The 72,089-nt window shown below is 44.0% G+C and overlaps 2 long non-coding RNA genes across 2 annotated transcripts; both read left to right on the top strand.

The window, feature by feature from the left end:
• Nucleotides 1–38,041: 38,041 nt before the first annotated feature.
• LOC135982006 (uncharacterized) lies at nucleotides 38,042–42,617 on the top strand. Its single transcript, XR_010599205.1, has 3 exons — nucleotides 38,042–38,881; nucleotides 41,355–41,470; nucleotides 42,596–42,617. It is a non-coding gene; the product is annotated as an uncharacterized LOC135982006 (long non-coding RNA).
• Nucleotides 42,618–53,964: 11,347 nt separating this feature from the next.
• On the top strand, nucleotides 53,965–61,580 carry LOC103306349 (uncharacterized). The gene is made up of 3 exons (XR_509253.4): nucleotides 53,965–54,115; nucleotides 57,776–57,906; nucleotides 61,364–61,580. It is a non-coding gene; the product is annotated as an uncharacterized LOC103306349 (long non-coding RNA).
• Nucleotides 61,581–72,089: the final 10,509 nt, after the last annotated feature.

Here is a 72,089-nt window from a genome sequence, read left to right as displayed (position 1 = left end):
GATGATTACCTATTATGTTCATTCCCTCTGAAACACCTTGCATTGACCACTGTCAGAAGACAGGTTACTGGGCTAGATGGACCATTTTTCTGATCCACTGTGGCTGTTCTTATTTTCTTAAGAAATACACACACACACACCATAGTTGTCTCTCCCCTTCCCCCCCATTTCTCCCCTTCTCCCTCACCTCATAGCTGTCCTCCACAATACAAAGTGTCTGTAAAGTATATGGAAGGAAGGAATTCAAGCCTCTTGTGGAAGTCGACTATGAGGTGCGGGGGAAGGGGAGAGACAGCTATGGTGTGTGTGTGTGTGTGTCTTTGTAGAGAAAGTGGCATATAAGGAGAACTGTCATCTCCATCCGCAGAGACATAGTTGAAATAGAGGGCAATGACTAGAGGATGAGAGGGACAACTCACTGGCCTATCACAGCTCTTCATTGCTCTGTTGATGACCTCCTCCCCGTGCATTCTCATTCTTGGTCTGCTCTCCTCAACTTCTTATATTTGTTACCCCCAAATGGCTGGAAATGGTGGAGGGGAAGAGAAAGGAGATGACTGGGAGGGAGATTCCACAGTACCCTGTGAAGCCTCATGCCTGTTATGGGGAGGAAAAGAAAGAGAAAATGTATGGTTGTCTCCCATCACTAACTGCAAAATTCTTCAGATTAGATTGGTTTAAAATAAAATAAAATAAAAAAAAACAGACATTCCTGGCACAGAGTAATTATGTTATTCACTTTATTTCTTATTAAAAGGGAATTTTACTATTTTGTAATGGGTTTTGATACATGAAATTAGGAAAATACAAGTAAACTATTGAGAAATATTGTACAAAACAAACACACAAATGCACACATCCTTTGGCCAATGCTTCCCAGGTACAGCTGTGTTCTTGAATTCCTCTCCGCATTAAGGCCTTTATTTTAATTTAATAGGAGGCTTTCCATGGATATCAAAAGGTTTGTGACCAGACAGTTGATATTTGCTAGGTGTAAATGTTCATATCGCCACTCTTATGGCAAGGAATTGTTAACTGTATTTCCCTGAAATTCTCCAGGAATTTTTATGGTGCTGTACAAATAATCATCATCATTATTATTAACAGATGGCAACACAAACTTAATAAATGTGACATTCTTCAAAAAATATTTCAAAGATCAGCATTTCACAATCCCCGGCAACTCATAAATAGAGACTCTTCATCTCCTGTGTATCTTGGAGTCTCTTCTCTCCAGTTACATTGAGTTCCCAGCTAAACGTCAGCCGTGAAGATTCTTTACCTTCTCTTTGCTGTCTTCTTCCTGGTGCTGCAAAGCTCTCCAGGTTAGAAATTAATAGAATGAAGGGGGGGTATGGAAGGATGTTTGTGAGTCTATCCTATGGTTTCATAAAAATTATCATATTTTTTTCCAACTTTCCCCCCCACCCGCAAGAGCTATAGGGCTTACATGTTAACAGCAGATACTTGACATTTGGTTTGAGAATTGTTCTGGAGTCAGAAGGGTGCCGTTGATGTGCATATTAAAATCCATTCAATTTGATTGAACTACAACCAGTAATAATATCCCCAGCATTCTACCTACTGTAGTCCCATAGGGACTTGCTGCTACAATATTCAACATTTTTATCCAGGACTTGAAAAGAAAACATTAAATCATTACCTATACATTTGGCAGGTGACAAGAATGATGGGACAGTTCAGTGATACACAGGGATTTGCATCATTTGGTAAGATGGGCAAAGGAAAGAATATGTGTTTTCATACAGCGAAATATAAATGTAGGAATCTAGGAACAAAGAACATCAACCAACAGGATGAGAAACTCAGTAACTCTGTAAAAGATTTGGGAGTTGTGGGTGGATTATCAGATGAACATGTGCTACATGTTCTGTGGCCAAAAGGGATAATTTAAAGCTTGGCTGCATAAAGACGGAAATCTAGAGGAACAAAGAACATCAACCGTACTTACGGGATGAGAGACTCTATCTTTGGAAGCAGTTTCTCTGTAAAAGATTTGGGAATTGTGGGTGGATTATCAGCTGAACATGTGCTACCAGTACAATTCTGTGGCCAAAAGGGATCATGCATTCTTTGGCTGCATAAAGAGGGAGTAGGGAGGTTATTTTACCTCTGTATTGGCGACCTCCACTTGGGTCCACTACTGGAATATTAAGTATCAGAGGGGTAGCCGTGTTAGTCTGAATCTGTAAAAAGCAACAGAGGGTCCTGTGGAACCTTTGAGACTAACAGAAGTACTGGGAGCATAAGCTTTCGTGGGTAAGAACCTCAATTCTTCAGATGCAAGATGACTTGCATCTGAAGAAGTGAGGTTCTTACCCATGAAAGCTTATGCTCCCAGTACTTCTGTTAGTCTCAAAGGTGCCACAGGACCCTCTGTTGCTTTTTACTGGAATATTGTGTCCAATTCTTGTGTCCACAAGTCAAGAAGGACGTTGATCAATTCGAGAGGGTTCAGGAAAGAGCCACAAGAATGATTAAAGGATTAGAAAACATGCCTCTTAGTGATAGACTCAAAGAGGTCAATCGATTTAGCTAAATAAAGAGAAGATTAAAGTAAGACTTGATCACAATTTAGAAGTACATAATTGAGGAAAAAATATTTTACAGTGGACTCGTCAATCTAATAGCCAAAGGTATTATGTGTTCCAATGGCTGGAAGTTAAAACTAGACAAATTCAGATGGGAAACAAGGTGACCGTTTTGAACAGTGGCAGTAATTAACCATTTGAACAATTTAATAAGGATCACTGGCAATTTGTACATCATTATTTGATTTTTTTTCCATAATTGAATTATTTTGGGGAAGATCTATAGCCTTGGTTAGACAGGAGCTCAGAGTAGATGATCACACTGGTCTGACACTGGAATCTGTCAATCTATCCGCACTGAGCATGCATTGCTTGGTATGCTTCACCATGCCACAGAGAACTGAATGTCTATATGGGACACATACCAGAGGTGTCCTCTTCCTCTGGCCTAATCCTATGAAAATGCCTTTGGTCTAGCGGATTTTCAACTGGGTTGGAAAGCAGAAGACCAGAAATTGGAATTTAACATCTTCTGCTGATTAGGGTGATTATTTAGGGAGTTTACAATCTTTGTTATTAAGTGGTATCTTATGCACCAAAGAAAGAATACACAGTCTAGAACTAGAAACCAGATGTATGATGTGGCAGACCATTTTCCAATTCTCTTAGCTATTCTCTCCCCCAGTCATATTTGTGTGTTTGGCTTCGTTACTGGAAATGCCATTGTGTGGGGTTAGAATAGTTCTGCAGAAAAGAGAATGAACCAGTATTGTTATGTATTAATTATTATTATTATCATTATTAATAATAATAAATAAAAATTGTATACACTTAACAACTAGCGGCCCCAATAATGGACTGGGACCCCATTGTATCAGATTCTGAATACTTGAAGGAAAGCACAGCTAAAATCTAATTTAAATATTTTAATCTAAAAATCCTAAAGGACATTTGGGCTAGAATCCAAAAGGACCGGCCTGTGTGGCATGTCTAAACCTGGCATTTGCTAATTGAGAAAGTATTCCCAAGTGCTGAGTCTTCACAGTAATGTCTGTGCAGAGTCTCACAGACAATCAGGCCTTCAGACTGGAAGGGATTTGTACAAACCCTCCTGTTACTAAAAGTACCAGCCACCCAACCCAGTGCTGATCTCGTTCTACCCTGCTCAGCCAATCAGCACTTATGACACTGTCTGAAACACCAGTGTAAAGAATCAGAAAGAGTCAAAAACACTTCAGCAGCTACCATGAGTAGTGCGCGGTTCAGGCAGCTGCCTGTTTCCCATCCTGTACAGATATGGGGCTGTGAAGGACATCCATATTCAGTGCTATGGTTCTGAACTGTGCTGCTGGGGAGCCAGCACATCTGCTGAATGAACTCGCTGTGTTCAACTCTTAGGGGCAGCCGTTGAAAGGGCAGAGAACTACAGACATTTATGTATTGTCAAATATCTAGTGAAAGGGGGCACAGGAAGATAACTGGGCTGACTTGGCCTTGTCTCAGTGAATTGGAAATTCAGTTTATGGGAACTGCCCGTCATCCTGCAATCACAGCTCTTGTTTACCCTGTTCTGTGAATGAAAATCAAGACTCTTTTTCTCTCTGCAGGATTCACCCAGCCTCCTCTCACGAAGGTCCAGAATATGGGGCACCGCTCCCCGCAGCTCCCATTAGCTGGGAACAGGGAACCGCGGCCAATAAGAGCTTCGGGGGAAGTACCCGGATGCGTGGCAAGGGCAGCGCGCGGAGCCATGTGCCCACCCCAGGGGCCGTGCAGGGATGTGGAGAGTGGCGCAGCCGGAGTGGGGCCAGGGCAGGCAGGCAGTGAGCACGCCACTGCAGATAAGCGGCGCCAGGCTGAAGCCTGAACCCCTCCTGCACCCTGCACCCCAACTCCCTACCCTGAGCCCCCTGCCTGCACCTCACACCCCTCCTGCACTTCCACCCCATGTCCTGAGCCACCTGTCCTGAGCCCCCTCCTGCACCCCAACTCCCTGTCCTGAGCCTCCTGCCACATCCCTCCTGTACCCCAACTTCCTGCCTTGACCCCCCTGCCTGCACCCCCAACTCCCTGCCCTGAGCCCCCTCCAGCACCCTGTACCCCTCTTGTACCCCAACTCCCTGCCCTAAGCCCCCTGCCTGCACCTCGCACCCCTCCTGCACCCCATGCACTCCAACCCCCTGCTGCACCCTGCACCCCATGCACTCCAACTCCCCGCCCTGAGCCCCCTGTCGCACCCTGCAGCCCTCCTGTATCCCTACCCCCTGCCCTAAGCTCCCTGCCTGCACCTCGCACCCCAACCCCCTGCCCGCACCTCACACCTCAACCCCCTGCCCTGAGCCCCCTGCTGCACTCCGCACCCCTCCTGCACCCCAACCCCCTTCCCTGAGCCGCCTCATACACCCCACACCCATCCTCTGCCCCAATCCCTTGCCCTGATCCTCTTCCTGCACACTGCACCCCCTGCCACAGCCCGCACTCCCTCCTGCACCCCAACCTTTATGATGTTTGCCTTTAAAAAAAAAAAAATAATAAAATCCCTGGGTGCACCCTCCCTAATGAAATGTGCTGCGCACGCCTATGCTTATTGGGTGAGTGATTTAGCAATAGAGGGGCATTCTCTGTAGCACTGAGCACTGTGGATACTCAGGGTAAAGCAGCTGTGAGGTCATTTTAAGATGTGAACCCCGTATAGTCGAGAATGAGGGCAGCATAAAATTTTCTTTTGTCCCATGTCACAGGGTTGTGCCGTGTGTTCTGAGCCTTCAAGATCATTAAATAACAGCTCTGGAAATTAGAAACACAAATATTCTGTTTACACAGTGACCTTTGCTTTGTGGAATCCTGAACTTACAAGCAATTAACAGCAAGAGATCCCATAACCGCAGCTTCCAATCACTCTAAAAGGGGCGGGACACACTTCTAAGCATAACCCCCCAAATTGTATACATTCACGGGTGTTAGTGGCAGGATCCGCCGACGTGCACAGGCAGAAATTGTGGAAAAACAACATCGCTTGCCTCATAACCTAAGTCGTGCAGAACACAATGCCATCCACAGCCTCAGAAACCACCCTGACATTATCATCAAAGAGGCTGATAAAGCAGGTGCTGTTGTCATCATGAACAGGTCTGACTACCAGAAGGAGGCTGCCAGACAACTCTCCAATACCAAATTCTACAGGCCGCTTTCCTCAGATCCCACTGAGGAATACACTAAGAAACTGCACCATCTACTCAGGACACTCCCTACACTAACACAGGAACAAATCAACATACCCTTAGAGCCCCAACCGGGGTTATTCTATCTACTACCTAAGATCCACAAACCTGGAAATCCTGGACACCCCATCATCTCGGGCATTGGCACTCTCACTGAAGGACTGTCTGGATATGTGGACTCCCTACTCAGACCCTACGCCACCAGCACTCCCAGCTATCTCCGTGACACCACAGATTTCCTGAGAAAACTACAATGCATTGGTGACCTCCCAGAAAACACCATCCTAGCCACCATGGATGTAGAGGCTCTCTACACAAACATCCCACATACAGATGGAATACAAGCTGTCAGGAACACTATCCCTGATGATGACACAGCACAACTTATTGCTGAGCTCTGTGACTTTATCCTCACGCACAATTATTTCAAATTTGGTGACAATATATACCTCCAGACCAGTGGCACCGCTATGGGCACCCGCATGGCCCCACAATATGCCAACATTTTTATGGCTGACCTGGAACCACACTTCCTCAGCTCTCGTCCACTCATGCCCCTTCTCTACCTACGCTATATTGATGACATCTTCATCATCTGGACCCATGGGAAGGAGACTCTGAAAGAATTCCACCATGCTTTCAACAGCTTCCACCCCACCATCAACCTCAGCCTGGACCAATCTACACGGGAGGTCCACTTCCTGGACACCACCGTACAAATAAGCGATGGCCACATTAACACCACCCTATACCGAAAACCCACCGACCACTACGCCTACCTTCATGCCTCCAGCTTCCACCCCGGTCACACCACACGATCCATCGTCTACAGCCAAGCACTGAGGTACAATCGCATCTGCTCCAACCCCTCAGACAGAGACTAACACCTACAAGATCTTCACCAAGCATTCTCAAAACTACGATACCCACACAAGGAAATAAAGAAACAAATCAACAGAGCCAGACGTGTACCCAGAAGCCTCCTGCTACAAGACAGGCCCAGAAGAGAAACCAACAGAACTCCACTGGCCATCACCTACAGTCCTCAGCTTAAACCTCTCCAACGCATCATCAGTGATCTACAACCCATCCTGGACAATGATCCCTCACTTTCACAGACCTTGGGAGGCAGGCCAGTCCTCGCCCACAGACAACCTGCCAACCTTAAGCATATTCTCACCAGCAACCACGCACCGCACCATAACAACTCTAACTCAGGAACCAACCCATGCAACAAACCTCGATGCCAACTCTGCCCACATATCTACACCAGCAACACCATCACTGGACCTAACCAGATCAGCTACAACATCACCGGCTCATTCACCTGCATGTCCACCAATGTTATATATGCCATCATATGCCATCATATGCCAGCAATGCCCCTCTGCTATGTACATTGGCCAAACTGGACAGTCACTACGCAAGAGGATAAATGGACACAAGTCAGATATCAGGAATGGCAATATACAAAAACCTGTAGGAGAACACTTCAACCTCCCTGGCCACACAATAGCAGATGTAAAGGTAGCCATCTTACAGCAAAAAAACTTCAGGACCAGACTCCAAAGAGAAACTGCTGAGCTCCAGTTCATTTGCAAATTTGACACCATCAGATCAGGATTAAACAAAGACTGTGAATGGCTATCAAACTACAGAAACAGTTTCTCCTCCCTTGGTGTTCACACCTCAACTGCTAGCAGAGCACCTCACCCTCCCTGATTGAACTAACCTCATTATCTCCACACTTATATATACCTGCCTCTGGAGATTTCCATTACTTGCATCTGAAGAAGTGAGGTTCTTACCCACGAAAGCTTATGCTCCCAGTACTTCTGTTAGTCTCAAAGGTGCCACAGGACCCTCTGTTCCATAATAGTTTGTTCTTCTTCTTTTAATAAAAATAATTGATTGTGGAGGTGAATTGCAAACATATGTGGGAGTGTTTTGATTTGCACACGGGGACTGTTTTTCTATTTCTTTTCCATCAAAATCCCTTTCTTCTTTTCTTTTACATTAAATATCATTAAAATAAAAGGTCACTGTCATGTGTTAAATGCACCCAAGTCTGTTCCTAGACAAGGGGACACACCCTTGTATGTCTCAGTCAGCTCACTGGGATAAATCTTTTACCAATTCCTACCACCTTGAACATATCTGTGTGGCTGGTGCTGTTGTCAGAGGAGTTGGTTTCAGTCACAGGTTGGCTGCATGATGTGTAAGACCCACTTCAGCGTTCCATTACATGTCGACCGTCTCTCGGCTTTGCTCACGTCCAAAACCTCCCCCACGAGGTCCCCTTCTCTTGTGCCTGAGCTTCCCAGACATGGCCATGTGCAGCAGGCTCCTATGCAGGAATCGGAATGGCAGCACAAATCCCAAAGACCCAGCCTTATAGAATCCGGAATACATTTGCAAGTCTGGGTGTAACAAAGGCAGCCACATTAGATCCTGCCATGGAGAGGGAGAAACAATGAAGCTACACAATTCCTGTGCCATCCCTGTGCAGCAGCAAATGATTGTAACCTCCAGCTTATCTCTACACACCAGCTCCTTTCTTCGGTGCCCTGTCTCCCTCCCCGTGCCCAGCTCTCCCTCGCAGCACTTACCATCACCTCTGCAGGGACCAGTCCTTGAGGTACTTGTCTTTACTGGGAAAAGGCATTGTGCTAGAGGGTGTTAATGTATGAACAGGGAAGGCAGTACATTCTCATGGCAAGAGCACTGGCCTGGGACATAGGAGACCTGGATTCTTTGCCTGTCTCTGGCCTGTTTGATGACCCATAGGTCTGCCCCACGAGTTTGATGAATTAGGCAAGTTCCGAGGCAGGGATTGATATGTAACCAGAATCAAGAGATGGCATCGGAGCCCTCCTATTTCACTTTGTCAGTCAGAGTGGGATTCAGGTGCATAGCACCACCCCAAGAGTGGGGTTGACCAATCAGTTCTGGGATGGTTTGACCCATATAGAAGAGGGCCATGTGAATTCTCTAAGATCTCCTCCTGCTGCCTTCTAGCAACCGGAGTGGGAATCCCAACCAGAATTATAGAATGCACAATATTTCGGCATCCCTTTTTATGAAACGGGTGATAGCTACACCGGGGGTCCCTTTGGGCCATCCAGAGGCTCTAATGACTGACAAAGCTTAGTACCCTGTAGAGAGAGTGGGCATGAAAGTGTTAGATGACAGTCATGTCAACAATCAGGAAAACCTCTTTTTGGGACAGTTACCTGAACAGCTAGTTATTGGTGTTATCGATAATAACACCTTCAGTGGCAATTACACAAAAAAAGCCTTTCAGCTTTACACACTGTTGCCTTTTACTGTTTAAATACTTGGCCCCTCTTTAGGGTGAATCCAGGTGAATGCACCCCTGAATTCTGGGACTTGTAGTCCAGCAATCCTGGGAAGTGTAGGCTCCTAAGAAAACCTGCTGGGTATGAAGGACCTGCTCTTCTCAGTCCAAACGGAGTTCGTAGGACCTGCTGGGAATCTCTCTGGAAAGGGGAGCAGGGAAAGGCAGGAGGGCTGATCTTAAGAACTAAGATGAAGAATGAACCCTGAGTGATCTACCAAAAACCTTATCCAACGCCACCCCAAAGACTCCCTGAAACTAACCTCGGCCATTGGAACAAGCCTCAGAAATTTCACACAGATTAGGGAGTTATTATTTAAATCTGCCCTTTAGATGTGGAGGACTGTAAAGGGAAACACTCACCCCACCACCACCTCATGGTCAGGGGACGCGGCAGGCTGTTTTCTTTCCAGGTGCGCCCCATTTTATGGCCACTCTGGCTCTGCAGCGATCTGTCCCTTCAGAGACTCCACCCTCCAGCTAGGTCTCACAATTAATTCCATCCTTTCAGGGTATATGGAAACAGTTCAACAATGGGGTAGCCTTCTGGATTAGGCCTGGCACCCCGGGCTTCCCTCTTTGGGTTGCCATTACCTCGTGCCTGGACCCTACAATCTTTTATCTTCTATCTTATCACAGCCTTAACTGTAGGCAGAGGCTGTAGTTTTGCAATGATTCTCTTTGTGTTATTGCCACTAAAGTGAAGCAGACTGTGCTTGTGATGCAGCAGATTCCCCAGAAGAGAGTGCAGTGTGTTTGTCTCCCTGGTACCAGTCTGCACAGAAAGTGTAGGCAACAATTAGAAAAAAAAATAAAAATGTGGGGAACAGCGGAAGTAGATAGCAATGCATAGAAACTAGAAGCAGTGACTTGCAGAAATATAAGTGAAGCTAAAGAAATCAGAGAAGACTCCATAATGGCAGGGCCCAGGACAACAAGGAGGTTTTTTACGTATTTCAGAAACAAAAGAGATTTTAACACTTTCAGTCTTAGTCAGAGCTCTTAGTAAGTTCAAAGCCAGTCTCTTTCACCAGCACAATTTGGTCCAATAAAATATATCACCTCACCCACTTTATCTCTTTAATATGCTGGGACCAACAGAGATACAACAGCACTGCAAACCCTAATTTCTAGACAACGAAGATTCAGTTGGTTAGTGAAATACATGTATATATGACACATCCTATTACAGCACACTCCCGTTTATCCGGTTGGCCTGGGGGACATGCAAAACTTTCACATAACTAGGTGTTTGGAGAAAGGGAGTGCTAGAGAATTTAGTGCCAGAAGCTAGAGGCAGGGCAGGAGGGGGAAGGACTAAACTGCTCTTCTCTTCTGCATTCTGCAGTGATGTCCTGCATGGACAAAGCCCAAAGGAAGGCTGAGAGGATGGTGGAGATAATTGTGGAAGGAAAGAAGAGGGAGAGAGGGAGGGAGGAGGGGAATAGCTGCAGAAGCTACATGAGCACTTCCTGGCACTAACGGAGGGAACCAGCCCTACCCCTCAGTATTTGTACTGGTGCTTGTGCACCCCAGGGTTGTCAGTGCTAAGAAGTAATCAAGCAGCTCCAAGCAGACACCCGTCTCCTGTGGCTCCTCCCTCCTTCTTTCCTTCCCATTTTCTTTCCTTCTCTCTCCTCTCCGCCTCCCTTCGTCCCCCTCCCTCCTGCCCTGTCCCCCTCTCCTTTCTCTCCCTGAACACTTCTTTCAGTCTTAATCTTCACCCCTTCATTTTTGTCTTTCTTGCCTGTTTGCTCTCTTCCCTGCTCCATGTTTTCTCTCCTCCCCTACCTTCTTCCTCATTCTTCCCCCCATTTCTTGCTGTCCTCATCCCTAGCTCCAGAAATCTTCCCAAATCAAAGTTCCCACAGCCATAATGTTAGTTAATTAGCAGGTGATTAACTAACACAGCCCCACAGGGGACACACACTGTTCATTTGGATAACTAGTATGTCTGGATAAAGTGATTTTGGATTACTGGAATTATCCTCGAAATGGATTTAACTCAGGTAGCATTAATATTACCACATTTTCATTTGGATAAATAAAACACATGTATTATTGCTACTTATCCATTAAAACTGGCATGAAGACGTGTTCTCCAATGGAGCTTCACTGGAGCCCTGAGTGGTTTCTCAAGATAGCCGAAAGTTCATTCAGGTAGTTCATTGACCTGAGGGGTTATGATAGCTGTGTGCTTCTTCTCTTTCTGCATTTCACAGACACCTTCCTAGATAGGACTGTAAAGGAATAATTAATAGGGTGATTATCCTAGAAGTGACTTTAGCAGTTGCCAGACATGGGGGCTCTCAGTAGCCAGGTGATAACTGTCCCACTCGCTGTCTCTCTCAGCCAGATATTTTAGCTTCAGGGACTGACCATAATGGCCTGTTTTATACAGATTCTGAAGGCTTGGTTTCTTCTTGGCAAAACTGCTGGGGGCCAATCGGAAAGTGACCCATGATTCTAGGGAAGATTTGAAATGTCCAACCACAATTTGGACTTTAGAATTCTTGCAAATTTGTTTCTGGAAAATTCCATGGTCTTTGTGAAAAACATCTTGTGCCATCCCAGTCTGCATAAGACACATTCATAGATTCATAGATTCTAGGACTGGAAGGGACCTCGAGAGGTCATCGAGTCCAGTCCCCTGCCCTCATGGCAAGACCAAATACTGTCTAGACCATCCCTGATAGACATTTATCTAACCTACTCTTAAATATCTCCAGAGATGGAGATTCCACAACCTCCCTAGGCAATTTATTCCAGTGCTTAACCACCCTGACAATTAAGAACTTTTTCCCAATGTCCAACCTAAACCTCCCTTGCTGCAGTTTAAGCCCATTGCTTCTTTTTCTATCCTTAGAGGCTAAGGTGAACAAGTTTTCTCCCTCCTCCTTATGACACCCTTTTAGATACCTGAAAACTGCTATCATGTCCCCTCTCAGTCTTCTCTTTTCCAAACTAAACAAACCCAATTCTTTCAGCCTTCCTTCATAGGTCATGTTCTCAAGGCCTTTAATCATTCTTGTTGCTCTTCTCTGGACCCTCTCCAATTTCTCCACATCTTTCTTGAAGTGCGGTGCCCAGAACTGGACACAATACTCCAGTTCAGGCCTAACCAGCGCAGAGTAGAGCGGAAGAATGACTTCTCGTGTCTTGCTCACAACACACCTGTTAATACATCCCAGAATCATGTTTGCTTTTTTTGCAACAGCATTACACTGTTGACTCATATTTAGCTTGTGGTCCACTATAACCCCTAGATCCCTTTCTGCCATATTCCTTCCTAGACAGTCTCTTACCATTCTGTTTGTGTGAAACTGATTTTTCCTTCCTAAGTGGAGCACTTTGCATTTGTCTTTGTTAAACGTCATCCTGTTTACCTCAGACCATTTCTCTAATTTGTCCAGATCATTTTGAATTATGACCCTGTCCTCCAAAGCAGTTGCAATCCCTCCCAGTTTGGTATCATCTGCAAACTTAATAAGCGTACTTTCTATGCCAATATCTAAGTCATTAATGAAGATATTGAACAGAGCCGATCCCAAAACAGACCCCTGCGGAACCCCACTTGTTATGCCTTTCCAGCAGGATTGGGAACCATTAATAACAACTCTCTGAGTATGGTTATCCAGCCAGTTATGCACCCACCTTATAGTAGCCCCATCTAAATTGTATTTGCCTAGTTTATCGCATAAGAATATCATGCGAGATCATATCAAACAGTCTAGGTATACCACATCCACAGCTTCTCCCTTATCCACAAGACTCGTTATCCTATCAAAGAAAGCTATCAGATTGGTTTGACACAATTTGTTCTTTACAAATCCATGCTGGCTATTCCCTATCACCTTACCACCTTCCAAGTGTTTGCAGATGATTTCCTTAATTACTTGCTCCATTATCTTCCGTGGCACAGAAGTGAAACTCACTGGTCTGTAGTTTCCTGGGTTGTTTTTATTTCCCTTTTTATAGATGGGCACTATATTTGTCCTTTTCCAGGCTTCTGGAATCACTCCCGTCTCCCATGATTTTCCAAAGATAATAGCTAGAGGCTCAGATACTTCCTCTATTAGCTCCTTGAGTATTCTAGGATGTATTTCATCAGGCCACAGTGGTTTGTACAAAATATCTTGGGACATATAACAAACATTTAATGGTTTAGCTCCGGTCAGCAACTTACTTCTGCAGGCCACTTCCCATTGCCCTCCCTGTGTTGTGTTCCTTGGCCAACTTGATATGACTCTGTGTCCTTCACCATGTGGCTGTTTCTGTCGCAGAGAGGTCAGTTTTGAAGTCAGGAGAGATGCTTTATATATAAAGTCTTTTAGAATCATATAAATGCATGGCTGAAAGGGACCTCAATCAGAAAATGGGCCACAGTTCTAGTGAAGATTTGAAATGTCCAACCACAGTTTGAATGTTGGAATTGTTGCAAATTTGTCTTTGGAAAAATTCCATGGTCTTTGTGCAAAACATCTTCTGCCAACCCAGTTTGCATAAGACACGTTAGGCTATGGTGGTTTCTGCAAAATGTCTTGGGACATATAACGAACATTTATTGGTTTAGCTCTAGTCAACAACTTACTTCTGCAGGACACTTCTCATGCCCTCCCTGTGTTGTGTTCCTTGGCCAACTTGATATGACTCTGTGTCCTTCACCATGTGGCTGTTTCTTTGTCAGCACTTCTATCAGCTGCATAAAGGTCAATTTTGAAGTCAGGAGAGATTGTCTATGTAAAATCTGTTAGAATCATAGAAATGTAGGACTGAAAATGACTTCAAAGAGTGATCAAGTCCAGCCCCCTGCACTGAGGCAGGACCAAGTAAACCATACCCGACAGGTGTTCGTCCAACCTGTTCTTAAAAACCTCTAATGATGGGGATTCCACAACCTTCCTTGGAAGCCCATTACAGAGTTTAATTACCATTTTAGTTAGAAAGTTTTCCTAATATCTAACCTAAATCCCCCTTGCTGAAAATTAAGCCCATTACTCCTTGTCCTACCTTCAGTGGACCTAGAAAACAGTTGATCACCATCCTCTTTATAACAGCCATTTATATATTTGAAGACTGTTATCAGGTTCCCCCTCAGTCTTCTTTCCAAAAGTCTAAACATGCTCAGTTATCGTCACTTTTCCTCAGAGGTCAGGTTTTCTAAACCTTTGATCTTTTTTGTTGCTCTCCTCTGGACTCTCTCCAATTTTTCCACATCTTTCTTAAGTATGAAACACAGAACTGGGTACAGCACTCCAGCAGACGCCTCACCAGTGCTGAGTAGAGGACAATTACCTTCTATGTCTTATATACAGTACTTATGTTAATACATCACAGAGTGATATTAACCTTTTTGCATCTTCATCACATTGTTGACTCATATTCAAATTGTGATCCACTATAACCCCCAGATCTTTTTCAGCAGTACAACCACCTACCCAGATATTCCTCATTTTGCAGTTGTGCATTTGATTTTGCCTTCCTAAGTGAAGTACTTTGCATTAGACATTATTGATTTCTATCATGTTGAATTCAGAGCAATTCTTCATTTTAGCAAGGGCCTTGTATATTCTAATCCCATCCTACAAAGTGCTTGCAACCCCTCCCAGCTTGGTGTCATCTGCAAAGTTTATAAGCATACTCTCCACACCATTATCCAAGTCAATAAAGAAAATACTGAATAGTACCTGACTCAGGACTGACCCCTGTGGGGGACCCCACTAAATACACCCTGCGAATTGACAGCAAATGTATTCTTTGAGTATGGTCTTCCAACCAGCTGTGCACCCACCTTATAGTAATTTCATCTAGACCACATTTCCCTAGTTTGCTCATGAGAATCTTTTGCCAGATCGTCAAAAGCCTTACTGAAATTGAGATAGTTCATGTCTACTGCTTCCCATAATCCGTTATGCCTGTAACCCCTATCAGAGAAGGAAATGAGCTTGGTTCTTGTACTTGGCTATTCCTTATAAGCCTATTTTCCTCTTGATTCCTGCAAACTGTTTGTTTAATCATTTGTTCGGGTATCTATTGAAGTTAGTCTGCCTGGTCTATAATTCCTCAGGTCTGCCTTGTTTCCCTTTTGAAATATAGGTAGTCTGTTTGCTCTTCTCCAGTCATCTGGGACCTCAGCCGTCCACCTGGAGTTCTCAAATATAACAGCTAATTGTTCCAAGATTGTTTCCGCTGGACCCTTAAGTACTCAAGAATGAATTTTGTCAGGCCCTGCTAATATGAATATATCTAACTTATCTAAACCTTCCTTTGCCTCATCTTTCCCTATTTAGGCTTGCATTCTTCCCCCCTTTCTGTTAATATTAATTGTGTTGAGTATCTGGTCACCATCAACCTTCTTAGTGAAGACTGAAGCAAAATAGACATTAAACACTTCTGTCTTCTTGACATTCTCAGTAGGGCTATGACTTAGTCACAGGTATTGTTAGTAAAGATCATGGACATGTCACGGGCAAGAAACAAAATATCACAGCCAAGGACCTGTCCATGACTTATAACATAAATACCCCTGATTGAATTTTGGGGGGAAAACTGGGGGGAGGACTCCGGGGGGCCAGCCACTGCTTTGACAATCCCTGGGACGGCTGCTCAAGCAGTCCCCGGAGTCAGATGCATCAGCCGCTGCTCAGGCGATCCCCAGGGCCAGCTGCCGGGGACCACCAGAGCAGCGGCCAGGCAGCTGGCCCCGGAGTGCTCTGGGTTCAGCAACACTGGCCACTGCAGAAGTCATGAAGGTCACAGGAATTCAAGGAATCCGCAACTTCCGCAACCTCTATGACAGACACGGAACCCTAGTTATTAGTTATTTGCTCTCCTTCCTCACTAAATACATGACTCACACTTTTCTTAGTCTTTCTCATGTCCTAATATCTTTAAAGAAGTTCTTCTTATTGCCTTTTATGTCCTTTATGAGGTGTAACTCATTTTGTGCCTTAGCCTTTCTGATTTTGTCCCTCTATGCTTGTGCTTTTCTGTCATACACCTCCTTAGCCCTTTGTCCATGTTTCCACTTTTTGTAGGATTCCTTTTTGATTTTCAGGTCACGAAAGAGATCCTGATGGAGCCATATTGGCCTCTTACTATTTTTCCTATCTGTCTTTCACATCAGAATAGATTGCAGATGTGCTTTTAATACTGTCTCTTTGCGAAATTGCCAGCTCTCCTTTTCCCCTTTGATTTCACATTCCTTGATGATTGTGTGTTGCAAAGCTCATCATGAAGCAACATCGTCATTTGACTTATTTGCTTGGCTCAGTAATAAAAATGTTGGTAATAATTAATGTAATTGTAATGCCCCACCTGTACTGGAGGCTGTTGGGTCAAAAGAGCAATGGGAACAGCACACGTTTGTGGCTCAGAAGCTGCCTCATGACATGTAGATTTAAAAATAAAATAAAAACAGGAACCCTAAACAGCAGCTCTGCGGGTGAGTCTGGAGACCTCCCAGAACTCCAAAGTGGTTTAACAGGGGTGAACTCAAACCTGGGATGTTTTTGCAGAGGTAGGGGAGAGGGGGAGGGAGAAAAAATGGGGAAGAGAAGGCAGCAGCTAGCATGCTGCTGCAAGCAGGCCAAGGACGCAGGAGCAGAAACAGCTGACTACTAACTATAGTCTGTAACCTATCATTTAAATCAGCTTCTGTACTAAATGACTGGAGGATAGCTAATTTTTAAAAAGGACTCCAGAGGTGATCCTGGCAATTACAGGCCTGTAAACCTGATTTCAGTACCAGGCAAACTGGTTGAAACTATAATAAAGAACAATATTGTCAGATATATAGATAAACATAATTTGTTGGGGACTAGTCAACATATTTTTTGTAGAGGGAAATCATGCCTCACCAATCTATTAGAATTCTTGGTGGGGGTCAACAAGCACGTGGATAAAGGGGATCCAGTGGATATAGTGTATTTAGATAATCAGAAAGCCTTCGACAAGGTCCCTTCCAAAGCAAAGTAAGCAGTCATGGCATAAGAGGGAAGGTCCTCTCATGGATTGGTAAATGGTTAAAAGATAGGAAACAAAGGGTAGGAATAAATGGTCAGTTTTCAGAATGGAGAGAGGTAAATAGTGGTGTCCCCCAGGGATCTGTACTGCTACCAGTCCTATTCAACGTATTTATAAATTATCTGGAAAAAGGGTTAAACAGTGAGGTGGCAAAATTTGCAGATGATACAAAACTACTCAAGATAGTTAAGTCCCAGGCAGACTGTGAAGAGCTGCAAAAGGATCTCTTAAAACTGGGTGACTGGGCAACAAAATGGCCTATGAAATTCAATGTTGATAAATGCAAAGTAATGCACATTGGAAAATATAATCTCAACTATACACATAAAACGATGGGGTCTAAATTACCACTTAAGAAAGAGATCTTGGAGTCATTGTGGATAGTTCTCTGAAAACATCCACTCAATGTGCAGTGGCAGTCAAAAAAGCTAACAGAATGTTGGGAATAATTAAGAAAGGGATAGATATTAAGACAGAAAATATATTGCCCGTATATAAATCCATGGTACACCCACATCTTGAATACTGTGTACAGATGTGGTTGCCCCATCTCAAAAAAAGATATATGGGAATTGGAAAAGGTTCAGAAAAGGGCAAGAAAAATTATTAGGAATATGGAACAGCTTCCATATGAGGAAAGATTAATAAGATTGGGACTTTTCATCTTGGAAAATAAATGACTAAGGGGGGATATGATAGAGGTCTATAAAATCATGACTGGTGTGGATAAAGTAAATAAGAAATGGTTATTTACTCATTCTCATAAAACAAGAACTAGGGGTCACCAAATGAAATGAATAGGCAGCTGGTTTAAAAGAAACAAAAGGAAGTATTTTTTCACACAATGCACAGTCAACCTGTGGAACTCCTTGCCAAAGGATGTTGTGAAGGCCAAGATTATAACAGGATTCAAAAAAGAACTAGATAAATTCATGGAGGATAGGTCCATCAATGGCTATTAGCCAGGATGGGCAGGGATGGTGTCCCTAGCCTCTGTTTGCCAGAAGCTGGGAATGGGCAACAGGGGATGGATAACTTGATGATTACCTGTACTGTTCATTCTTTCTGGGGCACCTGGTCACTGTCGGAAGACAGGATACTGGGCTAGATAGACATTTGGTCTGACCCAGTATGGCCGTTCTTGTGTTCTTATGTCAGAGAGCAGTCACTGTAAACCAGAAAGGAATGGAGGGAGAATTGTTCAGTCAAGAAGCCACCACAGAGCACCAAGAAACACCTGCCTTTACTGAAACTGGAACTCAAAACAGTAACCAAGTTTACACGAGATGGTTTATCAAGATATAACTGAACATTCTAAGAATTTCTCCTCCAAACTCTGGGCCTAGAGCAGTGAAAATTGTGAAACTGAAAAGAGAATATATACCGGTGGGGTTTATGTGCTAGTGCATTGTGTTTTCTAGCTCAAAATTCTACTTATTTCATAAATGTAAATTGTTACCTATAAAGTGAATATAATTAAGATAATAGTAGTTAATATTCACTAGATAATCATTTACAGTAGTTTACGATGTAAGCCTAAGTAGTTGTTCCTGCTAAAATAACTAACTTTGATTTACTTGTGTTTATTCTCCAACTAACTGATTTCTACTTTCCCGCCAAATGATTTAGATAAAACAAATCTGGCCTCTAAATTGCCTCTGGCTCTCTTTATTGCTCTGATGCAGAACACGCCTCCATTGGGCTCATTACACAGTAGGAAGACAAACTGATCTTCAAGGCTCTGTACCAGTAGTTGAGTAATCTCTCTGTTTTATTAGTAAGATAGTAAGATTGCATCATATTTTACAAATACTATTAATAACAATAATATTAAGCTGTCTCTTTACCAGTCAAAAGTGGTGTTTCCTGAATTCATCTTTTACAGATTTTTACTTCATATTGGCTTTGACTGTATCCCCTTCTTAGTATAAATCAAATGCTTTGTTACCTTTGTTAAAATTATGCAGATTTTATAGGTGGTGCAGATAGCCACACTTGGGAAGTATTAGACAACCATATACTGGGCTTATCCATATCCCTCTATATTGTTTATATTTACATCTTACCTCAGTCACTCTGGAGCACCAAGAAGAGAACAGGAAAGAGAAGGTAAAGTATCTTCATGGCAGAGGCTCATTCAGGTCCTCACTGTCGCTAGAGAGAAGACACACCAAGAAGGAGAGGAGACAGAGAGTTAATGTATTCAGGGCACTGGGGATTGTCATATACTGAGTTGTAAACATTTTGTTTTGATCCAAGTGATATCTAAAATCTATCTGCTGCAATTTATAATATTGAATATGATCTATAGAGCACCAGAGTGTGTTAGAGAAATGAAATTAACAAGTCCTTGCCTTGAGAAAGTTACATTATGAATTTTTACACTTGGCAAACATCTATGGCCTAGTCCAAAGCCCTTTGAGTCAGTGAAAAGACTCCCAATGTCACCTATAGGCCATGGAGAGGTCACTAGTGCAGACTGAATTCCAGCAAACAGCTCGATCTAGAACGTGACTTGGCAGGAAGGGGTTGTGTGTGTACCTGAGTGTATCTGTTTTATATAATTTTTAGTACTATTTTTGTGTTTATTTGCTTTTTTCCTGTTTTATGCATCTGAACAACTACAAAGATGTTTCATATCCTTTTAAAGATTAGAAATAAAGTTGATACCACAGACAAGCCCGTGTGCCATGAATTGACATGGGTTATTGCAAATGTTATATGATACATTTAAAAGCTTTTGCCAGGAGCAAGGTGTGACCTTTCCCATTTTGTTTTTTATTCTGACTCACTCCCCCTTAATAATAACAGTCATAAGTACAGACACAAACTGTTGTGTCAGGCCTGGCGAAGACAATGGGGGCTGGTGATGCTAAGCAGCTCTCAGGGTTCGTCTCATTAGTATTCAGAGTAGCAGCCATGTTAGTCTGTATCTGCAAAAAGAACAGGAGTACTTGTGGCACTAACTTAGAGACTAACAAATTTATTAGAACATAAGCTCTATTAGTATTGTAATCAAATGCACTTGCCACTAGCCACCCCTTGTGGCCATCCATGGCAGAGCAGCTCCTCGCTGAGCTAGTTCCCCTGGTCCAGGTCTCTGCTGGGCCGTGGTGGTTTCTCTGTGAAGTAACTCAGCCCTCTGACTGGGTCATAGTCTTTAGCCCACCCATTCCGGGGTTGCAGTTCTCCAAACTAAAGTTTGAAAATGTCCGTAACAGCAAGAGAAAGCCTTCCACCCCCTTTGCGGCTCTTCTTCAGCTAGTCCTCAGTTCTGTCTGCTGCCCACCTGCTGGGGTCACCTACTATTTCAAAGGGCATGTACGTCCCTTCCTGGGGGCCAGCAGGGATCCCAGTCCCACTCTCAATGCTGGGCTCCAAGTCAGGGGCTTGTACTGCATAGCTAGGTCAGATTCTCTACCCATAATGCAGTGTTCCCTGGACCAACTCTTACCTCACCTCTTTATAGGGTTGCCAGGTGTCCGGTTTTCGACTGGAACGCCCTGTCGAAAAGGGACCCTGATGGCTCCGGTCAGCACTGTTGACAGGCCGCTAAAAGTCCAGTCGGTGGCACAGTGGGGCTAAGCCAGGCTCCCTGCCTTCCCTGGCTCTGAAAAGCTCCTGGAAGAGGCTGGCATGTCTGGCTCCTAGCCGCAGGGATGGCAATGGGGTATACTGGGATATAGGTGCTTATTAGAGATGCTTAAAAATTTTCTGATGAAACTTGGTTGGAAACACCATTACTGAGGCTGCAAGGAACCTTTTGATCTGGAGAAATCCAAACAGGAGCCTTTGATCACCCAGAATGAGATTGATTTCCCAATTTATAATAAAATCTAGTTGTTGTGAAATCACAAAGGTAACAAGTGCATGTGTGTCATGGTGGAAAGGGGGGTGGTGTTTCTGTCCTTCTTCTTGGAAATCCATTAAAAGGACATTAAAACAAAATAAAATAAAAAAATAAAAAAATAACCCCTATTGAATGTTAAATCCACACATGAGTGATAAGACTACCATGGTCAATGCAGCTTTTTCTATTTCTCTGAGCTCACATGGATAGATCAGTATCTATTTCTTACAACTACTTCCTAATCCTTTTTTTGTTCTTTTTCTTTTTTTCTGTTTTTAAGAGAAGATGGTTCTCTCACGACTTGATTGTATGATTTATAACCCCCATCTCATTGTGCCATGATATTATGTTCATGGCATCCAAACAGAAAAGAGAATTATAACAACATTATCTTCCTGGAAGGTTGCAATGTAACACTTCTTAGCATTAGGAACAATACCACAAAAATACCCAAAACAGATAGAGACAAAGTAGACTGCTCCCTAAAACAGAGAGGCAGAAATCACTCCACCTTACTCCAGGCTAGTTCTTTGAAGACAGACTGACAACCACACAGATTGCACACGTCCTTCAGAGCCCCATAGCCTGCAACAGGGGTCAGGATACCCCTTACAAACTTGAAATGTAGCTTGTATTTTTAACAGTTTTCCATACACCACACATGGCAGCCAGATTTACAGTCCTATTATTATAATGAAAAACTAAAGGAAAACACCAAGGAGCATTTGTGCTGGGACCTCTGCGTTCTACGGCAGCCTCTGCTCAGTGCAGTCCAGCCTGCCCATCTCCATAGTGTTCATTGCTTCACAGTCAGCACCTCAACCACACAGACCTCCCCTTTCTCTTCCACACTGGTATTTGTACAGCTCTGAGGGCACCACTCTTCCTAGAGTGGCTACATCCTAGCTCTGCCCCTTTCCCCCCTCAATACCTGGGGCTTATTCCCTCTAAAAGAGGCTTTATGTAACCACACCTGGAAACTTCACATGTACCCTGATCTCCTCTCCTATGCCAGGCACTCTGTTATAACTAAGCCCAGGGGAAGGGCGGGGTTTCCATGTTTTCAGAAGAAGTTCCCTCCCTCCCAGTAAACACACTAGGCCCATCGCTTTCTCCATCTTCTATCCCTCTCTTTAGGAAACTGGCACAGACCGGTCCTCATGCAAACAGCTCCAATCAGTATCTGGTCTCCCAATTCTAATGCCCGGCTCTATTTCCCTCTTCATAAAAATCCTCCCTCCCTCCCCCTCCACACACACATCAAAGCCCTAGCTCCCTAGTGTATCCCCCAACCAAGGGCTCAGCTCAGTTTGGCTCCACTCAAATCCCCAGCACTCACATCCTCACTTCGCACAAACTACTAGCTACCTCACACAATGGTACCCAGCTCCCGCCCTCAGAAGGGCCCTGATCATTGCTCATGTCAGGGAATGCGGCCTGCAGTATTCTCAACACCCTGATGTGTCTGCTGCCAGTTGATCCAAAAACCCTAATCCCTTCTGTGTGGCTATGATCCCCCCCAGTCCCATCCCACATGTCCCAGTTTCCTGGATCCCCCCCACGTAACTCTATCCCCTCTAGTTTCCACACCATGCACCTCTGACCCCCCTGATCCCACCACATGTCCCTTTCCTCTTCATCCTACCCCCTCCTTCTTGTTCCTCTAACTTCCAATCTCCAGACCCCAAATCTCCCCTGCCTCACACCTCAGGTGTGTTTTCAGAGGGGCCCCAATGACCTCTCCCTCCCTTCTCTCTCTAGGCCTCTTGGCTGCCCCCATCTCCACTCTTCAGCGGGCTGCCAAGGGGCGCTGCTGCCCTCCCAATCCACAGAGAGACTGGTGGATCTTCAAGGGGAGGGACAGGGCCCAACCCTACATGAAGACTGAGCTCTGCTGGAGCCAGCTCTGCTGACTTGCGGGAAGCTCCATCAACTATAGTCATGTTCAGATCCCGGCGTTGTCATGGCAAAGACTGTCAAAGTCATTTTAGAGGGACCTGTTGTGCCCTTGCTCTCTATACAACACTAAGGCTATGGGAAAACCACACAGGCCCTGCTGCATTTCAAAGAACCGTGTTTATGACTGGGCACAAACATACTAGGCCTGACTTCCCATGGAGACTTCTGCTCCAACAATTTTGATGGGTACATCAGTAGGAGACATGGAAGGCCACTATAGGTATCCACACTGTTTAAAAGGATAATACTTAATTCTTCTACACCACATGATGCCCCCCCACACACACACACACATTCATGGCTCACGGTATCCTCAGTATTACGAAGGTTATTATATTCTATTTCAAGTATTTGAAACATCTCTGTAATGGGGCGAGTGCATAAAAATAGGAAAAATAAAAACAGACATTAATAATATTAGTTAATACTGTATAAAAAGGTGTACAAGTCATACAGATAGAGAGAGAGAGAAGCACACACACACATGCACACAGAGTTTGGTGCCAGGTTACTTCTGAGGGGGAATTGCTTCCTGAATTCCTTTCTGAGCGATGGGGCCTCCTCCAAAGCCCATTACAGCCAGTGAGTCTCTTTCCATTCACTTTACTCAGTTTTGTGCCAGGCTCAGGATGTTTAATTGGTGTAGATGTTCAGGCTGTAATCCTGGCCCCATGAAAGTCAATGACAAAATTCCCATTGATTTCCATGGAGCCAGTATTTCAACCAAGATTGTAATTTCCTCCAGGCAACAGTTTGTCAGCTGTAACGATGACACAGAAAATATGGAGTTTATTTTTAATAAGGTCATATTTATCCAGGCACAAGCAAGAATCCTTTGCAGAACCTAGGGCTAAGTCCTTAAAACATGCCTAATAGCAAATGCTGTGTCTGTGGCTCACAAAGGAGTTAGATTGAGTAACAGCAACAGTTGCTAGCGGAGCTAACCACAAACTCTCACTCACTTGTGAAGTAACGTCACCTTTTATCAGTTTCCTCCATACTGTTTGCTTTATACTTAGACATTCATAACAGAAGATCAAGCTGGGACTTGATGGGGCAGCATAATGTACATTTTAGAAACTAGATAGAAAATTAATATCTATCTGGAGATATAAATTATCAGCTGCAGGTTTTGGGGTTTTTTGGATTTTTGTTTGTTTGTTTTGCTCTGTAGACATACCCACAGGGTATTTGCAATATTATTTTGAGTATTAAGAATTCTTAGCACTGAGGCATCTCTGCTCCTACCATATGAGCAGGTAAAACACAGCACCCCTGGAGCAGAGCTAAGGGCCTTTTGTTTTAACGCTTTATGATAAGGGGACCAACTGCTTGAATCATGAAATGTTATCGCTAAATAAGTCAAAGCAGAGACTTGTTCTACAGGGTGCACTTCTGTCTTCCACTCAATTTGTGGAGGATTCTTCCCAGAAATCCTGATTTGGTCTTATTATAAATGAGAACCACGTCTTGAGAGTTAAAATAAGAGGGAAATTCAGATAACAGCCAGCAGAGGCCTGTTAGAGTTTGCGATAAAACAGCCATGCCATTGGCATATAACAATACCGGGATAGATCTACCCTGAATGTGCATTGGGAAAAACTTATCTTCCTTTAAAACATCCATCACACCATTATTATATAAATTCATAACAAGAGGTTCTAGAAGGCATTCCTGGAGTTCTCCCCAAGCTCCCGGGAAACATTCTGCATTGCCTTTACCCAACCCATATTGCTCTGCTGGAAAGCCTCCAAAATGCTCACAACTCTTAGACAGATACCTGTCCTTCTTAATTTTGCCCAAAGTTTGTCTAGATTCATAGAATCAAATGCCATCTTTAAAACTCTAATAATAGCATACAGTTTGTAACCATAACCACAGAATAACTATAAATCATATAGGACAAAATAAAAGCAATTACTAATTGTGGCTCTGCCAGCAACCTCCCTGCATGAGAATAGCTGTTTTTTATATAACTTATCTGTGTATATGGTGAGAACATAACAGGGAATGAAGAGGAGAGAGGTGGCCAGCCCTGGTCACATGACTGCTCCTTGTATCCCCCCTCTGCAGAGAAACATCCAGTGCCCCTTGTCCTTTCTCTGTGGAGAAAGTGGCAGGTAAGGAGACCTTCCAACAGCAGAGAGACAGTTGAAGTAGAGGGCAATGCCTGGGAGATGAGAGGGACAGCTCACTTCCCTGTCACAGCTCCTCATTGCCCCATTGATGTCCTCTTCCCCATGGATTCTCATACTTTGTCCACACCCCTCAACTTTTTGTATTTGGTGCCTCCAAATGGGAGGAAAAGGAGGGGAAGAGGAAGAAGGTGAATGGGAGGGGGGGGGGTCTGTGAATCTTTGTGGGGGGTTATATTTTGTAGGCTCTGAACCCTGGTTAGAATGAATCCCCCAGGGATCTTTGAGATGTCATACAGCTCTATAGAATCCTTAGAAATTTTCTTATATTTTCCTGGCTGCAGTTTAAGCCCAATCACTTCTTATTCTCTCTGTTCTGAAAGAATGGGACAAATCCTGAGAGGTGCTTGGCACCTGCAAATGCCACTGGATTCCCCCTGTTTGATGCATCAACATTTTATGTCTCTACTTTAGATAGTTATCGTTAATGCTGATACTTGTTATGTGGGGGAAAAGATATGGAATACTCGTGGTTTTCTCCCATCACTTACTGTAAAATTCCTCAATTTACATAAACAGAAAAAAAAATGTGGATTCCTGGCACACAGTATTTATAATGTTATTCACTTTATTTCTCATTTTAAAAAGGATTTTAACCTCTTTGTAATGGGTTTTGATGCATTAAATTAGGAAATTTCCCTAAATATGAGTAAAATATTGATTAAATAGTGTACAAAACAAATACACAAATACACATATCCTACTACCAATGTTTCCAAGCTACAGCTGTATTCTGAAATTCTTCTCTGCAAAGGGACCCTCATTTCAATTTAATAGGAGGCTTTCCATCTTTTTTCAGAGAGCTTTCAATCAGGCACTAGATGTTTCCTAGTTGTAAATATTGATATTGTACCTTCCTCAAGGCAGGAACTTGGCTACTGTTTTTCCTTGAAATTCTCCGGAAATGTCTATGATGCTGTACAAATTATAATTATTATTATTATCATTTCGCAACACAAACTTAGTCAATGTAACATGCTTCAAAAAAGATTTCAACAAATCAGCATTTCACAATCCCCCATAGGCTATAAATAGAGACTCTCCATCGCCTGTCTATCTTGGAGTCTCTTCTCTCCAGCTACATTGAGTTAGCAGCCAAACTCCATCCATGAAGATTCTTTACCTTCTCTTTGCTGTCTTCTTCCTGGTGCTGCAAAGCTCTCCAGATAAGATCTTAATGAAAATGAAGGGAGAATATAGAAGGACATTTGTGAGTCTGTACTAAGCTTTCCTATAAATTTGTATCATATTTTCCCAGCGTTTTTTCCTAAAGAGTTGTATGGTTTTCAGCAGAGACTTGACATTTGACTGGAGAATAGTCCTGAGGCAAGAAAGGTGCTTTAATGTGCCTATTAAGATCCGTTCAGACTTGGCTGAACTATGACCTGAAATAATATCACCAACGTTCTACCTAGTGGAGTCGCACAGGAACTGGTTCTTGCCACTGCACTAATCAACATTTTTATAAAGGATATGAAAAAAAACCATAAAATCATCACCTATAAAGTTAGCAGGTGACAAAAATTAAGGGACAGGTCACTCATATAGAGGGATTTGGATCACTTGGTAAGCTAAGAAGAAGTAAACAATCATACAGCTATATCTAGATGTACGGATCTAGGAACAAAGAAGGTTGGCCACAGTTATAGGGAGAGGGACTCCATCCTGGGGAGTAGTGACTCTGAACAAAGATTTGGGGGTGGGTGGATGGATAATCAGTTGAAAATTGCTAAAAGGGTTAATACATACTTCGAATGCATAAAGAGGAAAATCTTGAGTAGGGATAGAGAGATTATTTTACCTTTGTATTTCACACCTCCAGATGTGACCACTTCATGAATACTGTGTCAAGGTCTGGCGTACACACTTAAGGAAGAATGTTGATCAGTTGGAGAGGGTTCATAGAAGAGCCTTAGGAATGATTAAAGGATTTGAAAACATGACTTCTAGTGATAGACTCAGAAAGTTCAATCTCTTTAGCTTAACAAAACTAAGTGATTGGGCAACAAAATGGCAAATGAAATTTAATGTGGATAAATGTAAAGTAATGCACATTGGAAAAAATAACCCCAACTATACATACAATATGTATATGGGGGCTAATTTAGCTACAACAAGTCAGGAAAAATATCTTGGAGTCAAAACTAGGCGGGGACAGGCCCCCCTGGCCAACCTACATGGTGCTCCAGGGTAACAGTATTTTGCTGCTGCACAGAGATGGCAAAGCAGCTGTGAGCTCCATTGTTTCTCCCTCTCCATGGGAGAACCCCATGTGGCTGCCTCAGTTACATCCTCACTTGCAAATTTAGTCAGGTTTCTAAGCCTGGATCTTTGGGATTTGCGCTGCCATTCTGGCTCCTGCATGGGAGTCTGCTGCACAGGGCAAGGTCTGGACACTCAGGCACAAGAGAAGGGACCTCATGATGGGGAGGTTTGGGAGGCGAGGGGAGCAGAGAGAGGGTTGACAGGCCATGGAGCACTGATGTGGGCGTTACACACTGTGCAGCCAAGCTGGGACTGAACCCAACTCCTCTGACAACAACACAAACCAAACGGCTTTGTCAAAGGTCCAAGGAAAAGGTAAAGATTTATCCATGTGAGCTCACTGAAATATATACATATGTATGTCTCCTGGTCTAGGAACACCCCTGGGTGGATTTAACATATGAAAGTGACCTTTTATTTTATTTATATTTAATTTAAAAATAAGAAAAAAGGGATTAGTATGGAAAAGAAATTACAGAAGAGCCCCCGCACACAAATCAAAACACTCACAGGCATGTTTGCAGTACACCACCACACACAGTTACTTTTATTAAAAGGAGAAGAACAAGCTATTATGGGTGATACAAAGGCTCCTTGTGGATTTTTTCCAGCATGCAAGAGTGTTTGCAGCCCAGATGAAAGGGATACAAGTGTTGGGGTCACTAGGCCTGCCTGAGCTAAAATTCTTCCATGTTTAAACTCTGTCCTTCCATGTTTAACTCTGATCGACCTCAAAAACCAAGGACAGGAATTGGAATGTGTAAACAGCCAATTAGCAATTACGACCTTGCTCATACCAGGTACCAAACAATAATGATGAGGTTTGCATGTTTCTAGCTGGGGAAGGGGTAATAAACTAAGGGTAAACAGAACCAAATAACAGTTTAGAGAGAAGTTACTAACAAGCTAGATTTATAGCCCTAGAATGATTTAATTGCTTAAATGTATAAACATGCAATCGGTAGAGGGGGGGTGTGGTAGAGAGGGGGAGAGAGGGGGGGCTTAGTTGTAAAATGTATAAAGAAGAGAGAAACTGTTTTTGCTGATGTGCTTGATTTGAGACTTGCCTGTCTCCTTGCACCACTTTGAGATCTCACATAAACGTTGATTGTTTCTCCACCCCGGTATGTTTATTGACGCGAAGCACTCCAGGCAACGAACCCCACTGTTGCTGTCCTCGGGCCCCTGTGCTGGCAACACAAGGATTTTAGAAGCAAGGTGTTGTCTGCCAGATTCCCAGTGATCCCGCATTGACAATCTCTGCTGCCATCACTCACTCTGTGTGGTGCAAAAAGGCAAGAAACTCTCACATTCTATGTTTATAGCCATTAAAACAAGGACACTATAAAATTACATTTCAAATGCAGAGGAGGAATTTCCCCATCATTGAATGTTGAGTAGAGATATACCTGGTGAACTCCAGAGCAGGGGGTTTATTTCTCTCCTGCAACATTCTTCTACAGACGTTTAGTGAAGATAGTCAGATATAGCTAAACATGGGAACTGGCTGCACACCTGAGTTTTGAACATGGATCACCCCTTCCTTTACCCCTAACTCTTCAGTAAAGGAGGCAGATTCTCATTTTCTTACAAATGTCCTTCCTATTAATATTCTAAACAGTTAAAGTGACAACCACAAAAATAAAGTCGCTGGGTGATTAAAAAAAGAACCCTAGCAAATTAAATATTCAAACTGCTGGAAATATGATGTATCATATAATTGACATGTTCCACAAACTTTTAAAAAAAAGTTGAAATTTGAAATTCCATTGAGGGAGTTAATCCAAATTGTGACCTTTAGAAATGCTGACGCTCTCTATGACATATAGAAAAAATAAAACCAAAGATATGTAAGATGTAGAACAACGTGACTCACATCCATATACAGTTTTCTTCTCAAACACACTTTTGTTCATAGCTAAAACTAAAACAATAAATATTTACTTATAGGATAAATAAGTTATTCATAAAGAATGCCCGGACTATTCTGTCTTCCAGCGCATCAAGCCTAAAGCCTGACCCTATTCACATGGTAGTTCCCTGATGATAATTTCTGTACATGCTCAGTGAAGCAGCCAAGAGAGTAGCAGTGCAGTTGCTACCACAGAGCTCCTATCTTCACTTCTCCTACCCCAAAACTGCCTCTATGGAATTCTAAAAGGAGAAATGTGAAGGCTCGAGGTATGTACTGAGCTACCTTAAAGACTGCCAGTAGCATAAACCCTTAAAGTGCACTCGTGCTTATGGAATTGCATTGAAGAATGAGCAGATCTGATAATATACGTGTGCCCCAGCAGTCAGTGTGTGTTACGCATCCGTTACAGGCTCCAGCTAGAGGCTGGCTCTTTAGTTCAAGCTGAAGACACTTGAGCATTTAGCTCCAGAGGGTCCTGGTTTAAACTACAGAGCGCTGGCCAAGACGGCATGGCAGCCATCACAGGTGTGCTCAAAAGCACCTCCGTCCCACAAACACACATAGGAGCAACTTTTTGCTCAGCACGGCTCCTCATGTTTGCAGCATCTGGACCCAGATGTTCTTTAACACAGTTCCAAGAATGCTGCACGGCACCTGCTTTATCTGAAATCCTCACATGTTCGTCACTGTGTTCATCTCCAGTTTTTCACACTGTCATTGTGGATGGACTCTACAGTGAGGTCCAGATCACAAATTGAGTTTCATGGTTCTTCCATTTTTGAGTGGAATGATTTGAAAATGCCTTTTTTTACAATGGGAAAATCATGGTTATATCCATGTTATTTGGGTGCAGCTTACCATCTCATCATCTGACTTGGCCAGTGCCTCAGTTTCCCCTGTTGGGTCAGTGGTTTAACTTCCTCGCTGAACCAAAACTTCCCCCATCTGGGGCAAAACAACATTAAAAAGAAAAAAAACCCACACACGCTCTGGGCTAGAGATGCTTCCTTCAAGGTCAAGTGAGCATTTCTTCCCCTCGTCTGCTTTCATGTAGGGCTCCCAATTCTCCTCTGCTCAGGACTTCTCTAAGCTCCTCTCAGTTAGCTTTTGCAGGCTTCATTTTTAAGCCATTTTTTGGTCAAGATCAGCCCTCCTGCTTTTCCCTGCTCTTTTTCTTGCCAGAGAGACTCACAACAGGTCCCTCCGACTCCCCTCAGTCTGATGACAGCAGGCCTTTCAAATCCAGAAATGATATCTGGAAAGAGACCTTTCAAGAAATGGACAAGCATGTGAGAAGATGGGGTTATAATGGAATCAGATTGTCAGCTGTCATTATGGTGAGTGCTAATGAGAAAATTCCATGGTTGAATGTGTCCTCAGGTACTTACTGAAAATCATAGAATCATAGAATATTAGGTTTGGAAGAGACCTCAGGAGGTCATCCAGTCCAACCCCCTGCTCAAAGCAGGACCAACACCAACTAAATCATCCCAGCCACGGCTTTGTCAAGCTTGGCCTTAAAAACCTCTAAGGATGAAGATTCCACCACCTCCCTAGGTAACCCATTCCAGTGCTTCACCACCCTCCTAGTGAAATAGTGTTTACTAATATCCTAATAAGATCCTTACTGGGAGAGTGACATATAAAACTCCTGAAAGGTTTAAAACTATTAGCATCAATCAAAAGCCAACATGTGGCTAGTTATTTGAAGTCCGGCCGGTAGCACCTTAAAGACTACCAGATTTATTTGTGCATAAGCTTTTGTGGGTAAAAAAACACTTCTCCCCACAAAAACCACTTTTTACCCACGAAAGCTTATGCCCAAATAAATCTGGCAGTCTTTAAAGTGCCACCGGACTCCTCGTTGTTTTTGTGGATACAGACTAACACAGCTACCCCCTTATACTTGTTATTTGAGCTTTTCTATGATAGATTAAATCATTTTATACTGTGATATGACAGACCCTACGCACACATCCTGAAACATAGCTCAATATTTGGACACATTTCTTTTTGGTAAACTAAGCGTTAATATGGTAAAGAGCAGCCATTTTGATCTCACAGGTGTTTCACAATGATACAAAGGAAACACATCCCCTGTGCTCTCTCTTGGGAAATTTACTTTAGTCCTTCCCTGTTGTTTCCTGTACTCTTAAATGAAACAACAATGTAGATGTATGTCACTGTCTGGACACAGACACTATCTTATGGGTTGCCAGGCGTCCAGTTTTTTATTGGAATGTCCAGTCAAAAAGGGAAGTTGGCAGCATCCAGTCAGCAGAGCTGACCAGATGCTGAAAGTCCGGTTGGACGCAATAACCAGACTCTGAGATTGGGGGACGGGAAGAGCAGCAGCTGCAGCAGGAGCCACATGGATTAGCTGCTCTCTGCTCAGTTGCTAAAGCCTGACACAGAGCACTGGCAGGCGTCGGGACCCAGCTCCAAGAGGTAGGTGCTGCCCTCCGGTGCGTGTGTGTGCATGTGATCCTGACTGTCCCACCCTGATTTCCCCAGCCCTGGTCCCTCACTACAGGGACTGACACCTCCCTGCCCCAGCCCCTTGCTCTGGGGACTGGTCCCTGCTCTGCCCTGATGGCCCTAGCCCCTTGCTACTGGGACTGACCCCTGCCATGTCCCACTGTGCCCCAGCCCCTCAATCCAGTGATCAATCCCCCTTCCCCCCCCCCCCCCCCCGCTGTGCCTTAGTTGGGCAGGCGGGCAGGCTCTTCCTCAGTTCCTCCCAGCCTGGCTCTGCGGGCAGCAGGTGAGTCTGGGGAGAGGGAGGAGAGAGCGGAGGGGATAGAGAGAGAGTGAAGGAGGGAGGGGAAGGGGAGCGAGCACGGAGCAGGGCCTTGGGAGATAAGGTGGGGAATGGGGTGGGGCAAGAATGTTCGGTATTCAGCAATTAGAAATTTGGCAACCCTACACGGCCTGTGTGATGCCATGCTGTTTACACAGTGATGTCTGCCTTGTGACATCCTGAACTTACCCATCCCCTTTTACAGCAAGTTAGCAGGAAACTGCACTTTCCAATCTGTGGAAGGAGGAGGCGACATCTATAGTGGCAGAAGCCCCCAGCACGTTTATATTCATTGGGGTTGCTGATATGGTGGGTGAAACCTGCACGAAGAAAAAGAGTCTAGATTTTCATTCACACATAAGTGTAAACAAGGGCTGTGATTACAGGATAACGGGCATTTCCAATTAGCTGAATTTCCAGTTCACTGAGACAAGGCAAGTCAGCCCAGTTATCTTCCTGTGCCCCCTTTCACTAGATCTTTGATAACACTGGTCTACAATTTTTGAGAAGTCGTCTGCTTCAGAGATAAAATGTGCTATTTATTATGTATTTTGATGTGCTGAATTCAAATATGACAATTAAAACAACTGATTGGCTACTGTTTCTAAGATATTTAAGTTTTTACATTTTATGTCTATGTATATTGTGTAGATAGTAGAGGTTTAATCATAAATTGTAAACCTAGGTTTTTTCATGTGTTTATGGTTGCTTTACATGATAATATTTCACCTGTTCTGTTTATGTAACACTTTAAAAATCAGCAAAAGGGTTATATAAATAAAACTTATTATAAAACAAAAGGCAAAAAACTATTATGTACATAGTTTAGTCCTATTCAGTGTCTACTCGGCGCTTCTTGGCTTGTCTCTTGTATTCATTAAATGGAGCATCTCTTGTCACTGTCCAGCAATAGTCTGCAAGCATTGATGGGCTCCATTTGCCCTAATAGCATTTCTCCATTGTTGCAATGTCCTGGTGAAATCGCTCGCCATGCTCGTCGCTCACTGCTCCGCAGTTCGGTGGAAAATAATCTAGATGAGAGTGCAAAAAATGTCTCTTTAGTGACATGTTGCAACCAAGGCTTTTGTATGCCTTGAGGAGGTTTTCCACCAACAACCTGTAGTTGTCTGCCTTGTTGTTTCTGAGAAAATTTATTGCCACTAACTGGAAGGCTTTCCATGCCGTCTTTTCCTTGCCACGCAGTGCATGGTCAAATACATCATCTCGAAGAAGTTCACGAATCTGAGGACCAACAAAGACACCTTCCTTTATCTTAGCTTCACTGAACCTTGGAAATTTTCCACGGAGGTACTTGAAAGCTGCTTGTGTTTTGTCAATGGCCTTGACAAAGTTCTTCATCAGACCCAGCTTGATGTGTAAGGGTGGTAACAAAAGCTTCCTAGATTCAACAAGTGGTGGATGCTGAACACTTTTCCTCCCAGGCTCCAATGACTGTTGGAGTGGCCAATCTTTCTTGATGTAGTGGGAATCTCTTGCACGACTATCCCATTCGCAGAGAAAACAGCAGTACTTTGTGTATCCAGTCTGCAGACCAAGCAAGAGAGCAACAACCTTCAAATCGCCACAAAGCTGCCATTGATGTTGGTCATAGTTTATGCACCTCAAAAGTTGTTTCATGTTGTCATAGGTTTCCTTCACATGGACTGCATGACCAACTGGAATTGATGGCAAAACATTGCCATTATGCAGTAAAACAGCTTTAAGACTCGTCTTCGATGAATCAATGAACAGTCTCCACTCATCTGGATCGTGAACAATGTTGAGGGCTGCCATCACACCATCGATGTTGTTGCAGGCTACAAGATCACCTTCCATGAAGAAGAATGGGACAAGATCCTTTTGACGGTCACGGAACATGGAAACCCTAACATCACCTGCCAGGAGATTCCACTGCTGTAGTCTGGAGCCCAACAGCTCTGCCTTACTCTTGGGTAGTTCCAAATCCCTGACAAGGTCATTCAGTTCACCTTGTGTTATGAGGTGTGGTTCAGAGGAGGAGGATGGGAGAAAATATGGGTCCTGTGACATTGATGGTTCAGGACCAGAAGTTTTATCCTCTTCCTCTTCCTCGTCTGACTCAAGTGAGAATGATTGTGGTGCATCAGGAACCGGCAGTCCTTCTCCGTGGGGTACTGGGCGTATAGCTGATGGAATGTTTGGATAATGCACAGTCCACTTTTTCTTCTTTGACACACCTTTCCCAACTGGAGGCACCATGCAGAAGTAACAATTGCTGGTATGATCTGTTGGCTCTCTCCAAATCATTGGCACTGCAAAGGCATAGATTTCCTTTTCCTGTTCAACCACTGGCGACGATTTGTTGCACAAGTGTTGCAGCATATGTGTGGGGCCCACCTCTTGTCCTGATCTCCAATTTTGCAGCCAAAATAAAGGTGATAGGCTTTCTTAACCATAGTGGTTATACTGCGCTTTTGGGATGCAAAAGTCACTTCACCACAAACATAGCAGAAGTTATCTGCATTGTTCACACAAGTACGAGGCATCTGTGCTCACTTTGGCTAAACAGAAATGTGTCCCTTTGCAAAATCAAACACTGACAAATAAGAGAGCACGACACTGTATGATTTCTCGAGCTGATATAGGGCAATTTGTTCAGCAGAGTGATGTAAGTTTCGTTATGATTGCATCATCCATGACTTATAGGAATAACATGATGCAATTCATATAATGTATGACGCAATACCAGCTTCAGATTGCATCATTCATTGTTTTGCCTAAAAACCAAGTACTGTCCAAACCCAATCATAGATTTATTCACAGATCCAGTCAAAGATGTATTTTAGTCATTTCTGGTTTAAATTGAGATCCCTTCCCTTTATAACTCACTTATCCTCCGCCATTCCCAAGTCAAGGGTCGTATATACTGACCCAATAGCATATCTTGAAAACTAGAGCCAATCAACAATTTTAAGCATCATTTTCGTTCTCAGTGACCCAGAATTAGTAAAGTTTGAGTACATTTATTTCAGAAGCATTTTGGCTGTAGAGCAGTGTAATATATAAATGTCTGTAGCTCTGTGCCCATTCACCAGCTGCCTCTAAGAATTGAGCAGAGTGAATTAATTCAGCAGATATGCCGGCTTCCTGGTTAAACTCTGTAGAACTCTAGCACTGAGCATGGGAGTTTAAACCAGTCCCACCCAGTCAAAACGTCTGATTGTCAGTGAGACTCGGCCCAGACATTCTTGTGAAGACTCAGCACTTGGCAATACTTTCTCAATGATCAATTGCCAAGCCTGCACCCCTTACTCGTCCTGCAACCAAATTCCCTCTAACAGCCACCGTCCTGCAAGAGTATTACTGTTTTTATCAGTAACATACCCACTCCTAGTGTCCTCACTGGGCAGAGAAGCATCCAGTCCCCCTTGTCCTTTCGCTGTGGAGAAAGTAGCAGGTGAGGAGATCAGGAACCTCCATCCACACAGAGACAATTGACATAGAGGGCGCTGACTGGGGGGATGAGAGGGGCAGTTCACTGCCCTGTCACAGCTCCTCATTGCCCGGTTGATGTTCCCCTCTGCATGAAATGTCATTTTTGGTCCACTCCCCTCAACATAGGGGAACATAGGGGAAAAGGGAAGAAGAAGAAGATGACTGGAAGGGAGATTCTAAAGGGGTCATGAAGCTTTGTGGGGGGTTGTGTATTGCGTGCTCTGGGTGCTGGTTAGAATGAATCTTCCAGGGAACACTGAGGTGTCAAATGCCTCTGTAGAACCCTTAGAATTTTTTTTTTTTTAAGATTTCCTGGCTGCAGTTTAAGCCCAATCAGTTCTTGTTCTCTCCTTCCTGAGAGAATGAGACAAATCCTGAGATGTGCTGACTACCTTCAAGTAACATTGGCTTCCACACGTTTGATGCATCTATATTTTACGCCTCTATTTTAGTCTGTTATCTTTAAGGCTGATGCTTGTTATAGGGGGGAAAGAAAGGGAAAACTCATGTTTTTTTTCCTACACTACTGTAAAACTCCTCAGTTCAGATATACAGAAAAAGCAGACCCATACATTCCTGACACACAGTATGGGAAATGTTATTCACTTGAGTTCTGATTTTTAAAAGAATTTTAACCTCCGTTTTATGGGTTTGGATGCATGAACTAAGGCTTGGTCTACACTACCCCCCCTAATTCGAACTAAGGTACGCAACTTCAGCTACGTGAATAACGTAGCTGAAGTTCGAAGTACCTTATTTCGAATTAGTTCAAACTTACCTTGGTCCACACTCGGCAGGCAGGCTCCCCCGTCGACTCCGCGGTACTCCTCTCGGCGAGCTGGAGTACCGCAGTCGACGGCGAGCACTTCCGGGTTCGACTTATCGCGTCCAGACTAGACGCGATAAGTCGAACCCAGAAGTTCGATTTCCAGCCGTCGAACTTGCCGGTAAGTGTAGCCAAGGCCTTAGAAAACTTCCCTAAATACATGTAAAATATTCATAAATATAGTGCAAAACAAATACACAAATGCACACACCCTACTGCCAATGCTTCCCAGTATGGCTGTATTCTGAGATTCCTCTCTGCATTAGGGCCCTCATTTATATTTAATGGAAGGCTTTCCATTCTCCTCAAAGGGCTTTTGACCAGGCAGTTGGTGGTTTCTACTTGTAAATATTCATATTGTAACTTCCTCAAGGCAGGGACTTGTCAGCTGTGTTTCCCTGAAATTCTCCAGGAATGTTTATGGTGCTGCACAAATAATAATCACTATCCCTTTAAGATTGCAGCACAAACTTAATAAATGTGACACGCTTCAAAACAAGATTTCAACGGATCAGCATTTCACAATCCCCAGCAGCCCATAAACAGCAACTCTCCGTCTCCTGTCCATCGTGAAGTCTCTTCTCCCCAGTGACGTTGAGTTCTCAGCCAAGCTTCAGCCATGAAGATTCTCTACCTGCTCTTTGCTGTCTTTTTCCTGCTGCTGCAGAGCACTACAGGTAAGATCCTAATGAAAGGAAGGGACAATATAGACGGATGTTTGTGTGAGTCTGTACTAAGGTTTCCTCTAACTCTGAATTATAATTTATTTTCCAACTTTTTTTTTCTAAAGAGTTGTAAGGTTTGCAGCAGATACTTGACATTTGGTTGGAGCCTATTAAGATCCATTCAGATTTGGCTAAACTCTGACCTGTAATATTATCCCTAATTTCAACCTAGTAGAGGCCCACAGGGATTGGTTCTTACGGCTATGCTAGTAAACATGTTTCTCAAGGGCCTTAAAGAAAACATAAAATCATCACCTATAAAGTTTGCAGGTGACAAAAATGAAAGGACAGGTCACTCATACAGAGGGATTTGGATCACTTGGTAAGCTGGGCACAAGCAAACAATCAAACAGCTAAATATAAATATATGGATCTAGGAACAAAGGTCAGCCAAGCTTTCAGGAGAAGGAACTCTATCCTGGGAACCAGTGACTCTAAAAACAAGTTTTGGGGGTTGTGGGTGGGTAATCAGCTGAACATGAGCTTTGAGTGCAATCCTGTGGCTAAAAGGATTAATGCAATCCTTGCATACATAAAGAAGGGAATCTGAAGTAGAGCGGTTATTTTTCCTCTATATTTGACACATCCAGTTGTGACCACTTCTAGTATGCTGTGTCCAGTTTGGGTGTCCACAAGACAAGACGGATGTTGATCAGTTGGAGAGGGTTCAGAGAACAGTCACAGGAATGACTAAAGGGTTAAAGACATGCCTTATAGTGATAGACAAAAAGTTCAGTCTCTTTAGGTTAAAAAGAGAAGGTTAAGAGGTAACTTTATCACAATTTATTAGTATGCATGTGAGGAAGAAATATATAATAATGGGCTCTTCAATCTAGTAAATAAAGGTATTATGTGATCCAATGGCTGGGAGTTGAAACTAGGCAAATTCATATTGGATATATGGTGTAAATTTTTAACATTCGGTATGTTTCAGCATGCAAAACAGAACTGAATGTATGTATGGTCCACATACAAGATGTGTCCTCTTCCTCTGGCCTCACCTAATGAAAATACCCTTTGGGCCAGGGCATTGTAGCGGGGTGGCTACCCCGCTCCTGCCTGAGGGGTTTAAAACAGCCCTGGCAGAGGGCTGGGGCAAAGAGAAAAGCTACTGGGCTGATTGGGGAAGTAGCCACAGCTGGAATGCCCCAATCAGGCCCCACTTGGCCTGTATAAGAAGGCTGGGAGCGAAGAGCTCAGCAGTCTCTCTCTCTCTTCAGAGAGAGAAGGGCCTGGCTGCAGGGAGCTAGACAGGGTACCTGTAGTGGAGCAGGCCTGGATAGCCCCAGCCTGGATAGCCCCAGCCTGGATAGCCCCAGCCTGGATAGCCCCAGGCTGTGGCCTAGTGGAAGGCCAAGGGGTACTGGGGGTTGCAGAGGGCAGCCCAGTGCTAGGCCAAGGAAGCCTGTCCAAACCCCCCTTGCCAGTGATGAGCGGCCTATACTGCAGTTTGCCCCAGGGAGTGGGGGCTAGTTGGTGACTGGCAGTGGCCTAGTGCTGAGGCAAGGTGGGGATAGTGGGTGGGGGTTTGCCAGGGAGGGGAGACCTAGTGTGTGGGTACTGCCAGGGGGCAGCACCCAGAGCAAAGGGCACTGGGGTCCTGGGAGGGACATGGGAGCTGAGAAGGAGAGAATGAGTCAGATCACTGGCCTGCAGAGGGTGCTCCAGAGGCTAGAGAGCTAATTCCCTGGATGACCAGCAGGAGGTGCTGCAGGGGTGAGTCCGGCCCTCTTACAGGCATTGTGAACTGGGATGGGAAGCAGGAGACCATGAATTGGAATGTAATATCTTCTGTCAATTAGGGTGAACTATTTAGGGCTTTTTACATGCTTTATTATTAAGTGTTGTCTCATGCCTCAATGAGGGAATACACAATCTGGAAAAAGAAACCAGATATATGATGTGGCAGACTATTTTCCCAATGCCTTAGCCATACTGTCCCCTGGAAATAATCTGCCATATTTTTGTGTTTGGTTTCATTACTGGAAATGTCATTGTGTGGCGTTGGAAAAGTTTCTGCAGAAATGACAATGTGCCTGTGTTATTGTTGTTTCACACTATTATATTTATTATAATAATTTATTATAATACAGTTAGCACCTGAGAGCCCCAGTAATGGACTGGGACCCCATTGTGTAAGGATCTCTTCTACTGTACAGCAAAGACATGCTCCCTGCTGCAACAAATGTACAATCCATATATAAGACAAGAGAGGAAACAGACAGATAGGTGAAGCACAAGGAAGCAATGAGACAATACTGTTTAGGTCTTGGGTTGATATCTGTGAGCAGTGGATGCTTTAAGGAAAGCACAGCTAAAATCTAATTTAAAATAATCCAATCAAAATATCCTAAACGACATTTGGACTATGTTCTCAAAAGGTCCGGCCTGTGTGGCATGTCTAAACCTGGCAACTGGTCATTGAGAAAATATTCCAAAGTGCTGAGTCTTCACAGGAATCTTTATGCAGGGTCTCACAGACAATCAGGCATTCAGACTGGAAGGGACTTGTTCAAACCCTTCTGTTTCTAAAAGTACCAGCCATCCAACCCAGGACTGAGCTGGTTCAACCCTGTTCAGCCAATCAACATTTATGATTCATAGATTCATAGATTATAGGACTGGAAGGGACCTCGAGAGGTCATCGAGTCCAGTCCCCTGCCCGCATGGCAGGACCAAATACTGTCTAGACCATCCCTGATAGACATTTATCTAACCTACTCTTAAATATCTCCAGAGACGGAGATTCCACAACCTCCCTAGGCAATTTGTTCCAGTGTTTAACGACCCTGACAGTTAGGAACTTTTTCCTAATGTCCAACCTAGACCTCCCTTGCTGCAGTTTAAACCCATTGTTTCTGGTTCTATCCTTAGAGGCTAAGGTGAACAAGTTCTCTCCCTCCTCCTTATGACACCCTTTTAGATACCTGAAAACTGCTATCATCTCCCCTCTCAGTCTTCTCTTTTCCAAACTAAACAAACCCAATTCTTTCAGCCTTCCTTCATAGGTCATGTTCTCAAGACCTTTAATCATTCTTGTTGCTCTTCTTTGGACCCTTTCCAATTTCTCCACATCTTTTTTAAAATGCGGCGCCCAGAACTGGACACAATACTCCAGCTGAGGCCTAACCAGAGCAGAGTAGAGCGGATACTGACTTGTACATCACTGTTAGGAATCAGAAACAGTCAAAACCACATCAGAAGTGGGTATGAGTAGTTTGTGATTCAGGCAGCTACCTGCTTTCCATCCTGTACAGGTGTAGAGCTATGAAGGACACTCTGATCATTGCTACGCTTTGGAAGCATGTAGCAGGGGTAGGGTGATCATAAGTCCCGTTTTGACCTGGACAGTCCCTTTTTTAAGCTCTGTCCCTGCCGCCCCTATTTTCTTGGCAAAAGTGGGCATTTGTCCCTTTTGCTCTTGCCAACTTGATCAGTTGGCAAGAGCAAACGAAACAAATGCCCACTTTTGTCAAAAAAGTGGGTGTGGAGGAACATGCAGGGGGTGAGCGGCGATGCCACCCCACATGAGGGTGGTGGGTGGCAGGGCTCCGGCAGGGGGAAGGCAGGGCTCAGGTGAGTAGCGACTCCAGCCCAAGCCTCTGGATGTGTGTCACTGCTTACCCAAGCCCTGCCTGGACCCTGTGCGGGGAGGGGGGCTCAGGTGGGCCTGGGGCGGGGGGCCTCAGGCCAGCCCTGCACAGTGTCCCTTTTTCCATTTGGGAAATATGGTCACCCTAAGCAAGGGAGCCAGCACATCTGGTTAATTAACTCTCTCTGTTTAATTATTAGGGACACCTATTGACTGGGCACAGAACTACGGATTATGTATTATCAAAGATTAAGTGAAAGCCTGCATAGGAAGATGGGGGAGGGGTAGCTCAGTGGTTTGAGTATTGGCCTGCTAAACCCAGGGTTGTGAGTTCAATCCTTGAGAGGACCACTTAGGGATCTTTGGCAAAATCAGTACTTGGTCCTGCTAGTGAAGGCAGGGGGCTGGACTTGATGACCTTTCAAGGTCCGTTCTAGGAGATAGGGTATCTCCATTAATTTAAGATAACTGGGGAGACTTGACCTGATCTCAGTGAATGGGAATTTCAGTTAATGAGAAATGCCCATCATGCTGCAATCGGTACTCTTTTTTTTACCCTGCTGTGTGAATGCAAATCAAGACTTTTTCTCTGTGCAGGATTCACTGACCCCAGACAATGTATAGGTCGTGGAGAATTCTGCAACACTAGATGTCACCTACCTTCTAGACAGATTGGAACCTGTGCTATTGGGATCCCTTGCTGTAAAGTGGAGGTAAGTTCAGGATTCAACAAGGTAGACATCACTGTGTAAACAGAATATTTGTGTCTCTCCTTTCTATAGCTGTAGTTTAATGACCTTGAAAGCTCAGAAATCATGGCACAACCCTGTGACATGGGACAAAGGAAACTTTTGTTCTGTCCTGATTGTGGACTATCTGGAGTTTACATGTTAAAATAACCTTAGAGATGCTTTACTCAGGCTGCCTATGGCCTGTCCACAGCCTGGAGGAGCCCAGTATCTCCACAGTGCTCAGTGCTACAGAGCTTGCCCCTCTGAGATCCAATAACACTCAGCACCACCCCAGGACAATGGAACTCAGTTTGTGGCCTGCTCCTCTGTACAGACTCCATCCAGAATGAACCAGTGTGGAAAATTGGAAATGAACAAAATGATGAACTTGTGAGACTTACAGGTCCAGCAGGTGCAGGGCAGCATTATTGGAGCTGTGTAACAGGATATCTGGGTACAGAGCCTTCAAGTATGAGGTGTCGCCTTGAGCATGAAGTTGCTTCTGTGTGGCATGGAGGTGCATTTGAGCACACGTGTGATGGCTGCCATTCCTTCTGGGCCAGCACTCTGTGGTTTGAGCCACAGTTTTATGCTACTTTCAGTCCTTAATGTAGCTCAGTACATACTCAGAACATTCACATTTCTCTTTTAGAATTCCAGAGCTATTACAAACCTTGGTGACTTCAATGCTAACATTGCCCAGAATTTCTTCTTACTGGTTTGAAAATGAAGGTTCCTGGAGTAAAGTTAATTTGGTCTCATTGCTTATCTTTAGCCAATTCTTCTTGTCACCTGCTGGATCTCTAGAGAGTTAGGGGTAAAGGGAGGGGAAATCCATGTTCAGAAGTCAGGCATATTTACCTGGTAAGCCAGGTGGGCAGCCAGTTCCCATGTTTAGTATATCTGACTATCTTCATTAAAAGTCTGTAGAAGAACATTGCAGGAGAGAAAAGAATCCCCTGCTCTGGAGTTTACCAGGAATATCTGAACTCACCATTTAGTGATGAGGAAATTCCTGCCCTGCTTTTGATTTGAAATGCAATGCCACATCTTCCTTATGCTAATGGCTATAAGCATAGAGTGTGAGAGTTTCTTCTGTTTTTGCAGCTCTGGGAGTGAGTGATGGCAGCAGAGATTGTCAATGCAGGCTCGCTGGGAGTCTGGCAGACGACGCCTTGCTTCTAAAATCCTTGGATCCTTTTCATCTGGATTGTCAAGAATCTCCTGAGCTGGAAGAAAACTAAAAGGGAGCCGTTGTGTCACCAATAAGAGCTTGTTCTCTTTTTAATACGAGTAACTGTCTGTGGTGCTGTATTGCAAACATGCGTGGGAGTGATTTGATTGGCACACGGGGGCTGTTTTGCTATTTCTTTTCCATCAAAATCCCTTTCTTTTTTTTCTTTTAAATTAAATATAAATAAAATAAAAGGTCATTATCATATGTTAAATCTGCACTGGCGTGTTCAAGACCAGGGGACTTACATATTTGTATGTTTCAGTGAGCTCACTGGTAGAAAGCTTTAAAGGTTCCTTACATCTTTAACAAAGCTGCTTGGCTGGTGGTGTTGCCAGAGGAGTTGTGTTCAGTCATAGCTTTGCTGTACAGTGTGTAATGCCCACAGCATGTCGACCCTCTCTCTGCTCCCCTCACCTCCCAAACCTCCTCTCCATGAGGTCCCCTTCTCTTGTGCCTGAGCGTCGAGACATGGCCATGTGCAGGGCGCTACCTGCAGGAAGCGGGATGGCAGCACAAATCCCAAATACCGTGGATTATAGAAGCCTGACTAAATTTGCAAGTGTGGGTTTAAATGAGGGAGCCACATGGGGTCCTCCCATGGAGAGGGCGAAACAATTGAACTCACAGTCACTTTGCCATTTCTGTGCAGCAGCAAAATACTGTTACCTCCAGCTTTTCTCCTCAAAGCAGCTCCTTTTCTCAGTGCCATATGCCCCGGCCCTGCCCCCAGCTTTCCCTCACAGTCCTTACTGTGACATCCGCAGAGACCAGTCCCGGAGGGACTTTTCTTTACCTGGAAAAGGCTTTGTGTTAGAAAAGGTGTTAATATATGAACAGGGAAGGCAGTGCATCCTAGTGACTAGAGCACTGGACTAGGATATAGGAGACCAGGAGTCCATGCCTGTCTCTGACCTGTTGGGTAATCCACAAGCCTGCCCCAAAAATTAGTTTGACCAATTAGGGTAAATTTCGGGGTAGAGATTGACATGTAACCTGAAGCAGGAGATGTCATGAGACCCCCTTTAAGAACTCCTCCCACCACTCTTTGCCAATCAGAGTAGGGCTCAGGTGTATAGCACTACCCCAAGAATGGGTTTGACCAATCAGTTCTGGGGTGGATTGACCCATATGGAAGAGGGTCATATGATGCTTCTAAGAACTCCTCCTGCCACCCTCTACCAATTGGAGTGGGTTTTGAAATTGTAGGCCCTTGTGGAAGGGAAATATATACCAATCAGAATAGTTTTAGTGCAAAATGGTGGTGGGAGGGGTTGGGCAGTGGGAAGTGGTTGAGTCCTGTCTTAATGGGCAGGAAGGGGTTGATAGTTGGGGAGGTGGAAGTCAGGGGCTCGGCCGTCCATGTGAGGCATTGTTCTTTTGTGAGTTTGTTCTGTGGGCCTGTCCCAAGGTCCTCCCAACATGCAGCTTCTTCTGCTCAAGGATTGATTTCTATGCAGCAACAGAATCCTTTTTTACAAGTGGGGAACAGGAGCCCAGAGAGATGAAGTGACTTTCCCAAGGTCACACAAAGAATGGGTGGCAGAGCTCAGAACTTAGCCGTGACTTGCTCAGTTCCAGTCTAGTCAGTAAACCATCAGACCATCCTTCTGGGCTGTGTTTTACTTTTTGGCAATTATAGTCCATTAAGTCCAACGTCTACCCTACCAAATCAAAGAGTAAAAGAAGAATGCCTGTGAAGAGGCTAATGGAGCCATGGGCAGGTCATGAAGAATTATATACTTGTGGCTGAGCAGCACACGATAAATGTAATATGTTTGAATTTCTCCAGAGAATTTAGTACAATCAAAGTGACATTGTTCATTGACTTCAATGGGCTTTGAACCAGGCTGTAGGGTCCAGGCATCACAGACATCTCTCTAGATAGGACTTTAAAGGAAGAGTTATTAAGGGGATTATCTGAGATGTGACTTTAGCAGTTGCCAGACATGGGGGGCTCTCAGCAGCCAAATAAGTTCCCACTCGCTGTCTCACTCAGCCAGATATTTTCATTTCAGGGACTGACACTTTAACCCAGAGGTGGGCAAAATATGGCCCGGGGACCACATCTGGCCTGCAGGACCATCCTGCCCAGCCCTTGAGCTCCTGGGTGGGGAAGCTCTGGGCGGAGGGGCAGCAAGCTCCTCTTGGGCAGCGTGGCGGGCTCCGGCCGGGCAGCACGGCTGCCAGTCCTACTGCTCTGAGCGGTATGGTAAGCGGGCGGGGAGCAGCGGGGGAGGGGACGTTGGATAAGGGGCATGGGAGTCTGGGAGGCTGGGCTGTTTGGGGAGGCACAGCCTTCCCTACCTGGCCCTCCATAGAGTTTCGAAACCCCAATGTGGCCATCAGGCCAAAAAGTTTGCCCACCCCTGCTTTAACCAAAACAGCCTGTTTTATACAGATTCTGAAGGTTTGGTTTCTACTTGGTAAAACTGCTGTGGGCCAATCGGAAAGTGACCCATGGTTCTAGGGAAGATTTGACATGTCCAGCCACAATTTGGACTTTGGAATTCTTGAAAATTTGTCTCTGGAAAATTCCATGGTCTTTGTGAAAAACATCTTGTGCCATCCCAGATGGTGTAAGATACGTTAGGCCACAGTGGTTTGTGCAAAACTTCTTGGGACATATAACGAACATTTATTGGTTTAGCTCCTGTCAGCAACTTACTGCTGCAGGCCACTTCCCATTCCTCCCTGTGTTGTGTTCCTTGGCCAACTTCATGTGACTCTGTGTCCTTCCCCATGTGGCAGTTTCTTTGTCAGCACTTTGCTCTGTTGCATAAAGGTCAATTCTGAAGTCAGGAGAGTTTACTTATGTGAAGTCTTTTAGAATTCTAGAATCATAAAAATGCAGGGCTGACAGGGCCCTCAAAGGGTGATCAAATCCAGCCCCCTGGGCTGCAGCTGGACCAACTAAACTTGGACCATACCTGACAGGTGTTCTCCCCACCTGTTCTTAAAAACCTCTAATGATGGGGATTCCACAACCTCCCTTGGAAGCCTGTTCCAAAGTTTAATTACCCTTTTAGTTAGAAAGTTTTCCTAATATTTAACCTAAATCCCCCTTGCTGAAAATTTTGTGCTACCTTCAGTGGACCTAGAAAACAGTTGATCACCATCCTCTTAATCACATCCCTTTACACATTTGAAGACTGTTATCAGGTCTCCCCTCAGTCTTCTTTCCAAAAGACAAAACGTGCCCAGTTATCGTCACCTTTCCTCATAGGTCAGTGTAACGGGGCACGCGCCGTGATGCTCCTGTTTGGCCCTTCTCCCTCTCTTCTCAGAGACTCAGGGACACTTCAGGCTGGTGCAACACCCGTGCTCTTTATTTGTGATCAAGCCCCCACCACCAGTTTCCAACTATATACAGGCTTTTTACAACAGCTTGGCCTACCTGTGGCCTGGCCAGCAACAGACTAGGAGGCACCTGGCTCCCACCTCCCTCTGAGTCTGAGCCTAATCTTCCCCTCCTGGTCTCTGCCTGCTTATCTTGCTCTCACTTCCTCCCAGCCTTATAACTCCTGCTAACGAGCTGGCAGGTGTGATCTGTTACCAGGTAAGCATCAGGTTATCTACCCAGCCTCAATCCAATCCCCATGATTGGGACTGGAGTGGCAGGAGCTAATTAAGACCTCTCTAGCACCACCCTGCCACACACCTCTCCCCTTAAACCACCTTCTCTCCCTACCCAGGAGGCTGCTTTAGCGAGGCTCGCTGATGCCCGCTGGGTGGTCCCCGTGGTCCTCTGTGCGGGGTTGGTCCATCCCCCTGCCACAAAAGGTGCACTGGGTTAGGGGCGGACTGCCCCATAGTTCTACTGTTACCCACAGGTCCACACACCAGTCACAGCATCGCAGTTGCCCTCCCAGCTGCTCCCCCGTTTTTGTCAGCAGGGGAGCCAGGTGGGCCTGTCCACTAAGCACCTCTGGGGCTTCCTCCCCTCCCACATGGGGATGATGGCCAGTACTCATCCCTGCCCCATTTGTCCAACTGCAAAACTCGGCTAGCCCACACTCCATTTCTGGGCAACCTCTGCATTTGTGTCCCGGCTGCCCACATCGTCAGCAGATGAACCCCAGGCAACTATGGGCTCCCTTGTTCACTTCCTTTCTTTTCTCCGGGATTTTCCGGGGTGTGGAGGGGTTCTCGGGGTTTCTTCCCCCAATCCAGGTCCCGGACTGTCTGACCCTCCTTTCAAGGAACATCTGCCTCTGCATATTCCTTGGTCAATTTGACAGAACCCGCCCCCCTACACACACACACACACACACACACACACACACACTTCAAAGCCTCGGCGCTCCAATATATTCCCAACCAAGAGTTCAGCTCAGCTTGGAGCCCCCCAAATCCCCAGCACTCACATCCTCACTCCATCCAAACTACTCGCTGCCTCAGACAATGGCTCCCTACTCCACCCCATAGAAGGGCCCTGGTCATTGCCCATGTCTGGGAGTGAGGCCTGCAGCATTCTCAACCCACTGAGGTGTCTGCTGCCAGTAGATCTCAAACCCCCAATCACTTGGCTGAGCTCTGCTGGAGCCAGTTCTGCTGACTTGCGGGTAGCTCCATAGCCATGTTCAGATCCCGGCTTTGTCATGGCAAAGACGGTCAAAGTCATTTTAGAGGGACCTGTTGTGTCCTTGCTCACTACAAAATACGAAGGCTATGGAAAAACCACACCGTCCCTATTGGATTCCACAGAACTGTGTTTATTACTGGGCACAAAAAGATTAGGCCTGGCTTCCCATGGAGACTTCTCCTCCTACCATTTTGATGGCTATATCAATAGGAGACCTGGAGGATAACTAGAGGGACCCCAACAGTTTAAAAGGACAATACCCAATTCCTATACACCACAGGATGCTCCCACCCACACACATATATTCCTAGCTCACAGTATCCTCAATATTATGAAGGTTATTCTGTGGTTTTTCAAGGATTTGAAACATCTCTGTAATGGCCTGGATGCATAAAAATAGGAAAAATAAAAAAGACATTAAGAATATTATTCAATATTATATAAAAAGGGACACAACCTGCAGAAACACACAGAGTTTGATGCCAAGTTACTTCTGAAGGGGAATTGTTTCCTGAATTCCTTTCTGAGCCATGGGGCCTCCTCCAAAGTCCAATGCAGACTGTGAGTCTCTTTCCATTCACTTCGGTCAGTTTTGTACAAGGCTCAGGATGTTTAATTGGTGTAGATGTTCAGACTGCATTCCTGGCCCAATGAAAGTCAATGACAAAACTCCCATTGACTTCCATGGAGCCAGTATTTCAATCAAGTTTGTAATTTCCTCCAGGCAACCATTTTCAGCTGTAATGATGACTCAGAAAATATGGAATGCATTTTTAATTATGTCATATTTACCCAGGGATGGGCAAGAATCTTTAACAAAACTTCGGGCCAAGCCCTTAAATCATGTCTAAGAGCAGATGCTGCATCTGTGGCTCACAGAGGAGTTAGATTGAGTAACAGCAACAGTCTCTAGGGGAGCTAACCACAAACTCACTCAATTGTGAAGTAACTTCACCTTTTATCCGTTTCTTCTATACTGTTTGCTTTATACCTAGGAGTTAATATCAGAGAAAGAAGATCAAGCTGGAACTTGATGGGGCAGCATAATGTCCATTTTAGAAACAATATAGAAAATAAAAAATCTATCCGGAGGTTTCTGCAACAGAGCCCTGCAGTTTGAGGAAGTTTCATTGTCAAGATGATCTCACTAGAAAGAGTACTGAAGGCATTTTGGAGAAAGTTTTGTATTTTAAAAGACCTGGCTGAGAAGCTGGCTGGACCATTAATGTTGATTGTTAATAAATCTTGAACACTGGGGAAGTTGCAGAAGACTGGTAGACAGCTATTGTTGTGCCAGTGCTTAAAACCGGGGAACCGGAAGCCCTGGGTTATTATAGGCTTGTCAGTCTGACATCAATCGCAGGAAAGATAATGGAGCAGTTGATACAGACAGGATTAATACAGAATTAAAGGCGGGTAATAGAAGTAATGCCAGTCAACATCGGTTTATGGAAAAGAGATTCTGTCAAACAAAATTTTTATATGCCAAGTTACTTCTGAAGGGGTACCATCTGGTACTATCATACCAGTTTGGTTCATGAAGATAATTTTGTTGAGACTTAGTCTTCTGTACGGCATTTAACTTGGTACCTCATGACGTTTTGATTTTTAAAAAATGAACTATATAAAATTAACATGGCACACATTACTTGGATTAAAAGCTGGCTAACTGATAGGTCTCGAAATGTAATTGTAAACAAGGCATCATCAGTGAGGGAGAATATTTCTAGTGGGGTTTGGTAGGGATTGGTGAGTTTTAGAGAGAAAACATAGATAGATAGATAGATTAGATTATTACAAGGAATTTGTTTGCAATAAGGAAGCTGATACACTCAGTTGATATGTTGTGAAACCAATGAAAAGTGAAAATCTGTGAAGTGAATCCCACTAAAATATTATAATGCCTATATGGCCATTTTGCCTGATGATCCATTTGACTGGCATTTCTGAAGAGATCTCATAACATAGGTAGCCATCCTTCTAAGTAGCAGATGAAGTGTAGAGAATAACCAGGTAAGGGTACAGAGAGGACAGCTGTTTTGTTTTACAGCACCATTAATTGTTCTCAGTATTATCAGTGGGAAACCCAGGCAAGCTGAGTTAAATGACTTTATTTTGCCGCACGATGAGCTGTGAAACAACTACGGAATCATGAAGGAATGTGGAAACACGCCACACAAAGAATCTCTCCTGATTTCAAAATGGACATTTCTGCAGACAGCTCAAAGTGCTGACAGAGAAATTGCCACTTGGGGACAGATGCAGAGTAATGACACGTTGGACCAGACGCCCACCACAGGGAGGACAATGTGAAGAGGCCTGCAGCAGTATGTTGAGGATCAGAGTTAAACCAACAGATGTTCCATGTGTGTCCTAAGACACAAATCGCTGTGTCCTAACATTGAATTCATAGGGCTCTGGGGCCGGTAATAGAACGAACTGTAGAATTTTTGCTGTAAGTGATATTTATAGTATGTGTGCGCTACAATCTGTTACTTATAAGTATTGTTATTTGTACAGAACCATCAAAATTCTGGGCACATTTCAGGGTAATACAATTGACTAGTCCCAGCCTTGAGTAAGTTGCACCTGATAAAATCTATTATATGGTCCATTGCCCATGAAATAAGTGGTAAGACTCCCACTGACTTTATTAGGCTTTGGATGAGGGCCCTATTGCAGAAAGGAATTCCAGGAAACAGGTCAACCTGGCAAAGGCTTGGCAGCAAGGTGTGTGTCTGTTTTGAATAAATTTTATCAATATCCTACGTGAATAGGAAGCTCCCAGAGGGGGGAAGCTCACTGGCAAAGGCTTGGCAGCAAGGTGTGTGTCTGTTTTGAATAAATTTTATCAATATCCTACGTGAAAAGGAAGCTCCCAGAGGGGGGAAGCTCACTGTGAATGTGGGAGTGGAGGGATGGAAGGGGAGTAAGGGGAGGTACTGAGACTCAGCAGGGAGTGGGGGGGAAGGCTAGCCAGCTCCAGGGTGCTCCCAACAGTTCCAGCCTGATCCCTGACCTCCTCCCATACGCTGCTGCACCCACCTCACCTCCTCCGGATTCCATTAGCACCTCCATAGCCCCAGGGCCGGTGCAAGGAAGTTTTGTGCCCTAGGCGAAACTTCCACCTTGCGCCCCACCCCTCACCCAGCTAACCCCGCCCCCCGTGGCAACTAACCCTGCCCGGGGAGACCGCCCCCCCCCCACCGAAGCAAACCCCGCCCAGGGAGCCCCCACAGCAGCTACTCCCCCTCCGCGGCAGCTAACCCCGCCCGGGGAGACTTCCGCCCCCCCGCGGAAGCTAAGCCCGCCTGGGGAGACTCCCCCTCCGCGGAAGTTAACCTCGCCCGGGGAGCCCCCCCCGTGGTAGCTAACCCCGTCTGGGGAGCCTGCCCTAGCTCACCGTGGCTCCGCCTCCTCCGCTGAGCCCGCCGGCGCCGCTCTAATTCTCCTCCCCTGGCAGGCTTGTGGTGCCGATTGGAGGAGACTTAGAGCAGGGCCTGTGTGCTCAGCGGAGGAGGCAGAGTGGAGGTGATCTGGGGCGGGGACCGGTTCCCCTGTTTACTGCGGGTGGCCCGCCCTGCGCCCCCCCCGCCCCAGCTCACCTCCACTCCACCTTCTCACCTGAGCAGGCTTTTAGGCGCCCCAATGACTAGGTGCCCTAGGTGGCCGCCTAGTTTGCCTAAATGGTTGCACCGGCCCTGCGTAGCCCCCCCCATATATGTGCACATTTAAGAGGTGACAGAGTTCCCCCTATATTTCCATTGCAGGGGGTGTTAGCCCCTCCCCCATCCTCCCCTCCTCAGTACTGCCACCCCCGTCCAAACCCATAACAATGTGGTTTCACGTCCTTATACATGGAAAACAGTGACACTGAAAATCCTGTCATGAGTGTAGTTTGTTTTCTTCTATAACAATTAAATGAGGAATTAACATTCACAACATTTTTGCAGGGAGAAAGACAAAATCTTCCTCTTTCTTGTGGTTTTGTCTTATTGCTGGAGCAAACAGCAGCCTCAATCGCCGTGAAACGTGCAGACACAAAACGTTGACGCATTGAGAGTCAATGGCCCCTGCAGATACTAAGCACCTTTCCAGGATTTGTCCCATTCAAACTATTGAGAAAGGAGAGAATGAGAAGTGACGGGGCTACCACTGCAACCAGGAAATCTGAAGGAAATTTCCAAGACTTCTGTAATGGAGTCAGTGCTCACTGGCAGGCCAAGTAGGATCAATGAGGTAGAACAACTGTACCCCTGATAACGGTTAGTTTTTTACCCAATGAAGCAGATCTGGGAGTTTTTAAGTGTTAGATGCTGCCATGCTTAGGGTATGTCTACACTACAAGAGCTACAACGGCATATCTGATCTCTAAGGCTGAAATTTGACCACTAATCCATATTTGACCTCATAGGGAACTTCTACACAGCAACTAGACACCCGTGGCTGGCCTCAGACTTCGGGGCTGTTTTCTTGCTGTGTAAATGTCTGGCCTTGGGCTGCGGCCTGGGCTCTAGGACTCTGTGAGGTGGGACATTCCCAGAGCTTGGGCTGCAGCCTGAGCCCAGAAGTCTACACAGCAATGAAACCACCACAGAACGAACCCCATGAGCCTGAGTCAGCTGCCATGGGCCAGCCCCAGTTTTTGTTTTGTTTTGTTGTGCAGACATACCTATAGAGCATCTGCAATATTATTTTAATTTAAAAAATGTTTAGCTCTCGGGCATCTCTGCTCCCAGCATATGAGCAGGTAAAACACAGCATCTGTTGACGAAAGCTAAGGGTCTTTTGTTTTAAGTCTGATAAGGGGACCAACCGCCTGAATCATGGAACTTTATACCTAAATAAATCAAAGCACAGACTTGTTCTACAGGGAGGCCTTCTGTCTTCCACTCAGTCTCTGGGGGTTCTTCCCAGAAATCATGACTTGGTCTTATAAATGAGAACCAGGTTTTGAGAGTTAAAATAAAAGGAAAATTAAGAGAACAGCATTGGAGTCCTCTTGGAGTTTGCGATAAAACAACCATGTCATCTTTTATATAACACCAGGATAGATCCACCCTTAACGTGACTTGGAGAAAATGTATCTTCCTTTAAAACATCCACTGCACTATTAATATATACATTAATAAGAAGAGGTGCTAGAAGGCATCCCTGGAGTTCTCCCCTAGCATCTGGGAAAACATTCTCCATTAGCTTAATACTACCCATCTTGCTCTGGTAGAGAGCCTCCAACATTTTCAGAAATTTTAGATAGATACACGTCTTTCTTTATTTTGCTCAAAGTCTATCTGGATTATTAGAATCAAAGGCTATCTTTAAATCTCTAAAAGAAGCATACAGTTTGTACCCTTAACCACAGTATATTTATAAATCATATAGGATAAAATAAAGCCATTATCAATTGTGGTTCTACCAGCCACCTTCCTGTAAGAGAATTGCTGTTTTTATCTAACTTCTCTGTGCGTATGGTGAGAACATAGCAGGGAAAGAAAAGAACAGAAGTGCCCAGTCGTGGTGACATAACTGCTCCTTGCATCCTCACTGGGCAGGGAAGCATCCAGTGCCCCATGTCCTTTCTCTGTGGAGAGAGTGGCAGGTGAGGAGACCAGTAACCTCCATCCACAGACAGACTGTTGAAATAGAGGATAATGAATGGGGGATGAGAGGGACAACTCACTGCTCTGTCACAGCTTCTCATCGCCCCGTTAATGTCCTCCTCCCCTTGGATTCTCATTCTTTGTCCACTTCCCACAACTTTTGGTATTTAGTGTCTCCAAATGGATGGAAATGGGGGGAAAGAGAAACAAGATGACTCGAAGGGATATTATAAAGTGTTCTGTGAAGCTTTGCATTGGTTTGAATGAATCCCGCATGGAACTTTGAGGCATCAAATGCCTCTATAGAACCCTTAGAAATGTTCTTAAATTTTTCTGGCTGCAGTTTAAGTTCAGTCACTTCTTGTTCTCTCCGTCCTGAAATAATGAGACAAATCCTGAGAGGTGCTTGGCATCTGCAAGTGCCACTGGTTTCCACGTTTGATACATCGATATTTTATGTCTCCACTTTAGACAGTTATTGCTAAGGCTGATGCTTGTTATGGGGGAAAAGAAAGGGAAAACTCATGTTTTTCTCCCATCACTAACTCTAAAATTCCTCAGTTCGGATATACATACATTTCTCACACACGGTATTGGAAACGTTATTCACTGTATTTCTCATTTTAAAAAGAATTTTAACCTCTTTTTTATGAGTTTGGATGCATGAAATTAGAAATTTTCCCTAAATACATGGAAAATATTGATTAAATATTGTACAAAACAAATGCACAAATGCACACACCTTACTGCCAATGCTTCCCAGGTACAGCTGTGTTCTGGAATTCTTCTCTGCAAAAATACCCTCATTTAAATTTAATGGGAGGCTTTCCATTGTCTTCAAAGGGCTTTCAATCAGGTAGTAGATGTTTGATAGGTGTAAATATTCTTACTGTAACTACTTAAAGCAAAGAATTCTTAACTGTTTTTCCCTGAAATTCTCCAGGAATCTTTATGGTGCTGTACAACTAATAATCACCATTATTAACAAATTGCAGCACAAACATAATAAATGGGACATGCTTCAAAACAAGATTTCAACAGATCCACATTTCACAATCCCCAGCAGCCCATATATAGAGAATCTCCATCCCCTGTCTATCTTGGAGTCTCTTCTCTCCAGTGACATTGAGTTTGCAGCCAAACTTCAAAAATGAAGATTCTCTACCTTCTCTTCTCTATCTTCTTCTTGGTCCTGCAAAGCTCTCCAGGTAAGATCTCAATGACATGAAGGGACAATATAGAGGGACGTTTGTGAGTCTGTAATGAAGTTTTCTAAACATTTGTATCATAATTTTTTCCACCTTTTTTTTCTAAAGAGTTGTATGGTTTTCAGCAGATACTTGACATTTGGCTGTCATTTTGATACAGAGGGATTTGGATCATTTGGTGAGCTGGGCATAAGCAAACAATCATGCAGCTTTATCTATATGTATGGATCTAGGACCACAGAAGGTTGGCCACACCTATAGGTGGATGGACTCCATTCTGGGAAGCAGTGACTGTGAAAATGGTTAAAAGGGTTAATATAAAACTTGGATGCATAAAAAGGGAAATCTCAACTAGGAGTAGAGAGATTATTTTACATCTGTGCTTCACAACTCCAAGTGTGACCACTTCTGGAATATGGTGTCCAGTTCTAGAGTCCACATGTCAGGAAGACAGTTGATCAGTTGGAGAGGGTTCAGGGAAAAGCCACAGGAATGATTAAGGATTAGAAAACATGCCTTATAGTAATAGACTCAGAAAGTTTAATCTCTTTATTTTAACAAAGAGAAGATTAAAGCAACTAAGCATTGGAACAATTTATCACGGATTGTGGTAGATTATCCAACACTGATAATTTTAAAATCAAAATAGGATTTTTTTCTAAGAATTATTTTGGGGAAGTTCTGTGTCCTGTGTTATACAAGAGCTCAGACTAGATAATCACAATGGCCTCTTCACACTAGATGATTACAAGGTACTTCAGTACCAGGCAAATTGGTTGAAACTGTTAGAAGAAGAACAGGGAGACCCAGAGGCAGATTGAGTAATCAGGCTTCTTTACTGTGGTTCTTGTTCCCCTTGACCCAATTGTCGAGTAAGCACTGGATTAGTTAGAGCACACTCCTTTTACCTAAGTTAGTATGTAAATACCCACATTTACTACAACACTCCCACAAACCCTTATTGAGTAATATGAACGGCCATAGAAATGAATATAATTATCCCCGCCCTGTTTACTGTTTAGAGCATTAAGCATATCATACGGACATTTTATCTTGAAGATACATTTCTTTGCAATAATTTGATCAGCAGTTCACAGGGAAGGGGAGAAGGGGCCATGACCCTGAGCTCATTTAAGTAGCTGGGAAAGAAAGGGAGGGGAAGATAACATGGCTTTACAAAAAGAGTATCCCTTAAATCCCCACATTCCTTATGCAGCTGCAATGCTTCTCAATCCTTAACAAGCAGAAGGGAAGGGAGGGGGTAAGCACTTTATCTATCAAGCAAAGAGACGGTGCCTGCCCGGGCCTTCCTCCCTAATACCATGCTAGTGGTTACCCAGGTCTTTACTTAACCCTTACATACCCCAACAGAAACCATAGTAAAGAACAGAATGATCAGACACAGAGATGAACGCAATTTGTTGGGGAAGAGTCAACATGGTTTTTCTAAAGGGAAATCATGTCACATCAATCTATTAGAATTCTTTGAGTGGGTCAACAAACATATGGACAAGGGTGATCCAGTGGATATAGTGTAATTAGACTTTCAGAAAGCCTTTGAAAAATAAGCAGTCATGGGATAAGAGGGATAACTCATGGATCAGTAACTGGTTAAAACATGAAACAGGGTAGGAATAAATGGTCAGTTTTCAGAATGGAGAAAAGTAAATAGTGGTGACCCTCAGAAGTCTGTACTGGCACCATTACTGTTCAAAATATTCATAAATGATCTGGAAAAAGGGGTAAATAGTGAAAGGGTAAATTTTGCATGATACAAAATTATTCAAAGATAGTGAAGTCCAAAGCAGAGTGTGAAGAGTTACAAAGGGATCTCATCAAACTGGGTGACTAGACAACAAAATGGCAGATGAAATTCAATGTTGATAAATGCAAAGTAATGCACATTCGAAAACATGATCTAAACTCTACATACAAAATGATGGGGTCAAAATTAGCTGTTGCCACTCAAGAAAGAGATCTTGGAGTCATTGTGCACAGTTGTCTGAAAACATCTGCTCAATGCGTAGTGGCACTCAAAAAAGCTAACAGAATGTTAGAACCATTAGGAAAGGGGCAGATAATAAGTCAGAAAATATCATAATGCCTCTATATAAATCCATAGTACACCCACATCTTGAATACTGTGTGCAGATGTGGTTGCCCCATCTCAAAAAAGATATATTGGAATTGGAAAAAATACAGAGAAGGGCAACTAAAATGATTAGGGATATGGAACAGCTTCCGTATTAGGAGAGATTAAAAACACTGGGCCTTTTCAGCTTGGAAAAGGGACGACTAAGGGGGATATGATAGAGGTCTATAAAATCTTGACTGGTTTGGAGAAAGTGAATAAGGAAGTGTTATTTACCCCTTAAGGTCACACAAGAATTAGGGGCACCCAATAAAATTAAGAGGAAGCAAGTTTAAAAAAAGCAAAAGGAAGAACTTCTTCACACAAAGCACAGTCAACCTGGGACTCATTGCCAGGGGATGTTGTGAAGGCCAAAACTATAACAGGGGTAACAAAACACAACTGGTTCAGTTCATGTAGGATAGGTCCATGAACGGCTATTAGGCAGGATGGTCAGTGTTTGGGAACTTTCACTTGAGATAACAGGCTCTGTGCATATCCTTTTCCTTTGATGAAATGACAGACTTTCTATGAGCTTGTATTGTCCAGGAGGGTACTGAACAGTACACATTTTGGGGGGACGAGGCTGGGAATGGGAGTTGGCTGGTGTCACTCTGCGGGATAATTCAGGAGTGTCTTGCTGGATTTTTCCTATAATTCAGCTGGGAGTGATTTTCCATGCTAGGGGCTGTGCATGAGCAGAGCCAGAAGTGGTTGCTTTCACAGCGGAGCAGTGTAGGAGGCATCACAGGTTGGAGAACTGACGGAATACGGTTGTTCAGTGGTCCCGATTCTGTCCTGGGGAATGTCACAGTGGATACTTTAAGGAAAGCAGAGCTAAAATCTAGTTCAAAATAGTCTAATATTAATATCCTAAAGGGCACATTTTCATAAGGACCAGCCTGTCTGGAATGTCTAAGCCTGGTAATTGGTTATTGAGAAAGTATTCCCCAGTGCTGTCTTCACAAGAATGCCTCTGACGAGTCTCACAGACAATCAGGCATTCAGACTGGAAGGGACATCTTCAAACCCTTCTGTTCCTAAAAGTACCAGCCACCCAACCCAGTGATGAACCAGTTCAACCCTGCTCAGCCAATCAGCATTTATGACACTGCCTGGTACATCAGTGTTTGGAATCAGAAAGAGTCAAAATCACTAGAGCAGCCACTCTTAGAAGTTGGTGGTGCAGACAGCTGCTGCTTTCCATCCTGTACAGGTGTGGGGCTGGGAAGGACTCCCATGCTCAGTGCTACAGTTCGGAAGCCTGCAGCCAGGAAGCCATCAGATCTCCTGAATTAACTCCCTCTGCTCAATTCTCAGGGGCTGCTATTGAATGGGCACAGAACTACCGACATTTATATATTATCAAAGATCTAGTGAAACGGGGCACAGGAAGATAACTGGGTTGACATGGTCTCGTCTCAGTGAACTGGAAATTCAGCTAATGGGAAATGCCCGTCATGCTGCAATCACAGCTCTTGTTTACGCTTATGTGTGAATGAAAATCAAGACTCTTTTTCTCTGTGCAGGATTCACCCGGCGTATTACTAACTCCCAGGCATGTAGTCGTGCTGAGGGCTTCTGCAGCCGTAGCTGTCCCTCCTCCTTCTCAGTGATTGGAAGCTGTGGTTTTTCACTGATTTGCTGTAAGTGGAGAAGGGTAAGTTGAGGACTCTATAAGGGAGACATTACGGTTTAAAAGGAATATTTGTCTCTCTCCTTTCTATAGCTGCTGTTTAATGACCTTGGAGGCTCAAAGCGCACAGCACAATCCTGTGAAATGGAAAAAAATGAAACTTTTGTGCTGCCCTGATTCTGAACTCTCTGGGGTTTATAAGTTAGAACAACCTTACAGCTGCTTTAGTGAGGCTTCCTATGGCCTGTCCACAGCCTGGAGCAGCTCAGAGTCTCCACAGTGCTCCGTGCTACAGAGTTTGCCCCTTTGAGACCAAATAACACCCAGCACCACCCCAGGACAGTACATGCAAGGAGGTCAGAATAGGGGCAACTGTGTGAGCCATGTATTGCTCATGTATTGCAATAATTCTCCTCAACCCTTTTAAAGCCTATTTCTGTTGCCAACATGGCATCCCCAGACAGTGTCTGTGGCCAGTCTGTGGCGTGTGTCTACATTGTTGTTTCATTTAAGAATATGGAAAACAATGGGGAAGGACTAAAGTATATTTCCCAGGAGAGAGCATGGGGGATGTGTCTCCTTTGTATCATTGTGCAGCACCTGTGAGATCAAAATGGCTGCTCTTTACAACAGTAATGCTTAATTTACCAAAAAGAAACGTGTACAAGTATTGAGCTCTTTCAGGCTGTGTATGGGTGGGTGAGGGCGGGGGTCTGTCGTATGACAGTATAAAATAATTGAATCTAGCACAGAAAAGTTAAAATAACTAGCCACAGGTCGGCTTCTGATTGATGCTTTACTTTTAAAACGTTCAGGATTTTTATACATCACTCTCCCAGTCAGGATCCTCTTTTCAATAATTAGCTGAGGACAGATTCAAGCATGGAATTTTCTTGGTAACACTCACCATGACACCTGCCAATCTGATTAAAACCTCTTCTTCTCACAGCCTTGTCCAGTTCTGGAAAGGTCTCCTATCTGGATATATTTCTGGATTTGAAAGGCCTGCTGTCCTCAGAATGAGGGGAGTTGGTAGGACCTGTTGTGAGTCTCTCTGGCAAGAAAGAAAGCAAGGAAGAGCAGGAGGGCTGATCTTAACCCCAAAAAAAGGATTAAATTGAAGCCTGCAAAAGAAATCGGGGAGGAGTTTAGAGAAGAGCTGAGCAGAGGAGAATTCAGGAGCTGTACATGACAACAGCTGAGGGGAAGAAATGTTCAATCAGCCCCCAAGGAAGCATCTCTAGCCCAGAGAGTTTCTTCTTTTTCTTTTTAATGTTATTTTCCCCAGACGGGGGAGGTTTTGGTTCAGCGGGGTGGGGGCTAAACCACCCCCAAATAAAGCACTGACCCAACAGGGGAAACTGAGGCATTGGCCAAGCTGCACTCACACAGTATGGATATAACAATGATTTTCCCATAGTAAAAGAGCATTTTCAAAATACTCCACTCAAAAACGGAAGAACATTGAAACTCAATTTGTGGCCTGGTCCTCACTGCAGAATCCATCCAGAATGACAAGAGTGTGAAAAACCGGAAATGAATAAAACAATTAACATGTGAGGATTTCATATAAAGCAGGTGCTGTGCAGCATTCCTGGAGCTGTGTTACAGAACATCTGAGTCCAGATCCTGCAAATATGAGGAGCTGTATTTCACATAAAGTTGTGTATTTGTGGGATGGAGGCGCTATGATTCCTGCCATGCCTTCTGTAGTTTGAACCAGAGCCCTTGAGAACTAAATGCTCAAGTGTCTTCAGCTTGAACAAAAGAGCCAGCCTCTAGATGGAGCCAGTAACAGACTCAGCCTACACTGAGGGGGATGTGTAACACATACAGGATTACACATGTATATTATCAGAGGTGCTCACTCTTCCATGCAATTCAATAAGCATCAGGGCACATTAAGAACCGCTGTACTTTCAGTCCTTAAGGTAGTTCAGTACATACTCGGAGCCTTTGCATTTCTTCTTTTAGAATTCCAGAGCAATTACAAACCTTGGTGACTTCAATGCTAGCATTGCTCAGAATTTCTCTTCACTGGTTTAAAAATGAAGGTTCCTAGAATAAAGTTAACTTGGTCTCGTTGCATATATGTAGCCCACTCTGTCCCTGTTCTTCTTGTTACCTGCTGGATCTCCCTTTAACCTGAACAAGGAGCCCCACATGCTCAATTAGTGTTGCAGCAGGGACAGGACTCAGGGAAGAAGTTGGGAGGGGTGAGAGGTTTTCCCAGACAGTTTGGGCTTGTTCCCTGCACCTAAACTGCTACAATGGCACAGCAACACCGCTGCAGCTGAACCAAAGTGCTTCAGTGAAGCTGCTACCTGCACCGACGGGAGGGGTTCTCCCATCTGTGTAGGTGCTGCAGCTCCCCGAGAGGTGATATGTGCATCAATGGGAGAATGCACCCATCAACCTAGCGCTGTCTTCACCAGGGGTTAGGTCGGTTTCACTGTGTCACTTTTTCATACTCCTGAGCGACGTAGTGACACCAACCGAATTTCCTAGTATAGACCAGGCCTAAAGTACCATAGAGGCAGTTTTGGGATAGGAGATGTGAAGATAGGAGCTCCGTGGTAGCAACTGCACTGCTACTCACTTGGCTGCTTCACTGAGCATGTACAGAGATTATCATTAGGTAGGGAAGTACCATCTGAATAGGGTCAGGCTTTAGGCTTATGTGAGCTGGAAGACAGAATAATCCAGGCATTGTTTAAGAATAACGTATTTATCCTCTAATTAAATATTTATTGTTTTAGTTTTAGCTATGGACAAAAGTGTGTTTTAAAGGAAAACTGAACATGGACATGAGTCACGTTGTTCTCCATCTTACATATTTTTGGTTTTATTTTTCTATATATCATGGAGACAGTGGATATTTTTAAAGTTCACAATTTTGATTAATTCCCTCAATAGAGTTTCAAATTTCAACTTTTTTTAGAAGTTTGATGAACATTTCAATGATATTGTCCATCATATTTCCAGCAGTTTTTCTATTCAATTTGCCGGGGTTCTTTTTTTAATCACCCAGCAACTTTATTTTTGGTGGTTGTCACTTTAACTGTGTAGAATGTTAATAGAAAGAAGTTTTCTAAGAAAATGAGAATGTGCCTCCTTTACTGGAGAGTTAGGGGCAAAGGGAGGGGAGATCCATATTCAGAAGTCCTGCATACTTACTTTAGAAGCCAGATGGGCAGACAGTACACGTTTAGATATAATAGTTAAACTGAGTCTCCTCTACATTCTTAGCTAATGGCCATTTGGCTTTTGGCTTATGCAGTAGGGACTCATTCATTAAGCTCCATAGGCCCCAAGTTCAATCCCGCCCACCGCCATCCCGGGTCTGTTGGTGTTACATATACACACACTATTAAATGATGGGGAAATTCCTCCTCTACCTTGCATTTGAAATGAAACGTTATATTGTCCTTGTTTTAAAGGCTATAAACATAGAATGTGAGAGTTTCTTCCCTTTTTGCAGTACCCAGAGTGAGTGACGGCAGGAAAGAATGTCAATGCAGGATCGCAGAGAATGTGGCAGACGACATCTTGCTTCTAAAATCCTTGGATGCTTTTCATCTGAGCTGCAAAGTTTCTCGCAAGCTGAAAAAAATCCACAAGGGAGCCCTTGTGTCCACCCTTATAGCTTACTCTTCTCCCTCTAATAAAAGTAGCTGGTTGTTGTGGTGTATTGCAAACATGCTTGTGAGTGTTTTTATTGCCACACTGGGGCTGTTTTGCTATTTCTTTTCCATAAAAATCCCTTCCTTCTTTTATTATAATTAAATATAAATAAAAGAAATGGTCACTGCCATATGTTAAATCCACTCAGGGGTGTTCCTAGACCAGGGAACATACATATTTATATGTTTCAGGAAGCTCAGATGGATAAATCTTTCCCTTTCCCTTGGTCCTTTGACAAAGCCATTTGGTTTGTGGTGTTGTCAGAGGAGTGGGGTTCAGTCCCAGTTTTGTTGCACAGTGTGTAATGCCCACATCAGTGCTCCATGGCCTGTCGACCCTCTCTCTGCTCCCCTCGCCTCCCAAACCTCCCCATCATGAGGTCCCTTCTCTTGGGCCTGAGCGTCCAGACCTTGTCCTGTGCAGCAGCTCCCATGCAAGCGCCCGAAGGGCATTGCAAATCCCAAAGACCCAGGCTTATAGAAACCTGAGCAAATTTGCAAGTGAGGGTGTAACTGAGGCAGCCACACGGGGTCCTGCCATGGAGAGGGAGAAACAATGGAGCTCACAGTTGCTTTGCATATCTTTGCAGCAGCAAAATATTGTTACCCCGGGGCACCATTTAGGGAAGCCCTCCCCCCCCCCGCTAGTTTTGTCCCAAGTTTGGGTGCAGCAGAAGGGAAGATACTGCCCTTCCTCCTCCCGCCCCGCTGCCCTGCTCCGCTGTTCTTTGCAACCATGCTGCCCCTGCTCCCCACCATGGGGCCACCACTGGCATTGCTCCTCGCCTGCTGATATGCTGCATAGAACGGGGTGGGGGCTGGTATCGGGGTGTTCCCATCCCCCGACCCATTGCAGAAGTGGATGGGGAGCGCACGCCCCTCACCCCAGCCACTGACCTGCAGAGCTGCCCCCACTGCGCAAACTAGGGACTGAGCGTATGGCTGGCCCCGCAACAGCAGCACTTCCTTGGACACAGCCCTTCCCTGCACCCGGAGCTACACCCCTATCGGCCCCTACGTACCCCCTGCCTGCACCCTTAGCTACACTCCTCCAGGAACACAGCCCCTAGCAACCTCCTGCCTGGCCCCTGAAGTACACCCCCACCTGGAACCTGAGCTACCTCCATGCCTGCACACAGCCGCTAGTTACCCCCTGCCTAAACCCTCAGCAGTTTTAAAAAAATTTGAGCTGAAAATCAGAGCGAAGGACCCACCGCCGAATTGTGAAGCAGCACGGTAGAGCTGCTGCCGAAGTGCCGCCGATCATGGCTTTATTGTTATTATTTTTTCCCACTTTGCTGCTTAGGGCAACAAAAAAGCTGGAGCCAACCCTGGTCATAGCCCTGACTTTGCTCAGCTTCTACTCTATCAAAAAACCACCAACACCAAGGAAAACCTTCCCTCTCAATTGTAACAAGTTCTAACATTTCCATTGGCTCTACATCACTTACTTTGATTTGGCATCACTTTTCGTTGCTTTTTGTAAGTCTTTCTTCTGATTGGCTTTGGTTCAAGCAGAGGCTGAGGGGGGAAGGTCTTTCATGAGTTAGACAAACTGGGTACTGTGCCCTGGTTCCTTGAGAACACAGAGCTGACAGGTAACAAAGGGGTAATGAAATCTTGTTATCCTCATTGCATAAATAAGGGGCAGCAGAACTGTTCTTAGCATGGCCTAGTTGAATGGGTAACAGTAACGTCACTCACTAAGGAGCGGGGAGTGATGCCAAATCTATGAAAAAGTCAGGAGGACCTGGGACAGTTGTTTCTGTTGGGTAGTATGGATTGTGTATAAAGAGTGTTAGATACTAATGGATCCTTTTATCCCCAGTGTTTAAAGACAGAGTTGAAAAGATTCAATTCAATTATTTCTTCTAGTGATCACTAGAGATGAAATCATTTATGAGCGGATCTAGAGATGTGTCCTTCCCCATGTGACAGTTTCTGCCACAGAGACATCAATTTTGAAGTCAGGAGAGATTCTTTATTTAAAGTCTTTTAGAATCATGGAAATGTAGGGCTGAAAGGGAAGTCAGTCAGAAAAAGACCCCTGGTTCTAGTGAAGATTTGAAATGTTCAACCTCAATTTGAACGTTGCAATTGTTGCAACTTCGTCTCTGGGAAATTCCATCATCTTTGTGCAAAATATCTTGAGCCATCCCAGTTTGCATAGGCCACATTAGGCCACAGTGGTTTGTGCAAAATGTCTTGGGACATATAACGAACATTTATTGTTTAGCTGTCGTCAGCAACTTACTTCTGCAGGCCACTTCTCGATCGCCTCCCCGACTTGTGTTCTTTGGTCAACTTGATATGACTCTGTGTTCGCTGCACCTGTTCTTAAATATCTCTAATGACGGGGATTCCACAACCTCCCTTGGAAGCCTGTTCCAGAGTTTAATTTAGTTAGAAAGTTTTCCTTTTATCTAACCTAAATCCCCCTTGCTGAGAATTAACCCATTAGTTCTTTTTGTACCTTCAGTGGACCTAGAAAACAGTTGATCACCATCCGCATTATCAGAACCCTTTACATATTTGAAGACTGTTATTAGGTTCCCCCCCTCAGTCTTCTTTTGAAAAGACTAAACGTGCCCAGGTATCTTCACCTCTCCTCCCAGGTCAGGTTTTCCTGTGGACTCTCTCCAATTTGGCCACATCTTTGCGTATGTGTGGCACCCAGAATTGGACACAGCACTCCAGCTGGGGCCTCGCTAGTGCTGGGCAGAGCCGGACAATTACCTCCCATGTCTTACGTACGATCCTTGTGTTAATACACCGCAGAGTTATATTAACTCTTTTTACAACTACATCACATTGTTGACTCGTATTCAATTTATAATCCACTATAGCCCCTAGATCCTTTTCAGCAGTACAACCACCTAGCCAGTTATTCCCCATTTTACAGTTGTGCATTTAATTTTGCCTTCCTAAGTGAAGCACTTTGTACTAGTCTTTATTGAATTCCATTATATTTTATTAAGAGCAATTCTGCATTTTAGCAAGGCGCTCTTATATTCTAATCCCATGCTCCAAAGTGCTTGCAACCACTCTGAATTTGGTGTCATGTGCAAATTTTATAAGCATACTCTCTCCTCCATTATCCAAGTCATTAAAGGAATTAATGAATAATACCTGACCAAGGACTCACCCCTGTGGGACGCCACTAAATTTGCCCTCCCAGTTTGAGAGCAAATGTCTTTTTTGAGTATGGTTGTTCAACCATCTGTGCCCCCACCATATAGTAATTTCATCTAGACTATATTTCCCTAGTTTGCTCATGAGTATCTTTTACTAGACTTACTAAAATCAATATAAATCATATCTACTGCTTCCCCTAATCCATTATGGCAGTAACCCCTGTTACAGAGGGGAATTAGGTTGGTTTGGCGTAATTTATTGTTGACAAATCCATGCTGGTATTCCTTATAACCCTGTTTCCTCTAGGTTCCTTCTAACTGATAGTTTAATCGTTTGGTTCAGTATCTGGAATGATATTGAAGTTCATCTGACTGGTCTATAATTCCTCAGGCTTAACTAGAAGAGCAGGTACTTTGCTTCCCAGCCTTACAGGGATGTTGTGGGATGGGATGTACCTGCATATCAATAGCATTATAGTTAAAGTGGTGCAACTTTTGTGTTTAGATAAGTAACTAGGAATAGAGCACATAAAATCACATTTTGGATACACATCAAACTAAGCACCTGAGACAACACACCTGTGATCATGTAGAGTCAAAAGAACCATGATTCTCGGGGGGGGTCCCCTTAAATCTTAGGGTCTGCACAGAAACATTGTACTGCTAGAGTAAAGCTACTCTAATTACCATAAAGTAAAACCATGTAACCCTATAGTGGGGCCACAGTTCTATTGGGGAAAAGGTGCTTATTAGACATGGTCAGAAATTTTCTATTGAAACTAGGTTGGAAACACCATTACTGGTGATGGGAAGAACCTTGTGATCTGGAGAAATCCAAACAGGAGACTTTGATCACCCAGCAAGAGGCTGATTTCCCCACTTATAATAAAATCTAGTTGTTGTGAAAAAACAAAACTAACAAGTGCACATTTGTCATGGTGAAAGGGGTGGGGGGCCTGCTATTGTCCTTCTCATTGGAAATCCATTTTTTAAAGGAAATGACATTAAAAAATAAAAACATTAATCCCTATTGAATGTTAAATCCACACATGAGCGATTGGGCCACTATGGTCAATGCAATTCTTTCTATTTCTACACGCTCACATGGATAGATCAGTATTTATTTCATACCACTGCTACTAATCCATTTTGTTTGTTGTTTTTAAGAGAAGCGGGTTCTCTCACAGCTTTATTTATAACCCCATCTCATTGTTCCATGTTATTATTTTCTTGGCATACAAATGGAAAAGAGATAAAACAAAATTATTTTGCTGGAAGGTTGCAATGTAACGCTACTTCTTAGAATTCAGAACAATAACACAAAAGAACTCCAAAACAGATAGAGACAAAGCAGGCTGCTATTTAAAACAGAGAGGCTCAACTCACTCCACCTTACTTTAGGCTTTTTCTCTGAAGACAGACTGCCAACAGCACAGATTTTAGATTTCCCTCAGAGCCCCATAGCCTGCAAGCAGGGCTAGGATACCCTTCCAAACTTGAAGCGTTAGTTTGTACTTTTAACACAGTTTTCCATACACCACACATGGCAGCCAGAGTTCTAATCCTATTATTATAATGAAGAACTAAAGGAAAACACCAAGGGGTGTCTGCGCTGGGCCCTCTGCACTGTATGCCCCCTCTGTATTGCTCATTGCTTCGCTGTCAGCACCTCACCTACACAGCCCTCCCCCTTCTCTTCCACACTGGTATCTATACAGCTCTGAGGGCACCACTCTCCCTACAGTGGCTACATCCTAGCTGTGCCCTTTTCCACCCCCTCAACACCTGGGACTTATTCCCTCCAAAAAAAGCCTTTATGTAACCCCACCTAGGAACTCCACAGCACCCAGATCTCCTTTCCAATGCCAGACACTCTGCAACGGGTTCTCCTATTGCCAGGCTCAGGGGAAATATGGGGTTTCCATGTTTTCAGAGGAAGTACCCTCCTTTCCAGTAAACCCACCAGGTCCATCCCCTTCACCACCTCCTATCCCCCCTCTCTCTTCTATGCCTGGGCAGGAAATGGCACAGACCTAGTCCTTATGCAAACAGCTTCCATCAATACAAGGTCTCCGAATTGTAATGCCTGGCTCCTATTTCCCTCTTCAGAAAAATCCTCCCTACACACACACACACACACACACACACACACAAACACACACACACACACACTTCAAAGCCGTGGCTCCCCAATATATTCCCCAAACAAGGGCTCATCTAAGTTTGGCATTCCCCAAATCCCCAGCACTCACATCCTCACTCCACTCAAACTACTGGCTGACTCAGACAATGGCTCCCTACTCCTCCCCACAGAAGGTTCTGCAGCATTCTCAACACACTGAGGTGTCTGCTGCCAGTCGATCCAAACCCCACAATCCCTTCCGTGTGCCTCTGAGTCCCCCCAGTCCCACCCCACAAGTCCCAGTTTACCGGATCCCCCCATATAACTCTATCCCCTCTAGTTTCCACACCATGTGCTTCTGACCCTCCTGATCCCACCACATATCCCATTCCTCTTCATCCCACCCCCTCCTTCTTATCCTTCAACCCCGCTCATGTTCCTCTAACTCCCAATCCACAGACCTCAAATCTCCCCTGCCTCACACCTCAGAGGCGTTTTCAGAGGGGCCCCAATGGCCTCTCCTTCCCTTCTGTCTTCAGGCCTCCAGGTTCCCCCAACTCCACTCTTCAGGGGGCTGCCAATGGAAGCCACTGCCCTCCCAGTTCACAGAGATATTGATGGATCTTCAGGGGGAAGGACAGGGCCCAACCTGCATGAAGACTGAGCTCTGATGGAGCCAGCTCTGCTGACTTGCGGGGAGCTCCATCATCTATAGTCATGTTCAGATCCCGGCTTTGTCATGGCAAAGACTGTCAAAGTCATTTTAGAGGGATCTCTTGTGCCCTTGCTCTCTACGATGTACTAAGACTACAGGAAAACCAGGCAGGCCCCGCTTCTTCCACAGAACTGTGTGTATTACTGGGTTCAAAAATACTAGGTCTGGCTTCCCATGGAGGGTTCTGCTCCAACAATTTTGATGGCTGCATCAATAAGAGACATGGAGGCTCACGGGAAGGATCACAATTCCTATACACCACATGATGCCCCCACCCACACACATATATTCCTCGCTCACCGTATCCTCCATATTATGAAGGTTATTCTGTGATTTTTTAAGGATTTGAAACCTCTCTGTAATGGGATGGATGCATAAAAATAGGAAAAATAAAAAGCATACACTAAGAATATTAATAAATACTGTATGAAAAAATTGCACAAGTAATACACACACACATACATATAGAGTTTGGTCCCAAGTTACTATTATTTTTAATAGTGTCATATATGTCCAGGGATGAACAAAAATCCTTTGCAGAATTTAGGACTAAGCCCTTAAAACATGTCTAATAGCAGATGCTGTATCTGTGGCTCACAGAGGAGTTAGATTGAGTAACAGCAACAGTTGCTAGCAGAGCTAACCACAAACTCTCACTTACTTATGAAGTAACTTCACCTTTTCTCAGTTTCTTCTGTATTATTTGCTTTATACCTAGAAGTCCATAGCAGATAGACAAGATCAAGCTGGGACATGATGTGGCACCATAATGTCCATTTTAGAAACTATAGACAAAATTAAAATCTATCTGGAGGTTTCCACAACAGAGCCCTGCAGTTTGGGGAAGTTTCATTACCCAGGTGATGTCACTAGAAAGAGTACTGAGAGTATTTGGGAGAAAGTTGTATATTTTAAAGCAGTTGGCTGAGAAGCTGGCTGGACCATTAATGTTGGTTTTCGATAAGTCTTGAACACTGGGGAAGTTCGAAGAAGACTGATAGAAAGCTACTTTTGTGCCAATACTTAATACGGATGAACGGGAAGCCCTGGGTTATTATAGGCTTGTCAGTCTGACATCAATCACATAAAAGGTAATGGAATAGTTGATAGAGACAGGATTAATACAGAATTAAAGGCAGGTAACAGCATTAATGCCAATCAACATGGGTTTATGGAAAAGAGATCCTGTCAAACTAACTTAATATATATTTTTAATGAGAATACCAGTTTGGCTCAGGAAGATAAGTTTGTTGATATAATATATTTAGTCTTCTGTAGGACATTTAACTTGGTATTTGGATTTAAAAAACTGAATTATATAAAATTAATCTGGCACACATTACATGGATTAAAAGATGGCTAACTGATAGGTCTCAAAATGTAATTGTAAACAAGGCATCATCACTGATGGGGTAGATGTCTAGTGGGATCTGGTAGGGATTGGTGAATTTTAAAGAGAAAACAGATAGATAGATAGATTCGATTATCATAGCTCATCATGCTGCAACATAAAGTCATTTAATTCATGTTGCTCAGTTCCCCACTAATAATACTGATAACAATTAATGGCACAGTAAAACAGAAGAGTTCTCCTCTCTCTGAACCCATACATAGTTATTCTCTACACTTCATCTGAGAGTTAGAAGGATGGCTGTGTATGTTATGAGACCTCTTCAGAAATGCCAATCCAATGGCTCATCAGGCAAAATGGCCATTTAGCTCTTATGAGATTTCAGTGGGCTTCACTTTACAGGTTTTCACTTTTCATTGGTTTCACAACATATCAACAGAGTGTATCAGCTTCCTTAGTATAAACAAATGCTTTGGTGTACTATATAAGTGATAATTAATGAAGTATACCAAGGCATTTGTTTGTAATAAAGAAGCTTATATCTGATCTCTAAGGCAGAAATTTGACCCCTAATCCAAATGTGACCTCACAGGGTATGTCTAAACAGTAACAAGACACCGAGGTGGCCTCAGGCTGTGGGGCTGTTTCACTGCTGCATAGATGTGTGTGCTGGGGCTGCAGCCTGGGCTCTAGGACTCTGTGAGGTGGGACGGTCCCAAAGCTTGGGCTGCAGCCGGACCCAGAAGTCTACACAGCAATGAAACCACCACAGCCCGAACACCAAGAGCCTGAGTCAGCTGCCATGGGACAGCTGAAGGTTTTTTGTTTTTGGTGTAGTCATACTCCTAGATCATCTGAAATATTATTTTAGTATTAAAAATTCTTAGCCCTGGGGCCACTCTGCTCCCACCATATGAGCAGGTAAAACACAGCACCCCTTGAGCAGAGCTAAGGTCCTTTTGTTTTAAGACTTTATGATAAGGGGACCAGCTGTTTGAATCATAAAACTCTATCGCTAAATAAGTCAAAGCAAAGATTTATTCTACAGGGTGGCCATCTCTTTTCCACTCAATTTGTGGAGTGTTCTTCCCAGAAATCATGACTTGGTCTCATTACAAATGAGAACCAGGTCTTGCGAGTTAAAATAAGAGGCCTCTTGGAGTTTGCGATAAAACAACCACATCAGCAGCATATAGTAACACCAAGATAAATCTACCTTTAATGTGTGTGGGAGAAAATGTATTTTCCTTTAAAACATCCATAGCATCATTAATATATACATTAATAACAAGAGGTGCTAGAAGGCATCCCTGGTGTTCTCCCCAAGCCACTGGGAAAACATTCTCCATTGCCTTTACCCGACCCACAGCACTCTGGTGCAGAGCCTCCAAAATGTTCAGAAGTGTTAGATCGATACCCATCCTTCTTAATTTTGCCCAAAGTTTGTCTAGATCAACAGAAGCAAATACCATCTTTAAAACTCAAATAGCAGCATACAGTTCATACCCTTAACCACAGTATATTTATTAATGATAGAGGAGAAAATAAAGCAATTATCAATTGTGGCTTTACCTGCTACCTACCTGCAAGCGTATTGCTGTTTTTATCTAACTTCTCTGTGCGTATGGCAAGAACATAGCAGGGAAATAATAGGAGTGACGTGACCGTCAGGGCGATGTGCCCGCTCTTTGTGTCCCCCCTCGGCAGAGAAACGTCCAGTGCCCCGTGAGTTTTCTCTGTGGAGAAAGTAGCAGGTGAGAAGACCAGCACCTTCCAACAACAGAGAGACAGATGAAATATAGAACAATTCCTGGGAGATGAGAGGGACAGCTCACCGCCCTGTCACAGCTCCTCATTGCTCTGTGAATGTCCTCCTCACCATGGATTCTCATTCTTCATTCACTCCCCTCAACTTTTCTATTTGGCACTTCCAAATGGGAGGAAATGGGGAGAAAGAGGAAGAAGGTGAATGGGAGGGAGTCTGTAAAGGGGTCTGTGAAGCTTTGCGGGTGGTTAGAATGAATCCTCCAGGGAACTTTGAGGTGTCATACAGCTCTGTAGAACCCTTAGAAATGTTCTTACATTTCCCTGGTTGCAGTTTAAGCCCAAACACTTCTTGTTCTCTCTGTCCTGAAAGAATGAGATAAATCCTGAGAGGTGCTTGGCACCTGCAAATGCCACTGGCTTCCCCATGTTTGATGCATCAACAGTTTGTGTCTCTACTTTAGATAGTTATCGTTAAGGCTGATGCTTCTTATGTGGGGAAAAAGAAAAGGAAAATTGATGGTTTTCTCCCATCACAAACTCTAAAATTCCTCAATTTACATATACAGAAAAAATCCACCCTAGATTCCTGGCACACCGTATTTATAATGTTATTCACTTTATTTCTCATTTTAAAAAGGATTTTTAACCTCTTTGTAATGGGTTTTGATGCATGAAATTAGGAAATGTCCCTAAATACCAGTAAAATATTTCTTAAATATTGTACGAAATAAATATACAAATGCACACACCCTACTGCCAGTGCTTCCAAGGTACAGCTGTATTCTGAAATACTTCTCTGCAAAAGGACCCTCATTTCAATTTAATGGGAGGCTTTCCATTTTTTAAGAGGGCTTTCGGTCAGGCAGTAGATGGGAAGGCAGGAACTTGACTACTGAGTTTCCCTGAAATTCTCCAGGAATGTTTATGATGCTGTACAAATTATAACTATGATTATAATTATAATGATACTTATAAAGAGATTGCAGCACAAACTTAGTAAATGTGACATGCATCAAAAAAGTTTTCAACAGATCAGCATTTCACAATCCCCGGTAGCCCATAAATAGAGACTCTCCACCTCCTGTCCATCGTGAAGTCTCTTCTCCCCAGTGACGTTAAGTTCTCAGCCAAACTTCAGCCATGAAAATTCTCTACCTGCTCTTTGCTCTCTTTTTCCTGGTGCTGCAAAGCTCTCCAGGTAAGATTTTAATGAAATGAAGGGAGAATATAGAAGGACATTTGTGAGTCTGTACTAAGGTTTCCTAAAACTTTGTATCATAATTTTTCCAGCTTCTATTTTTTTCTAAAGGGTTCTATGGTTTTCAGCAGACTTGACATTTGATTGGAGAATAGTCATGGGGTGAGAAAGGTGCCTTTAATGTTCCTATTAAGATCCATTTAGATTTGGCCATTTAGATTCGGGTCTATTTAGAAA

Source organism: Chrysemys picta, chromosome 3 (assembly GCF_011386835.1).
Source record: "Chrysemys picta bellii isolate R12L10 chromosome 3, ASM1138683v2, whole genome shotgun sequence".
Classification (NCBI taxonomy): domain Eukaryota; kingdom Metazoa; phylum Chordata; order Testudines; family Emydidae; genus Chrysemys; species Chrysemys picta.
This window is presented reverse-complemented; position numbering and strand designations above follow the sequence as displayed.